Source organism: Toxorhynchites rutilus, chromosome 1 (assembly GCF_029784135.1).
Source record: "Toxorhynchites rutilus septentrionalis strain SRP chromosome 1, ASM2978413v1, whole genome shotgun sequence".
Classification (NCBI taxonomy): Eukaryota; Metazoa; Arthropoda; class Insecta; order Diptera; family Culicidae; genus Toxorhynchites; species Toxorhynchites rutilus.
This window is the reverse complement of record NC_073744.1, coordinates 69,560,093-69,632,181: the sequence shown is the minus strand read 5'-3', so window position 1 is coordinate 69,632,181 and position 72,089 is coordinate 69,560,093. Positions and strand designations below refer to the sequence as shown.

General features: G+C 39.6%; 2 protein-coding genes across 2 annotated transcripts; both read right to left on the bottom strand.

Annotated features, from left to right (window-relative positions):
* Positions 1-40,808: 40,808 nt before the first annotated feature.
* Positions 40,809-42,244, bottom strand: LOC129782387 (uncharacterized). The gene is made up of 3 exons (XM_055789606.1): positions 42,230-42,244; positions 41,401-42,167; positions 40,809-41,271 (listed from the first exon to the last, which is right to left on the bottom strand). The coding sequence occupies exons 1-3, from the start codon at positions 42,242-42,244 to the stop codon at positions 40,809-40,811; spliced, it is 1,245 nt and encodes a 414-aa protein (XP_055645581.1).
* LOC129782376 (uncharacterized) lies at positions 42,241-44,363 on the bottom strand. Its single transcript, XM_055789595.1, has 4 exons — positions 44,150-44,363; positions 43,143-44,071; positions 42,835-43,092; positions 42,241-42,765 (listed from the first exon to the last, which is right to left on the bottom strand). The coding sequence occupies exons 1-4, from the start codon at positions 44,361-44,363 to the stop codon at positions 42,241-42,243; spliced, it is 1,926 nt and encodes a 641-aa protein (XP_055645570.1).
* Positions 44,364-72,089: the final 27,726 nt, after the last annotated feature.

Below are 72,089 nucleotides of genomic sequence, written 5' to 3'. Positions count from 1 at the left end.
TTGTATTCCTTTTTGGTTTGAGGAAATATGAGTTTTCCACAGCATTTGGGATTTTTTTGACTCAAGTGTAACTTTTGAAAAGGGCGCATCGAATTTAGTAAGAGAAATTTTTAATAATTTGTATCTCAAAAACTATGCGTCGTACCGAAATAGTGTCTTAACTGAATACGAAACCAATGTAACGAAAGCGTAACTAATGGGAAAACATGTAAGAACAAAAAAAGAATGTAGGATTTGTTTCTGCCATACAAATGAAGCATACATTTCTGCATAATTCAAGAGCTAATCAGGCAAACGGAACCAAATTTGGCATGTTGAGATTTTAGGGGGCAAGAAACATTTCTAAGGTGGTTCAACACTCCACCCACCTTTGTAAGGTGCCATAGAAATGAAACACAAATTTCTGCATAACTCGAGAACGAATCGAGCAAATCGAAGCAAATTTGGCATATGGAGGTTTTAGGGAGCAATAAATGTTTTTATGGTGTTTTGATACTCCTTTCCCCTTTCTAAAGAGGGGGGAGGGTGCTGAACAACTCGAGAACTAATCAAACAAATGGAATCAAACTCAGCATATACAGGTTTTAGGGATCGATAAACGTTTCTGTGGTAGTTCGTCATATTGACAAGCGTTGTAGGTCCATTTGATGTTTGCGGTAACGAAATTGATCTTCGTTCGAAAGTGGAAATGGTTTTTAATGTGATAAAACGCACTCCTATATCGTCTTCTATCTATATAAATGAAAATGGATCGCCGAATGTGTTAATAAGAGCAAAACTCGAGAAAGGAATTGTCCGATTTAGGACTGTCTTCATTCTATCATATTTTCTGTATCAAACATCTATTCCATTGAACGGAGAAACATGTTATTTGCAAGTGGATGAAAAATCACACTAGAATTATGTCTGAAAATAATTTGAAATTATAATGTCAAGTTTTGGTAGAAGTACTGAAATTTTATAGTAAAAAATAGTTTTAAAGGGTTGATTGGAAGATCGATCAATGAACAGTTCAGCGATTTGACCCATGAATGTGCGCTTAGTAGGAAAACGCGGATGTGATAACAAAAAACAGGAAGTGGGTTATATCTATGGTATAACCGCAAGGGTGACGTACGACTATCGTTGATTTAGAGATCATTTGTTTGAAGTTGAATCTGAATTCATTCTGAATGAAAGAATATTTGGAGAACTTCGAAAACGAGAGCGTTACGTTGGAGGCACAAGTTTTTATGCATCCAATATTGGATTCGGAAATATCCTACTGATGGGGAAGAATAATCTTCAGAAGCTTCAGAAGTTAATTGCGATTGATTGAAAAATCACAAAACCAAATGTATTTGGTCACAGTGTTACATGGATAGAAAACATTAAAATGAACTCATTCACATGAATGTAATTTTAAATTCCCAGAGGAACTGGCAGATTATTTTCAGTAACGATTAGATATTTCCACATTTTCCTCGATACTGGAAGCCCACCAGTGGTTAATGCTAACTCGATAACTATCTGTTAATAGCACTTGATTGAAACATATTTGGTCACAGTGTTACATAGATAGAAAACATTCAAATAAACTTATTCACATGAATGTATTTTTCAATTCCCAGAGGAACTGGCAGATTATTTTCCGGATCTTTCTCGATGCTGAATGGCATCCAAACGGTAAGAATTCCGTGCGTGTATGTGTGTGTGTGTAGCGGCTGCTCCGATGGTCACCTTCTCTTCTCCTGAAGCATCGGCTTCTCTGTGCTCCTTCACAGGTTCAAACAAACTGCTTGCGTTTCAGGGCAGATCTCGATCCTTCGCCGTCCAGCACCCCCATCAACGATGTTGTCTTGTCGATGTCCTCACGAAAAATGATTGCGTCTCACCACCAGAATATTGCTTTAGTATGCTTTTTTTGCGTTATTGAATCGAGAGAAGGCGTGGTTTACGATGGCAATTTGGAAGGCAAACTAGAGGGGAATGAACTCTCTGAGCTCGGAACTTTCGGCGACAGAGCAATAATCGATTGCGGGCGCATACAATATTGGAAACGGAAATATCCTACTGATCATTCTTTGTGTGGACACCGACTGGACAACATCGTTGCTGGACGAGCTGGACGGCGAGGGATCGAGTGCCTTTCTCAAGGCAAGAGGGCGGAGGTGGTAGCGCTGGAGTAAAGTAGAGTAGAGTTTTCAAAGGGCCTTTCTCAAGGCTAGAGACGAATGAACTGCAAAAGTTTAAAGTCTCTATAATACAATACCTTCCTTCCTTCCTTCCTACTGATGGAGAAGAATAATCTTCAGAAGCATGTATTTGGTCACAGTGTTACATGGATAGAAAACATTAAAATAAACTAAAAAGATATTTCCACATTTTCCTCGATACTGGAAGCCCACCAGTGGTTAATGCTAACTCGATAACCATCTGTTAATGGCACTTGATTGAAAAATATTTGGTCACAGTGTTATATGGATAGAAAACATCGAAATAAACTCTTTCACATGAATGTATTTTTAAATTCCCAGAGGAACTGGCAGATTATTTTCCGGATCTTTCTCGATGCTGAACGGCATCCAAACGGAAAGAATTCCGCGCGTGTATGTGTGTGTGTGTGTGTGTGTAGCGGCTGCTTCGAGATCTTCCCGGGGAACCGTTTGTGGCATCACTCTCCTCCTGATGGATTCCCTTCTGGCCAGGTGCACAAACAATCTCTTGGTGACACCGTTCATCCGCGCTTTCATGATAAATGAAGAGCTTCACCACAGCAGCGACAACATGCTCCAATCGCTGTTCAATTAGAACTGAGTGGATTTCCAAGCGGCGCTCGCTTATATACCGATTGGTGATTTCAATAGCCTGTTTTGAAAACAAATTTAAGACTATTGAAACAAGTTTTTGGATCAGAAAGTAACAAGTATAGAACGCGTAGACATTTTATCTTTCGAATGAAGTGTTTATCATACCATTTCGTTCAATTGTTTAGGAGCTATTAATACTCAAAATCTCGGTCTCCGGCGTAACGCTTTCGTTTTCGAAACTTTGATTTTACACCCCGGTATAGAAATGAAAGACGTAGTCCTACGTCAAAACAAAATTTTGGGCGAGACGAAGTTTGCCGGGTCAGCTAGTAAATAAAAAAACACATCACTATGGTACGCATAAAAACAAACCTTTGGCAACACGTAAAACAATAACAATGTGCAAAAAATAACAAGTCCTCCCCGCCGAACGGTATGGAAACCGACGCGGTGAATGATTTCATCAATCCGAAGACGATTGAATCGAAAGATTTAAAAATAAATAAACGTACGAAGAAGAAGGAAAAGAATATTTCATCTAGTCTTCACCTCAGGTATTGAATTTCATTTCAAAATTTATTCCTTGAATGGGAATGGGACAATTGAACTTAATGTTGTTTTTGGAATACTGGGAACAAACAATAAGTTTTTTTTGTCGTTTTATAAAGAAGGGAATGATCATTGTTATTACGTTTTCGCTAACAAGGTGTACACGTGTTCTGTTGATCTATTTTATTATTTATTTGAGAATTAGTTCGTTATTCCAAATCATAAATGAGTGTATGTGTCCTGCTGGAAGCGTGACATAAAATTCTTGTGATTCATTTATTATAAATGTACAAAATATACATGGTGGGGCAGTTATGCCTAGAATATAAACATGAGACAGTTGGGCTGGTGTTGTTTTTTTAAAAGCTGGGAACAAACAATAAGTTTTTTGTGTTTCTTCGGAAGATTCTGCATAAAAACATCGTTCTATGAAAAAAAGTGAAAATTGTCAAAAAGTAACATGGGATAGCTATGTGTAGAACGGCATTAAAGTTGCAATATTTCCCCTCTCTACAATGGTATAGAAGTATTGTACTTCGCCGCCGCATTAGGTGCTCGTTAGTGATAGCTCGGAAGGGCTTTGTTTGTTTTGTACATTCCCTGATTATGTACAAAACAAACAATTTAAGCTATTTCATAAAATTTTGAAATGTTTTCTGATTTGGCAGCCTCAGTGGAAGACGAAGTCCTACGCAAAAAAAAGATTTTCTGGCGGATTATACGCAGGTCTTAATCACATAACAGCAAGATACACCGTTTCCATTTTTTTTTTCGGTTAGCCTACACTCTGTCCAACTTCTATAAGACCAGATGACGATCTTGCTGCTTGCTGTCATTGTAAACAAACAATGCTTCAATTTATATTCTAGTGTGTGGGTATTGAGGACTACCATAATTGCATGATTTCCATATGTGTGTGTGCAAGCGCTGAGCGTAAACGAATGCTTTTGTATTTTTCAAGTGTCAAGTTTCTATAAGACCAGTTACATCTTCCGTTGTTTTAGTCGTTTTGATCAATAAATCTGGAAAAATGCCGAAGGGAAAAGTGCTCACGGAGAGAGAAAAAGGCAAATTGGTGCATTTAACCAAGAAAATGTTGGTAACAGAGAAATTGCTCGTCGGATTGGACGATCCCATCAAGTAGTGCTCAATTTTTTTGCGAATCCTCAAGGATACGATAAAAAGGAGAGAGCTCCACGTAAATCGAAGCTCTCTGACCGGGGTAAGCGGGAAATAGTCAGAACAGCTTCGAATACCTCAAAATCGCTTATGCAAATAAAGCAATATTTCAATTTAAATGTTACTCGGAAGACAATTCGTCAAGTTTTGGTAAAAAAAATTCCCACGTAAAGAGGACTTAAAGCTCCTCATCTAACACCATCTCACATCGGAAGACGTCTGAGTTTTGCCAAAGCTCACATGAACCGATTATGAGACATGGTATGTTGTGACAAAGAATGTTTCCAAATCAATGCATTTTGCTATATACCATAACGAAAAGTTCTTCAATGTATAGGTTATCTTCACTGGCGAAAAAAAGTTCAATTTGGATGGTCCTATTGGTTGGCAACCGGAAAGCTCAAGATAGCTTTCACATGATTGAAGGAGTACATACATGTTCTGGAATCCTCTCTCCTACCGTTTTTGCATGGATATCGTCACCTAAAAAAATCACATTCCAGCAAAACATTGCTACTATTCATACCAGCAAGGAAACTAAGCAATGGATTAAGGATCAAAAACATATTTTTTTTGACTGACCTGCTCGCTCTCCAGACATCAATCCAGACTCCAGACTTCAACCTTGTACGCAGAATCTACTCTGAGGGAAAAGCGGCACACCACGATTGAAGAGCTCAAGGTCGCAATTTCGGAAACATGGAAAAATATCGAGAAATCCGTTGATCATACAAACTCTTTTCAATGATATTAACATTAAATATACTTTAATCCAGTGCTTGGAAATAACCGAAAATGAACCAACGCCAAACCGCACAATCACAGCAAGTGCTATTAACAGGTGGTTATCGAGTTGGCATTAACCACTGGTGGGCTTCCAGTATCGAGGAAAATGTGGAAATAACTAATCGTTACTGAAAATAATCTGCCAGTTCCTCTGGGAATTTTCAAAATATATTCATGTGAAAGAGTTTAATTGAATGTTTTCTATCCATGTAACACTGTGACCAAATATGTTTCTATCAAGTGCTATTAACAGGTGGTTATCGAGTTGGCATTAACCACTGATGGGCTTCCAGTATCGAGGAAAATGTGGAAATATCTAATCGTTACTGAAAATAATCTGCCAGTTCCTTTGGGAATTTTCAAAATATATTCATGTTAAAGAGTTTATTTGAATGTTTTCTTTCCATGTAACACTGTGATCAAATACATTTGGTTTTGTGGTTTTTCAATCAATCGCAATTAACAGGATAGCTTCAGAAGATTATTCTTCCCCATCAGTAGGATATTTCCGTATCCAATATTGTATGCGCCCGCAATCGATTATTGCTCAGTCGCCGAAAGTTCCGAGCTCAGAGAGTTCATTCCCCTCTAGTTTGCCTTCCAAATTGCCATCGTAAACCACACCTTCTCTCGATTCAATCACACACAAAAAGCATACTTAAGCGATATTCTGGTGGTGAGACACATTCATTTTTCGTGAGGACATCGACAAGACAACATCGTTGCCTAACGTGCTGGAGGAGGTGGACGGCGAAGGATCGACACATACACGCGCAGAACTCTTTCCGTTTGGATGCCATTCAGCATCGAGAAAGTTCCGGAAAGATCTAATCATTGCTGGAAAATAATCTGCCAGTTCCTTTGGGAATTTTCAGAATATATTCATGTGAAAGAGTTTAATTGAATGTTTTCTATCCATGTAACACTGTGACCAAATATGTTTCAATCAAGTGCTATTAACAGGTGGTTATCGAGTTGGCATTAACCACTGGTGGGCTTCCAGTATCGAGGAAAATGTGGAAATATCTAATCGTTACTGAAAATAATCTGCCAGTTCCTCTGGGAATTTTCAAAATATATTCATGTTAAAGAGTTTATTTGAATGTTTTCTTTCCATGTAACACTGTGATCAAATACATTTGGGTTTGTGATTTGTCAATCAAGTACAGTTAGCATGTTAGCTTCTGAAGATTATTCTTCAGAACAAGGTTTTTCGTATCCTATATTGGATGCATAAAACCTTGTGCCTCCAACGTAACGCTCTCGTTTTCGAAGTCTCCCAAATATTCATTCATTCATTCATTCAGAATGGATTTAGATTCAACTTCACATAATGATCTCTAAATCAACGATAGTCCTACGTCACCCTTGCGATTATACCATAGATATAACCCACTTCCTGTTTTTCATTCTGTTTTTCGTTCTGTTCTGCGTTCACGGAATGTGAGCAAAACAAAATATCCCTAGTTTCGTCATTCATTGACATTAACATACCAGTTCATTCACTATCAGCATCGTTCTCGGACACTGACGAAACGGAGAAATTCATTGAGGAAGATAAGAAAGTACAGAATGCTCATAATAGTGACAATAAATTAAATTGTTCAAGCATGCAAGGTTTCCGTCTCAGTTAAATTGCTTTCATTTTACATAGTGAATATGCAGTTCCAAATCCATGTGTCAGAAATGCTTCGAAAGAAGAATTCCGATGTAAAAAATACCGTCTTGACTCAAATTTCAAACATTTAATTCTTTTTAAATTCTGAACACACGAACATAAAATGGTGGTGTCCAAGACACAACCGCAATGGGAATATTTCGAGCTTCCTTTTGCAAACGGATCAAACTATGCTATAGGATTAGCGGATGAAATTGCCAACATCCAGCTTTGGCTGACACAGTTTGCATTCGCTGCTTGGATCGATTCTGCAGAATGCCCCCTCGCCGTCCAAGCCTAAGCAATCCTTAGCTGTGAGTGTGCATGCAGATCTTGCTCTTTTGTTGGCATTTCCGCTTGCGCCACCGATTTGCGTTGCCCTCTCGGAGTAACTTCAAAAACAACTGAATAAGCAAGGCACTGACTCAATGAGAAAATCACACACATATCGGGATACTGAAAATGAACAGTCACAACATTCCTGACAATTCAATGGCAATGAATAAATGTGAATGAATTCTCATGACTCGAGCTTTGAGGAAAGCTCAGAGAGCACAGAATGAATATGAATGAACACAGTTGTAAATTTGTTTGCCGTCGAATGAATGACAGTAGCATCGACAAGCAAAATAAACGCGTTACACTGATAAAAATATATTTTCAATGTTGCTTAACAAGTTCAATATTTCCAATCTAAGCATTCAACAATGTATGAATGTATCTTGTTGAAATTCTAAATGTGTGTGTGTGTTGCAACGAAATAGAATCAGGGTGGTTTTGTAGAAGTTGGACAGAGTGTATGCACTACTTTCTTCTTCTTCTTCTTCAATGGCACTAACGTTCCTAGAGGAACTCCGCCGTCTCAACGTAGTATCACTTGCGTCATTTTCATTAGTACTTATTTGAGATTTCTATGTCAAATAACACGCCTTGAATGCATTCTGAGTGGCAAGCTCTAGAATACGCGTGACCACAGTGCAAGTCAGAGGAAATTTCTTTGAAGAAAAATTTCCCCGACCAGAACGGGAATCGAACCCGAACCCCCGGCATGTTAGGTTTGACGCTAACCACTCGGCCACGGGAGCACATATGTACTACTTTATGTTCCCTATTTATTTGCCACTATTCTGTTCTATCCCTAATCGTCCACTCCTTGAAGTTTGTGAGCTTCCTTCTCGAATTATCATAGTTATGTTTATTGCATTTGTTGTTTATTTTTGTTGAATTTTTAATGTTAGTTATATAGGAACTAAATTTAATTTTCGAAGGGAAGTTCAGCTCTGCAGACGGTGAATAAATTAACCTATCAAATTACAAAAACCTACTAGGAACAAATCTCTTCCACACCGAGTATACAACTCGAAACGAATAATTTCAAAAGCTACCGATCAGCCACTTCAGTCTCGAATTGCTGACGATAGGCTAGCCGGGGTTGGAAGGGTACAGCGAGAATGATTATATCCTAATCCCGGATCTCTGCACGAGTTTAGCATCGCGTTGGGGGGAGTTAATTTGTTGCACACAACGTAACACACGCGTATAACCGAGTAAATCACAGTACAAAACCACAGCGTAATTGCGATTTACAACTGCCATTATGCGAGCTTTGCACGTCCCGGTTATCTTCGCACATACATCGCTGGAGTACCTCGCGCGGGTCGTTTAGGTCGGGGAGGGGAGCGGTTTCGAATGGAGAGGTCATCCGAGAATATGTTATTATATAAACATCCAGGGATTCTGGATTATATCGCGAACCCAAGAAGCTCTCGAGTTTGAACCCGAGGGGGAATAGCGAATGGCAGAGGCGAAACATATACTCTTCTTTTGGCCGAGGGGAGTGTCAGTTGAATGGGTGGTACACGACATCTGGATAGATGCTATAACCAGGTACGAAAGCAACCGCATGTTCATCCCCCGCAGCATGTGGAAGCGATGCTCTCCACATGTAAACGGCGTGCACGAATTTTCACACGCTGTGGCACAGGAGTTTCAATTTCATCCTTTATTAATTTAAATAGTTTAACACGATGATCCTACGTGCAGGAGTAAACCGAAGCCGCGCCGTGACATTCTGCGTAGTTGTAGTAGGGAGAACTCGAGGGCAGCAGAAGCAACTGCAACACATGACACCGGAGGACAAACTGTCATATTGCAGCTGAGGGTAGCGAGATTGAAACAGGGATATACGCTACAAGGACGATGTACGTATTTATCGTGATGATTTTTAGATAGCAATTGAAAATAGTTGTTCGTGGAACCATGTGCATTCATGGTATGTTTTATTACCACTAATTACGGTGTTATCTTTGTCGGAAATGATTTGTTCATAAAAAATGAGAAGCAATTAACGAACACTAATGTAATGATGAATGCAATAAACGATGCTGTAGTTAGCAATGGAAGCTGTTAATACATATCCACCATACAATGCCTGGCATAAATCAAATCCTAAACTGATTAACTTTAAATGTCCACGTGGGATGGACCTTTTTTTTAAAGCAATAATAGCAACTTCGAATTGAATGTTTGTTACTTTTGTTACCCATCAAAGAAACCGTTTTAATTTCATATTTTTGATTTAGTTGAAACTTTGCCAACTTGTTTGGCACTAGGTACGATGCCATTTTGCGGTATTAGTTCACAACTAATTTTTGAAAAAGGCTTTTGCAGAACTGATATCATTTCAAAAAATAGACTATGACACCAAAACGGGTTATTTGATCAAAACGGTGTGTTTGGCAAAGTTATAGATAATAATTCTGAAAAAAACTACACATTAAAAAATTATTGAATATACATTATGAATACACTTTAACCCTTTGCGGTCGTATTAAACTTGAGCATGGGAATCGTACTGGTCGGAATTATTTTCCCTTGAAAAAGCAGTGATACATGCAAGACTATGAAAAACAAACATTTTTTAATTTATTTTGTGCGAATTCTTTCGAAATAGTCTTCAAGAGTGAATCATATGAAGTATAATTAATACATAATTTTATTTTTATTATGCGCTGAATATGAGACACTTTTGTCATTAATGCAATAAATGTACAATTGATGCCAGCAATGTGTACCCGAAAAGATGAGCACTTTTCAATTTCAACAAAGTTCATTTTACAGATTATTCAGATCACATAAGACACTTATGCAAACAATTATTCTGCTCTTTCAAAACAACTACTTCAACATAATTCAAACATGAGACATTTATGCAAAAAATAGTTCTGATATTTATGAACAATCTTTTCCATCACACCTTAGTGTTACAATGGCTAAATTCTGCTGTTATGATTTTTTGTCACACATTCTTATGCATTCAACGCACTGTGCGTTATTTTGTGTGGATGACCACTTTGTTTGATACTTAGTACCGTTAACTATTACTCGTAGGAGCGCCGTATTGATTCGTGAACAGATTCATTAGACATCAAGTTTCGTTTAGGAAAAGCAAAAACTGATACTTGGTCGCGTAAAATATAAGATCAGCATGATTTCTTGCTGTGGTGGCTGAGAGCAGACAAACGACCACAAAGAGTTAAAAACGTTTAAAAAAAATTTAAAAAAAAAGGATATTTTCATGTTTTTTTCTCGATGAACACTTCCCACGCCTGGATACAGCCCCCAAACCATCATCGACACGGCGCTGGAACCGCAAAATGTTTATGTGGGACAGGAGGATGCTGGCCAGCGTTAGTGCCCACAACCAATCATTTTGGACATCATGCGGCTGTTGCGAGACAAAGAGTTTCTCATAAAAAAACACGTGCTCCTGACCTGCGTGCCGCGAAAGTATCAGTTTGACTCTTTCGAGCCTCTTTTTCGTTGTAGCGTTCATTACCTCGTGAACCTTGCGTTTCTTGTACGGCTTGTATCTCAGTTCCGTCGTCATGAGGGTGTGGGCAGTACCGATCGACACGTCCATGTCAACTGCGATCTTCCAGATCGAGCGGTTCATTTTTTGACGAACTCGCTGCCTCACCATCTTGATAGCTGCTGGTGTTCTCCCCGAACGCTGCCACCCGAATCTCGACAGTTCTTTGCCGAGCCCGTCTCCTGGCACCAACACATGGTGTTAGAGATGAAATTTTGCTTCATCCCGTGGGATTTCAACTGCCGGAATATGTCGCCGGATCGCTCACCTCTCGCAAACAGGGCCCGAAATCTTCAAAGGTGAAAAATGAAGACCGACTCTACTAGTGATCCCCAATAATCGTTCGATTAATCGATTAATCGAATACTTCCTACAGAAATCGATTATTAATCGAACGAACACTGCACAACAAATAATCGAAGCGAACGAATAATTTACGTCGATTAATCGATCCAAAACCAAGAGAGAAAAAAAAACGCGCGGCCGCTGCTGTTTTATCCTGAAAATCAATCATTATCTTTGATGCTCCCCTAAGTTCGTAAACGATGCTCAATGGCGTCAACTCGAATTAAGCTTCGTTTACGACTTTAGGGGAGCGTAAAAGATAATAATTGATTTTCAGGTGGAATGAACACTTTTGATTCCATATGAGGGGCTTAGAATGCAAGGGGTGTAAGTGACTTGATCGATTTCTCTTCATCAACTTTTTGTTCAGTCAATAACTCAACTGCAAAAACGTTCCAATTTAAGTTTGCTACATAATCCGTTAGATGAGGTTCAGATCTATCGTCCACATTGTCAAATACAGCTAGGAATGTATTTGCAGCTAAGTTATGACCAAAAGAGAGAGTCGATGTAGAGAAATCGATCAAATCACTTACACCCTTTTCATTCTAATCCCCTCATATGGCTTTCTAACAAATGAGAAATATAAGTCTAACTTATTATTTCTGTCAGTGTGACGATTAATCGATTAATCGATTATTTGGGTCGATTAATCGTATCGAATAACAAACTGCTGAAAACTATTCGATTAGCTGATGAACGATTAATTTCTAAAATCGGGGATCACTAGACTCTACTCTCAGTAGCTTCGCTTCGACTAGAACTACTTCGGCAGTCACCGCCAACAAAAAGTGACTTGACTAGAAAATGGATTGAGATAGTATGAGAGAGAGAGAAAGGGAGAGAGAGAGAGAGAGAGAGAGAGGGATGGAGAGAGAGAGAGAGAACAACTACGACGTCGCGGTTCTCATTCATCGTGCGCGGTAAACAAACAACAAATGACAGCAATTCGACACTGTGCGCGTCGGATGGCCTATATATAAGGCCGAAAGTGACAACAATTAGAAGTTGTATTCGAACTTATTGAACACCTCTAACTTTGAATGATGGTGATATAAAATTATTTGGCTTCACACACACATATAACCACTGTTCAGATAACACTGCGGGTGTTGCAACTGCAGGTGCAGCAACAAGTCATTAACACATTGAGCCTCGAGTCGGTCTCTGTGAACTGAATGCCGTGAATGTCCAATTATAACGCGCCGCTTTCCAATATGAGTCCATGAATAATTTCAGCGAGCTGTTTCTGTATTCCTAGAGTCCAATAAGGTGACCACCATTTTGACGTAGGATTACGTCTTTCGGGAACATATTGGGGTACAAATTGAAAAACGAATATCGATCGCATCGTGAAAAATCTCCAATTTCAAACGCTTATTGCTCAGTCATTTCATGACGGATTGGTGAGATTTTTACATCAAAACATTGCGGCACTCTATAACAATTTTTCACCTTGAATAAAATAGTTTATATCATGTCGACTATCGAACAATTGAAAAATCTCAACCCCTATCCAAACGGTACTGATTGGTCGAAATTGACGTCATTTATTTTTCGCCTGCTTCGCTTCTTTCGTTCCCCGATAAATCAAATATTTGCATGGCGAGCGAGTGGGGGGCGCCTATTTCTCACATACCAACTGATATAAAAGGACGGTAGCATTTTTGGATTTCTCATTCTCGTTCAACGCTCAGATCGGCAAACATCTGGGCTGCTAGTGTGCAGTGCTCTACAAATCAACCAACACCATACGGTGCGGCAAAGGAGAGGAAGTCATCGGCAACCAACGATGGATGCCATGCGGCAAAGGAAGCAAAGAAGAGGAAGCAGCGGAGAGCATCGAATTAAATCTAGTGTGCATTGCTGGTGCGCTTCTCTTCACATCAACAATTTGATGCGGCAAAGTAGACAGAGGAGCGAAGTGCATTGCATCGCATCGTATCACACCCGCTATCCGTCGTTTAGCTCGTCGTGGTTGTGCCAATCAAACCCTCGCAAATCGACGCACAGAAGCCGATGGCGCCAAAGTCAAGGAAAGCATCAGCGAATCCGTAAAAGCTACCGCTCCCAAAACTAAACTGCTACATCCGACGCAACAGATTCCGTACAACCCATTAAACCATTCCAGTCCTTCTCAGGACTATCAATTTGTTTTGAAACAAAAGAGTTTATTTTTCTGTTTTCCACTTATCACAAAAACTATATAAAACTATGATCAAAAATACTGTTTATTTTTACATTTTCTACTAACAACTAACAGGGAACCATCATATCACGTCTAGAAATGTCTAAAATTTTCGTAGGGGCATATTGCAATAAACGATTCATTCGAGGAAATGTCTATAAGTATTCGTTTAATCGAGCGAATATTCGTTGACCAGCCATCGATAAAAGTTACGTCAAATATAATTTTAAATAAACATCGAAGTGCTAAATAATATATTTTCAATGAAATGGTTTTTCAGTTTGATCCAATATATTAACAATTCATGATTCATGCAGCGATAGAAAAATAAACCCATTACCAACGTAATTCACATAATTCTTATTGGGAAACGTACTGTTTTGACGTAGGATTACGTCTTTCAGGAACATATTGGGGTACAAATTGAAAATCGAAAATCGAGCACGACGTGAAAATTGTCCAATTTCAATCGCTTATTGTTCAGTCATTTCATAATGGATTGATGAAGTTTTTGCGTCAATCGATTTCGGCACTCCATAACAATTTTTATATTGAAGAATATAATATATGTCATGAAACTAACTATAGAACAATTGAAAAATCACAACCCCTATCCTAACGGAAATACGGAATTGGTCGAAATTGACGATTCATGCGGCCTCCATGCGACATCAAAACCAAGCTGCCTGGGGGAAATCGGCACTGCAAGTACATGAAAGTAGGAGGAGCTTTTGTCCCCGCCGAAAAGTGTTCCCTAACAGAGACATCTACACCAAGGTGCCCGGAAGAAATCTGCATTACAATTATATGCAAGTCGGAGGCATTTTTATACTGCAAGTAAGGTGAGTGATACGATAAATGCTAGCAAATAAAATTTAAATTTGGAGCATTAATGTTGGTTGCTAAGTGAAATTTCACATCAATGACAGATCGTGTATTGTGAAAAATTTAGCACAAGTGTGAGTGGAGTGGAAAAGTGAAGAAATATTAGAAAAAGTGATTTCTCATATGCTCTATATAGTGTTGTTAATCCAATTAAAATTCACATTGGGTTGAATAAATACTCAGAAAGTAAAAAGCATAGAAGAAAATTACCTTTTCCATTTCAAATATGTTTTCTCTATACTAAAGTAACATTTTTAAACTAATGAGAAAAGTCAATAATTGTATTCGGTATTGGTAATTATTTTATATTACATTGATGAGTTTTTTTTTTCTTTATTTCATCCATACATAACACAGGAGGCATCTCGTCTAGGATCATAGAGGACGGTTTTCATCATATCTCGTTCCACTTCGGTATCTTTTATCTGATATTCACCATCCAACGATTGTTTACCATCCTTCTGTAATCATCACTCGGTCAACACTGGGGGAGTGAAGAAAAAATATCCAACAACCAAACAAAACGTCCCTTTTCAGGGCCACCAAATCATTATCAAGGAGTTTAACGATGCAATTCTTCAAACATATCCAAAATTAACAGAAAGCCTAACGGAATCCTACGTCAACTATGCGGTCGTGTCTCAGTTGACGTCACACAACCCTACTGTGACTTTTTTAAATAACATCGAATCGGATCGTTGTTGCTATCAGCGAATGGAGAACAGATATTATGTTGGCAATTTAGAAACAGAAACTCATATGAATGGTACAATTAACCGTGTTATGAAACATGAAAATATAACAGAATTTCAAAAACTCTCTGACGAACACAACATTTTGGTTCAGTTATTCACGCTAGCATTCTTCACATCATTATGCGTTCTAACGAACACAATATCACTATCAGAGCGTCTAATGTCTCCATCAATTTTGAGAGTCAGACTGATGTTCATGACTTGATCATGACCGGTAATGATAATGAACTCACTGAACTTGTTCGCATACCGTTTGATGATTAGGTGGCTAACATGTGAGCTCAAACTCTTTGCTTAGAAAGTGAATCGTTACCCGCTTTTTCTTCCTTTGGCGTGTTATTGGTTCCTTTCCTATGAACAGTAGAATAAGTTGAAATGAAAATATACAATAGATATACGAATAGACTGCATCCGTGGCCGAGTGGTTAGCGTCAAACCAAAACATGCAGGGGGTTCGGGTTCGATTCCCTTTCTGGTCGGGGATTTTTTCGTCAAAAATATTTCATCCGTCTTGCACTGTCACTTGCCACTCAGAATGCATTCAAGGCGTGTTATTTGGCATAGAAATCCCAACATACAAACATAAATGGCGTAAGTAATACCACGTTGAAACGGCGAAGTTCCACTAGGAACGTTAGTGCCATTTAAGAAGATACAAATAGATTTAAAAATATAGTGTGATGATCAATATTGTTACATTCTCCTTATATCTTCTCCTTTTTCCTGAAGAAAACATGTCACCCTTCTAAACTCGAGCCAACCGCGAGTAATCGGTTTTCTATCTCATTAACCATAGAAATAAGGAAAATATTTATGTACCGAAATAAAAGTTAAGTTAAGTTAAGTTAAGATTTTGGCTTCCCAGAACATATGTAACCGAGCCTGTAATAATAAACGAATTATATGAAAATAAATTATAAGAGGTTTTGTTCAAGACACGACCACATTGTTGACGTAAAACTACGCTGTGATTTAATTCAAGTCGCTTATTTATAACTGCAGATATTATTTTTTAATGCTGCGAAAATTTTGAAAGAACCATTCTATCAGTTTCATCGCCCTGAAATGTATTTTTTTGTTGTAGAATCATTTGACGATAATTGTTTGATGATTCATTCTTGTGCTCGCAGAACAATACATGCTCGAAATAAGCGCAGCTGTCAACCTTAGTGGAGAAAGTTTTGCTACTGGCAAGCGAAACCAAATCACATACAAAATTCCAGAACGACATTTACTTTCTTGGTGACTAAAATAACGTAATAAACTCTTTCCGTTAATCTCCATAACCTCGAAAAGAGTAGTACTGCTTCATTATGATCAAGATTAGCGCAAATACAATCCTAGTTGAAAGCAGTTTTGCGACTGGCACGCGAGCCCAAATAAATTAATAACTTAATATAACTTATTGAATAACTTGGTATTCCCCAACAATTTTTATGGTGCACAACCTTAACACCTGTTCTACACCTACATCAGTTCTATGCATTGATTACAGAAAACAAACAATGTTAACTGCTTGGAAAAAGGCTGAATATTTGCGAATCCTAGTGTAAATATTTCCCTCCCGCTATCTTCCCTCCTTGTTTATATTTATCATTACGACTGTGTAATTTGCAACACAAAACAATCGTCAATCATAGCATTAAAAAACTAGGCGATTGTTGTATCGTTGCATCGCACTCTTCTCAACAGAAGCCCTTTCTGTTAATATTGGCAGTCTAGATTAGCACAGCTATCATCCTTTGTGGAAAGTGTTTTCCTACCGTCATGCGAAACCAAATCACTGACAAAATTCCAGAACATTTATTTTCTTGGTGAGCTGACGATAGTCTAGCTTGATGATTCCCCACACAATTGTGTAGCTCAGAACCTTAATGCAATGGCGTCAGTTTGATGCAATGATTGCAATGCTAGATACATCAGCGAGTGAGTAATTTGGTCGTGTCCACAACTCAATCCGAAACGAAGACATGTGATGACACAAAACAAGAAAGAACAAGCGATATTCGTTGCTTTGAATACAGAACGATACTGGAAATTTATCTTCCTTCCTTGCTTGAGACTTTAAACTTCTTCAGTTCATTCGTCTCTAACCTTCAAAAAGCCCTTGGAAAACTTTAAAAACTTTTTATCCATCATATTACTACTCCACCCCCATTGCCTTGAGAAAGGCATTCGATCTCTCGCCGTACAGCTCGCCCAGCAACGATGTTATTCAGTCGATTTCCTTACGAAGAATGAAAGTTTGCCTCAGCGAGATCCACTGTTTATACTGTAGGCAAATATTCTCCTTCGTTCTTCTTATTTTCCTTTGTTCACGGAGACTTTACATTTCACGATTTCCCCTCCGTTGCTCGTCGATAAGTTGCTCGTTATTGACAGCTCTGTTCGGGAAAGCACACAAATGGACAGAACAAATGTATGAGCAAATGGGAATGTTTCCAATTTTCATCAATTTAAACTATATACAGTCTATGGGATTGTAATGTATAGCATATCAAACAAATCTTAGGGAATTTCCGATTCGTTGGCTATGTAAATCGCCAAAATTCGTTCGCGGCAAAAATAGTTATTAACGTTAACTTTATTTCATAAAAACGTGACCTTTTCTCTGATTCGGCACCCTTAATGAAAGACGTAGTTCTACGTCAAAAGCCACAGGAGGGTTGTGTCTGAGACACGACCGCATAGACGACGTAGAATTCCGTTAGGCTATCTGTTGTATGCTGATTTTGGATATGTTTGAAAAATTGCATCCTTAAACTCTTTGATAATGATTGGGTGGCCCTGTAAAGAACCGTTTTGTTTGGTTGTTGGGTATTGTTTGTTCTCCCCACCAGTGTTCACAACCGATTTATGATGCCAGAAGGATGGTGATTAGTCTTTGGATGGTGCGTATCAAGATAGAAGATGCCGAAGTAGAATGAGATATGATGAAAGCCACCCTCTGTGGCCTAGGACGAGATGGCTCCTGTAATATGTATACACGAAAAAAAACTCACCAATGTAATATAAGATTATTAAGTTTTTTCTAACGTTTTTCAGGAAACACAACTGGTCTCGTTGAATACAGAACTGACTTTATTGTGAAATGTAACTGACATTTATCAGTCGGTGCAGGCGTTATCTGCGTTACGAACGGAGTCCAGCCCTGACTACACTGTAACAATGTTTTATATTGAAGATAGACATAACAAAGATAATAATAATTATCGAACACAATTATCAATTTCTCTCACCACAAAAACATGTTACTTTATTATAGAGGAAACATATTGGAAATGGAAAGACTGGTTTTCACTCTTTCTGAGAGTGTTTATTCAACCCATTTCCATTTTCGCTTCAAACCCAACGGAACACGAGGATTACGTATTTTGAGAACAGAACATACAAATTAAAAAACGAGAAAAACTTCAAAACCAAGGAGCCTGAGAAATTCGGCATAGTAAATATATGCAAGTTGGAAACATTTTAGGATCGCATTGTATCGCATCGCATCTCTGTTAGGGAACACATTTCGGTGGGATTACGGTTGGGATTTTTTAATTGTTCCATAGTTTGTTTCATGACATGTAGGGAAGGGTGGGTGACGGTAATTCATCACATAAACATTTTTGTGGCCCACCAGCGCCAAAATTATCTACAGAAGTTTTATAACATTTGGAAATCTCGCCGTGATTGAAGATGTTGGTTAATCGATCGATTAATTCGAATATCTGCAATTATAATAGAGTAATTTTGTTTCGAATGATACAAAATCGAAATATGAACACATCGAGTAATTAGGGGCGATTAATAAAACAAGAATAGTTATAAGCGCCACACAGAAATTTTCAAACGAATATGCTATTCCAAGAACATTTGATGAACAGGAAATTTCGAACAGAGAAATAATACGTTTTCCAATGAGAATGAGGTGGATTATTTTCGTAATGTGATCATTTTTCCATCGCCCACATGAATCATGAATTGTTTAAATTTTCAACTGAAATACGATTTCATTTAAAAAATATCGTTGTCCAATTCGATGTTTATTTTCAAATTAGATTTGACGTAAATTTAAAAATTATGTCATCATAACCCTTTTCATCATCGATGCCTGTTAAACAAATATTCGCTAGATTAATCAAATACTTGAAGAAAATTACTCGAATGAATCGGTTGATGTAAAATGCCGCAACGATTATTCCATAATTAATTGCACGAAAATTTTAGACATCTCTAGCTAGCCGTAGTACGACGGTTCCCTGTTAGTTGCACCTGGTCATTCAAAGAAAAAGCAGAAGTAAACAGTAGTTTTGATCATAGTTTTATTTTTTTTTCTAATTAGTGGAAAACAATAAATTAAACTCTTTCGTTTCAAAGCAATATCGATAGTCCTGAAAAGGACTGGATTTGATTCCTCGTTTTGTGCGGACTCTGCTGCTTGATGTGATGTTTAGGTCGGATGTATCAGTTGTTTACTTTTTGGCAGCGGAAGCTTTTTTCGGAGCCGCTGCTGTTTTCCATGTTTCGTTTGCATTTCATTGTTCGCATTTCGTTAAGGGTGTCTAGTCTAGAAATCGGAAATAAATCTAAATTATATTCATATTTCCGAAGTACAGACATTCAAGAACATACCCTAGAAAGAACTTTTCGAAAATCCCGTTATTTATCGAGCTATTGCCATTTTAGTGATGTGGTATCTAATCTAGTACGGCCTTGACACAAAACATCAAACGCATTTTTCTCGAAACTAGTTTATCTCAAGCTCTACTGAACCGATTTATGTCGGATTCATATAATATCTGTATGCATCTCTCTATCGCATGAACCAATGAAAAATTATAATTTAAATATTTTTAAAAAAAATCTAGAATCATGAGGAAAAACGTTAAAAATGGCATTTTTTTCTTCGAACGGCTTCCATTTTATCAAAAACATGTTTTTAACTTGCCCGAGGCTCATGTGATAGCGGCATCTTTACTGATTCAGAATCTGTTCATTTTTTTCGTCTCAGATTACCAGAAGAGCTGATATCGTGTAGATGATGGCTAGATTTTTTTAACCCTCTCACTTCATTATCTTGTAGCTATTCAAATTTTGAATATCTTCTTCCGTTAATTTTTTGTTTTATTGTTAAAAGATAGATAAACAAATCTATATATATATATATAAAATTGGAGTGATGTCTGTCTGTCTTTCTGATTCTTATGGACTCGGAAACAAATGAACCGATTGACATAAAAATAGGTATGTAGGGCTTTTTGCGGCCGGGAATGGTTTTCGTGACAGTTTGAGACCCCTCCTCCCTCTCTAAGGGGGAGCATACAAATGAAACAAAAATTTCAAAATTTCTCGAGAATTAATCAAGCAAATGAAACGAAATTTGCCGTGTGGAGTTTTTAGGGTGCAATAAATGATTCTATTGTGGTTAGATACCCCCCTTCTCTTTAAGGGGGTGCTGCCATACAAATGAAACACAAATTTCTGCATTACTCGAGAATTAATCAAAAAAATTAAACCAAATTAGGCATATGGAGACTTTAGGGTGCCATAAACGTTTCTATGGTGGTTAGATACCCCTCCCCCCCCTCTCTTAGGGGGGGGTCTGCCATACAAATGAAACACAACTTTCCGCATTACTCGAGAATTAATCAAGCAAATGAAACCAAATTTGGCATGTAACGTAACGGAGAAACATGTTATTTGCAAGTGGTTGAAAAATCTTGAACGAGAATTGTGTCTGAAAATAATATGATATTATAATGTCGAGTTTTGGTAGAAGGTACTAGGAATTTTATAGTAAAAGGTAATTTTAAAGGGTAGATTAGAAGATCAATCAATGGATTATTGTGCGATTGGACCCATGAACAGCGCTTAGTAAGAAAAAGTGGATGTGATAGCGAAAAATAAATTTTGGGCGGGACGAAGTTTGCCGTGTCAGCTAGCATCTATATAAATAAAAATGTAAGGCAAAATCTGTTGGTAAGCGGAAAATCCGAAGAAGGGATGGTCCGATTTTAGCCTTCTTTATTTTGTTGTATTCGTCTCTTCCCGTAGATCAATATAGTGGAGAGAAAAATCGGAAAATTTTCGGAAAATCCTGAAGGAAGGTCGGAAAATTCGAAAAATTGAATTCCCACATGTTCGAAAATTACATCATAATAAGCGTTGTTAGTCCATTCGATGTTTGCGCTATCGAAATTGATCATTGTTCGTAAGTGGAAATGGATTTTCAGGCGAAATAACACATTTCCATATCTTATATATATAAATAAAAATGTAAGGCAAAATCTGTTGGTTAGCGCAAAACCCGAGGAAGGAATAGTTCAATTTGAGTCATCTATATTTCGTAGTATTCGTCTCTTCCCGTAGATCAATATGGCGGAGAGAAAAATCGGGAAATTCGGAAAATTGAATTCCCATATGTTCTACAATCAGCTAAGCGTTGTTAATCCATTTGATGTTGGCGCTAACAAAATTGATTTTTGTTCGAAATTGGAAAACGATTTTCAGACGGAATAACGCATTCGTATATCTTTTATCTATATAAACAAAAATGGAAGGCCAAATGTGTTGGTGTGCCCTAAACCCCAGGAAGGGATGGTCCGATTTGAGCTGTCTCTATTTTGTAATATTCTCTGTATCAAACATGTATTCCATGCAATGGAGAAACATGTTATTTCCAAATGCTTGAAGAATCTTGAACGAGAATTGTGTCTGAAAATAATTTTATATTATGAGGACGAATTTTTGAAGAAGTACTAGATAATTTATATTAAAAGGAAATTCTAAAGGGTCAAAGGGTAATCAATCAATGAAGAGTTCAGTGATTGAACTCACTAACGTTCACTTAGTAAGAAAACATGGATGTTTGAAAGTATTCAAATCAAAAAATCTATTTTGGACGGTACGAAGTTCGTCGGATCAGCTAGTAATGATATAATGGATAGCAAAAATATTTTTTGTTTTATTTTTCTGAAGCATACATTCGTGGCTCTACACTAGAATACCCCCTTAAACATCGAACAAAAAAACCGTATGTAGTAACTCGATGCAAGTAACGCAAGATCCAACAAGACATCTACATTCCAAACTTATATTGAATATTCTTTCTAGTTCAACAGAAAATGTAAGCAAGATCACATCAGAATCAATTTCCTCTCCTGATATTCCAGTCGTATATCATACCCTTCTAGTGATCCACACGCCTCAATGAACATGACAATTACCAACCCACTCGCTTCATTGAAGTGCACTATCCGGTGTGAAGCTGGAACAAGTGTGAATGCATTTCTAGGGCTTTTCTCCCGAAAAGTAAATTTGAAGTCGCATAAAAGTGATATCTCTCGGGTAGTAACGTTTCACTCAAGAGCAAGCAACCTCCGTGCCATTTTCAACCATTTATAAAGAAAAATTCGAAAGTACCAGCTGCTACCTCTCGTTTCAGTTGGTCGATTTCGCTTTTTCCTGAACTCAATGGTGGCACACTGCTCGGGCACCAGTTCGGTACCAGCTTTTCCGTGATTGTTCATCTTGTCCTACTACGCGGTGAAATCCACTGTCGGACTCAAAAACTCAGGATGCTCAATAACAAACTAGTTCAGTTGAAGCGAATAAACCAAAATGACATTTAAAAACTCTAAAATCACCAGAAATATTACAAAATTACCAAGACTGACGAGTTTCCAAAGCCATGCATGAAACCGGACATCGCAAATAAATAAATCACCCAAGTCCAGCGAATTGAACATCCTTCTCATCTGACAATTTGGAAAGTTTGGCTGAACGCTCAAGTTATACGTAATATTCCGGCTCACTGCACCTACTTCCGAGAACTGTAAATGTCTTTCCCTTGTTTTAACCCTCGCTCCAGTTTGCCTTCAGTTTTTCGCTTTTCCAGGCGCGCCCCTTCCGTTCCATCCGTCTTTTATAACAGTGGGAGGGGAAACAAAGCAGCAGACTTTTCGTACTTTTTGTGAACTTGCAAGTTTTTTTCGCACTGTCATCACATTCAATTTCGCTAGGACATTGTTGGAATAAGTGTTTCGAGTATTTAGCTTTCTTTTCTGGTAATAAAAATCCACAAGGAAAATTGTTTGATTAATTTTGAAGCGTTACAATGTCGGTATCGGTCAGGCAGAAGATGGCGCCACGCGAGGATTTAGGGGGAAACAGAACAACGTAAACGACAAACTCAATTTGGGACGTGATGTTTGAAGCGTTTGAAGTGATCAGAGTAGATCAGAAATAGAATTAAGAAGCTAAAAAAGTTTCGATATATTTTGCTTCAACAGTGGAAAAAGCACATAGCAGCGTAATGCTGGCGCTCGTACTCTTCCATGAACATTGCGAACTACCTTAAATCTCTACCAATCCTGGTTTTGTTTTTTTTCTCAAGTTCGGTTTTGTTTTCAACCAAGGCTTAAATTTTATGCAAGATTAACTCTCAAAACATAAGGAAATAACTTTGAACCGGAGGCACGCTGGCACAATATAATTCTCGATCATTCTTCGAAATATTGCTCGGCATAAAATCAGTATTGAATCGAACGATAAGCCATACGTATAGCATCATTTCCTAGTATAAATCCGCTCTCTGAGAGGCGAATAAGACGGCGTTTAACGAAATTTTTTCAGCTGTTTGAATGATTCGATCCAAAGGTTACCTTTCTCGACCGTTGGTAGAAGAGAAGAGTTATCTTCGCTTTATTTATGGGAACTAGCAAAATGTTTAGAAGAAGGTATACATACTGGCAATAGGAATAAAATATCGTGTATTGTACTCACGAGAACACAAATGAATCATATATCAACCACCTCCAGTTGCTTGTACGAAACCACCCATCGATCATTCTCAAGACCACCAACCAGTTCAAAAGAGTTGAATTTTATGTATTTCCCTGCATCAATTATAACTCAATACTTATACTCATCCACACACTCATTTACAAGAAGATCGTTCAGCAAGTTTAGGAAATATCCATTCGTTCAATGAGAATTGATTCAGATGTAACTTCAAACAAATGATTACCAAGTCAACGATAGACCTACGATTAGCTTGCGGTCATATCACGAATATAATTCACTTTTACTTTTTCAAGTGTAAATATCAGAACCTTCGATACGTTTGATCCACTCGGTCTTATTTCCCATCTACTGATACACGGTAAGATCAGTCTTCAGAATGCAACTCGGTGCTGATGCGCAACAAGAGATTTGCGCCCAGTGTTAAGCTGAGTTTTACGCTGAAATTTGCGCCGTGTTTCTATACTGCGCGCTTGAAACTGGATTGCTCTCTCTGTTGAGATATTTTTCTTCTCACAAGCGTATACGGTTCAAATGGAGGCGCGCTGTTGTTTTAATGCTTTGCTTAGAACGAACGAAGACAAAGCGGGCGCTAGAATTTGATGTGTATGTGTGTGTATATATATAGAATGAGACGCGCATCACACAAGTGAGAAGAAATATTTAGTATCTGAGTTCTGCACCGGGTATTTTGCGCTGTCGTGCTTATGAATTGTGTGCTCTTTGGACCAAGATAGAATACGAGTTCTCTTTGAGCGCGCGCTGATGAAAATTAAACTCAAGCGCAGCGCTGCGTTTGTTTTCTGAAGACTGGGTAAGATAATTATCCAAGAACTCTGTCGATATAGTACTGGATGGGATGACCCTGTACCGAACGAAGTTTTAACAGTTTGGAAGGAATGGATTGGGAAGATGCAAGGACTGGCGGTACTTCGAGTTATCCGCTGTTATTTTGAATGCGTTGTATACTAGTGAATTCAAAGGCTTAAGTTGCTCCGTTGAACCCATTATCAATTCCACGTCTTGAGTTACAAGCTGCGGTCATGGAAGTTCATTTGCTGAAGTCCATCGCAGAAAATCATACGCTCCGCGCAGTTCTCCGATTCCTACGGAGCGATTCCAGTACAGTTCTGTCATGGATTTGAACTCTGTATTCGAGATGCTCGGAGATACCGTCAATATCTAGCAGTTAGGGTCGGAGAGATATTGGAGGAAACTTCCGTCGATGAGTGGAGATTCATTCCAGGGAAACAGAACATTGCAGATGAAGCAACTAAGTGGAACAAAAGTCCAAACTTGATGTCAACCGCTTCATGGTTCAGAGTACCGGAGTTTCTTCTGCAACCTGAGGAGTATTGGCTAACTGAAAAGTTTAAAGAACCTCACGAGGTTCCAGAGAAGCTACGTTCAATACATATACATTGCGAAGTCATACAGTCGAGAGTCGTTGATTGTACCAGATTTTCCAAGTGGGAACAGCTGCTTCGACCCATGGCCTACGTACAGGAGAACTTCGATATAACGTACCCTCGTTATAACGTCACTCGATATAACGTACAATTTACCTCGATATAACGTACAATTTACCTCGATATAACGTACACATTTTCAAAATCCAAAGGATTTTTTTTTGTTTTTGAATTTTTTTTTCTGAAAGAACTATAAATAATCTGTATTTTGATACTAAAGCTTGTTTTGTACCTTTAACCGAAGTACAACTGTTTTGTGATTCCGGATTCTAAATGAATCAAATTTTAATCAATAGTACGAAGGGAAACATCAAGAGAAGGTTGTCTTCGTATTCTAGTTGAATTTATTCAATAATCTTACTCAACCAGCAACACAATGAAGTAATATAAGCTACGTTTCTATGTTTCTTATTGTGCTTCGATATAACGTACAATTCGATACAGCGTATAATTTTGTAAGTAAAATGTACGTTATATCGAAGTTACTCTGTATTACCGTCTCCGGGATGGTCTGTACTAATTCAAGAAGATTTTGAACGGGCTGAGAGAATGTTATGGCGCGAAGCCCAAGCTGATGAATATGCTGATGATAGTATAGGGTCTTTCAGATTAAACGCTCACGCAACAAATTTTAATAACTTCTACATAAGTGAACCGATTTTTATTTTGAAATAAAATAAGTATAAAAAACTTTTTAAGTTAAACGGTTTCATTGTGATTAAAGTAATGATGTACTAAAAGCTAGAAAATAATTAGGCAAGTAGCAGTTAGCAGTTATCACACCTCTTCTCCATTAGGTTAGGGCTTTGATAAAACTAAAATAAAATCGTGGGACATATGATGAAGTCGCTGATTGTGGATAATGGAAATCCAACGTGAACCAATTTTTTTTCCGAGATGACACAAGATCTCGACGTTTCATGCAATTTTAAGACATTTCGTATCAATTTTTTTTCGAAATCCCCGATTTTCCCGATTTTTTCGAAGTGGTGAACATTTTGTATAGGGTAACTATTTGAAATTTTAGGATCGATTTTTTCCCATACATTCATTGGCACCCTAATGGACAGGTTCATAATATACGAAGCGTAGAAGTTTATCGCTCGCGAGCAGAATAATTTCGCTCTCTCTCAGTGTTTGTGTGTCCAGTAACTGAAATAGAACAAACAGAGAAAGCTATAGGAAGGAAGGAAGGTATTGAATTAGAGAGACTTTAAACTCTGAGAGTTCATTCGTCTCTTAGAGAAAGCTATATAACAGCTCCTTTTTATATATATTTTTGACGTAGGATTACGTCTTTCGGGAACATATTGGGGTACAAATTGAAAATCGAAAATCGAGCACATCGTGAAAATTGTCCATTTTCAAACGTTTATTGCTCATTCATTTCATGATGGGTTGATGAGATTTTTGCGTCAATCGTTTCCCGTACTACATAACAATTTTTTATATTGAAGAAAATAATATTTGTCATGAAACTAACTATCGAACAATTGAAAAATCTCAACCCCTATCCTAACGGAAATATCCACTTCTGATTGGTCGAAATTGACGAAATATACGGCGGGTCCCAAACAGAGACATCAAAACCAAGCTGCCTGGGGGAAATCGGCATTGCATATTTAAGTTGGGGGCATTTTTATATTGCAAGTAAGGTTAGTGATAAGATAAATTCTAGCAAATAAAACTTTTATTTGGAACTTGAATGTTGATTACTTCGTGAAATTTCATATCAATGATCGATCGTGTATTGTGAAAAATTTAGCACAAGTGTAATTATAAAATTGTAGATGATAGCAGTTGTGTTAAAAATAACTTGATATATGAAACGAATTTTTTCAATTTTCATAAATAAAAACCAAGGTGTGATCCCGCTCGAGAACGGGTCGTTTGGTTTAAGATGTCTGTTTTATTGTGTTCATTTTCACCCAAGGAAAGTTTTTTACGACGAAAAAAATTGGAAAAGTGAAGAAATATTAGAAAAAGTCCCATATGCTCTACTTATAGTATTAGGTGTTGCTGTCCAATTAAAATTCGCATTGGGTTGAATAAACACTCAGAAAGTGAAAATTATAAAAGAAAATTACCTTTTCCATTCCAAATATGTTTTCTCTATATTAAAGTAACATGTTTTTACTGATGAGAAAAATTGATAAAAGTGTTCGGTATTGGTAATTATCTTGTATTACATTGGTGAGTTTTTTCTGACGCACCGTTTCATTCATTCATAACACAGGAGTTTTCCGATGTAATTCTTCAAACATATCCAAAATCAACAGGAATCCTACGTCAACTATGCGGTCGTGTCACGGACACAACCCTCCTGTGACTTTTTATATATAATATTTTTCCCTTCATTTTCTTTCATTGATTACAATGATAGAGGGGGAATCAAGTGAGATATTCGCTCGAGTCCTGTGCTCAAAATGGAACGAAACCCTCGTGATGATGCAGCCCAAGCAACACAAGCGATGTTCGATGTTGTGAGTTCATAAATAGACTGACAAATGGCCTCAGCGAAGATCCACTGTACATACCATAGCGTCAACGTAATAGTTGTGCAGTGGAATTTAAGTTGCAAATATAGCTATCTTCCTTCGTTTTCTATATTATAGGTTCGTTTCGGTTTCTATAGAGACTTTGAACTTTTTAGTTCATTCGTCTTTAGTCATTTTGAAAACCTGACCTAAACTCCGCTTATGCCTCGAAGAAGGCAGTTCTTGAACTCGCTCGACGCACGCCGGCAACCGATGTTGACACGATGGCACACCAAACCGCTGCAACGTAAATTGCTCGTTATTGACGGCATGGGTAGGTAAGAACTAAAATGGACAGAACAAATTTATGTAAAAATAGGGATCCTTCCCGTTTCCGTCAATTTAAACCATATTCGGTCTATGGAATCGTAATGTATAACAGATTAAACAAATATTGGGGAAGTTCAAATTCGATTGGTAATACCAATACCAAATCATCAAATTTTGTTCACAGCGAAAATAGTTGTTAACGTTAACTTTATTTCATAAAATCATTTCCTGTTTTCCGATTTGGCACTCTTCCTGAAAGACGAAGTTCTACTTCAAAAATAGTTCAAATGATGAACAACATTTTGAAACTGAGCAAACCTCTCACAGAAAGTATACCGTATATGATTGTAACTCGGAATGATTCTTTTGCAAAAATAAAACTGTGTTTAGAAATTTGTTTTTATCCCATTTTTGTTTATCTAGGCTCATTTGCATTTTAGTTGTTAAAGCCGGATTTCATTGTGTACATGTTAAATGTTTATCGTTTCTATTCATATAGTAAATTACACAGTAGCCATATAGGCGTAAGGGTATTCCATCCGTTCAAGACTGGACAGTAAAGACAGTTGATATCATCATTGTTGTGTTATTAATAGCACATCAGGATGATGTTTCTTGTTGCAAGCAGAGCTTGTATGGATGGAGAGAGCCCACGACTCCGACCATGAATCGATATCCATTACTGACTACTGTGGCGTGGACGTCGTTATTCTATAACAACTCAAAGATGGTCAAGTTGAAGGCCCTGAGTTTTGATCTCACGATCAATCGCTTAGTAAGCGAACGCGCAACCAATTGGCTACGAAGCCCCCTGTGTTTAGAAATATCGTATAAATTCTACCTGAAACGCTCCCATTACCTGCAAAAGTTAAAGTATCTTTAGAACGTGACTCAACGCCCTAATAGATGAATTAGCCTCTCAGGAATGTTGGATTTTATTGGCTTTCCGCCGAAATCTTTTCGTTCCCTTTCCGTATTCCGTACCGTTTCGTTAGGTGTTTTTTATGTTCCGCCTTTCTTTTGCCATTTCAATCATCAAAAACAAACTGTGTAGTTTTCACTGCTCATGCGAAGTGGTTGTGGTTGCCCCTCCAAAAACGCTTCACTTCTGCGGCATTGATGCACTAACGTCGACTTCCGGCTTTCTTCTTATTCAAACAAAGTTCAATTTGAAAGGCTCGGCTCGGTGCTGCCAAATGCCGTGCACAAGTATCAAAAAAAATTGCACCGCCACCAACACCAGGTATAAGCGAGAGCCAAGAAGCTGGGCCAGCATGAAGAAGCTCGGCTCAATCAATCTTGAAAACAAATTTCTTGTTAGTAAGCTTACCTGTAGCTAGAACTAGCTAGAACGCCAGCAGATCGTTTCACAGCGGAAGTACACTTTGGCGTGCTACTTTTTGGCATTGAAACTGGATTGGAAAAAGTTTGTAGTAGACACGATTGGTGCAAAAAACGAAAAGCGGAAAACCGCTATAAAGTGATCAACATGAATCATCTGAATACGGATAGTGGCAATGCGATTGTTTATTTTTCGTTGCATACCGCAGCCAGTATTGGGAAAATAATGTAGAGAGAGGGAAAAAGTCGAACGTCGTGGGCTGGATTTCACCGATGTGTTTCCAAAAGGTGAACTTGCTAACACATTCCCTATAGAAGCAGCCATTAATATTAATGTAACTTCAAGCATCCTCAATGCAGCGCAACCTTCTTGTTCGGGAACGGAATTAAAAAAGCCATTTAGGAAATCCTTTTTAACCACAATGAATGAATAAAGATTACAATGTAGCAGGGAGCACCGCGAGGTAAGAAGACTGCATGCAGCGCAGTACTGCAATTCTCAATTCTTACCATTATTTTTTATACTGTTTTTTTCTCAGAGTTGGTGGAAGATGTGTATATATGTTCGATCCTAGCAAATTTGTTGTTTTTTTTCTCATTGCGGTAAGATTTTTGTAAAGTCATGCTTTGAAAAACACCCACATAAAAGAGCAAGTAATTCTTTTCCACGTTATGATTCATAACCACCGCGGTACAAAGGAACAAATGTGATCCCCGGCAACATGAACTTGCGTCGTGTGGGATGGAAAGGGCAAGATTCTATAGAAGGTAGGCGAGTCTTACCGCGCACTACTTTCGGCGTTCAAACATTTTCTCTGTCAAGATTTCGCTGCTTATTTCCCTACGTGGCCAGCACACACATCGTTAAGTGCGGTAAAATCGCTCACTAACCGTAGGTGGGCGCGATATCGGGCTTGAGAAGGATTGCAAAACAACTTTTGCTCAAATTGGTTTTCATTTTTACGTGAAATACACACCCGTATGCCAAATCATTACGGATTGCTACGGATTTTTGTTTCCAGTGCATATTGCTTCGCTTCCTTCGAAATCAAAAGTTGAACATCAAAAAATCCTGACATTAAAGGTACACCTAAAATTTAGTTTTAGTACATTGTTTGACATCCCCATTTATAACATTCCATGTACACTAACCACTCGGCCACGGAAGCACACATTCCATGTGTGCTCCCGTGGCCGAGTGGTTAGCGTCATAACTAACATGCCGGGGGTTCGGGTTCAATTCCCGTTCTGGTCGGGGGAATTTTTCGTCAAAGAAATTTCCTCCGACTTGCACTGTGATCACGCGTATTCTAGAGCTTGCCACTCAGAATGCATTCAAGGCAAGGCGTGTTATTTGGCATAGAAATCTCAACTAAGTACTAATAAAAATGACGCAAGTAATACTACGTTGAGACGGCGAAGTTCCTCTAGGAACGTTAGTGCCATTGAAGAAGAAGAAGAAGATGTACACTCAAAAAAAAAGGAACAGAGTGCGAAGTCGAAAAATTTAGGTGATTTTTGATATGCTGTAACTTCGTGAAAAATCAATACTCATCGATGGAATACACATCATTTAAGCTCCGAATTAGCTGAAATGGACACGCTGTTGAGTTGGTTAGCAAAAATTAGTGTTAGACTACAAAGTCTTTGGAAAAAACAGAAAAATCGATTTTTTATTTTTTTTCCCGGTATTACACTTACACACCAAGATAAAAATATGTACGAAAAATATTCCAATACCTGAAATTAAATATGATGTAGGATAACACGGGGTGAGTTGGACATACGGGGTGATTTGGACCACCTCTTTATCTCAAAAAGTACGGCTCAACTTGGATTTTTAATAATGTCATCTCCTTTCATTGTTGACCCGTATGTAACAAACTAAAAAAATTGTAACGGGTTGTATCTAGGACACGACCGCATATTTTCGACGTAGAACTACGCAATTATATTATGCAATACACTTGTTTGCCACTTCGAATATTATTTAAGAATGCATCGAAATTTTTGTAATAGAATATGTTCTTCGTTACAAATGAATTTGATGAACGCCATTTTCCGTTTGATATGATGCCTAGGACTACCAAAATATATGAACGGAAGAATTGTCGAACGATCATTGTATTTTACATTCCCCTCTGAAAATATTGCACATCTCATGTTTCACCAAAAAATACCCCAGACTTGCATGTATTTCCAAAGGAAGGAAAGAAGGTTTTGTATTATAGAGACTTAAAACTTTTTCAGTTCATTCGCCTCTAGCCTTGAGAAAGGCCCATGGAAAACTTTACTCTACTCCAGCACTACACCTCCACTCTCATTGCCTTGAGAAAGGCACTCGATTTCTCGCCGTCCAACTCGTTCTGCAACGATGTTGTCCAGTCGGTGTTCACGCAACGAATGAATATTTGCAAAGCAGATTCCCACAGGCACATTAATTTAGAAGTTCGTATTAGGGAAACACTGCTCAGTGGGAAAAAAATACCCCCGAATTCCATGTTTTGGCAAAGTGGATTCTCCAGGCACATTGATTTTGAAGTCCGTGTTAGGGAAACACAGCTCTGTGGGAACAAAAATACCCCCGACTTGCATGTATATTTGCCGAGCGGATTTCCAAAGGTACATCGATTTTGAAGTCTGTGTTGCGAAAACCGTAAACCGGGCGTAAACCGGGCCAATCAATTGACATTTTACAGTTATTCAATTGTTCATCTCATGAAAAATAACACTTTATTAATTGTGATAGACGCGTAGAAACATTTCCTATCAACTCGAAATACGGGTAGGGTTAGCACACAAATCGGCAGAACAAATATATGGGAAGAAAAGAAAGTTCTTCCAGTTCTCATGAATTTAAACCGTTTAGAGATTAGCGAATTGTAATATATAGCATATCAAACAAATCTTAGAAAATTTCCGATTCGATTGGTATGCAAATCATGAGAATTCGTTCACAGTGAAAATAGTTATTAACGTTAACTTTAATTCATGAAAACGTGACCTGATTTGGCACCCTTCCTGAATGACGTAGTTCTACGTCAAAAACTTCGGTTAAATTCGACAGGTGGAAGGAAATGGTAGCATGAACACTACAAGCACTTTGATTGTCAAAAAAATGTGAGTTTTCCGATCGTTGTTTTAAGGTTTTTCCCGCTGATTAAACAAACTTTTCGTGTATTGTGCAGTAAAGTTCTGTTCGACGACAGAAGAGGAACAATTTGAGGCAGCGAAACTGTAAGTGTGATAACAATAAATGAAATTAATTGCATTTTAATTTTTGCGTGTTGTGTAGGGTGACATGGACACGTTTCTGTGGGATGAATTTGTCCTACAGGTTCGGGGCTTTCTTCGGTCTAATTGATTCCAGATGCCGCTGAATTACAAAAAGAAGGTTGGCAGACAACATTTGAAAAAGGAGAAGCTTGAAAAAGCAACGCAGGCCATCAAGAAGGGATTTTTTTCGACCATGCGTCGAAAGTGTTTGAAAATGCTGGAACAACAGTGAAAAGATCTAAACAGAATTCGAGATGGTCTCAATCCAATTTTTCTGGTCTGGAATCTGGCCAAGACACCTGGTATTGATCCCAGAATACTGTTACTGATTGTAACATTATCCCAAAATACTTTACATAAACATAAGTATGTTTTTTTTCGATGAAACACACACCGGACCAAATAACCCCACATACGGTCCAAATCACGCCGCATCAAATGTTAATGTGTAAAAATCATCTCTTTTATTTTATGATGTATTTGGTAATATAATGATTGAACATTTTTGATTAAGGGAAAACAAGTGTAGCTAAGTATACAATGTGACATTCTTATTTAAACCGTATTGGTTTGGAAATATTAGGCGATTTGCTTAGGTGGTTCAAATTCCCCCCATTTCCCCTACTTGGTATGTAAGAACTTTTATCGAGTCAGTATGTGGTGGCGATAGAGCTGCGGAATCTGAATGAAGAGGTGGCGACCATTCAAGAAGTGCGCTGGTCGAAATCTACCGTACGGGATTCCTCGGCTGGAGACCCGATATAGGACACTTCTTTCAAGTACCACATCTACTACAGTGGTGGCAGTAGAAGAGAAAGTGGTGTTGGTTCTGTGGTACACTGACATCAGATAAAGCGTGTCATTATGTGGAGGCCCGTCAGCGTCCGTCTCTGGCTATTAAAAATCTAGGGCAGCCTGATCAATGCATATATGCCGACAAAAAAGCTCGATCACGCAAAAGAGGTGTTCTGCGAGCTCCTCAAGAAAACGTAGTGTCAAAAACATGACATCAAGATCACAAACGCATAGGTCGCATAGGTCCGCCTCGTTATTGGTAGGGAAAACCTCAAAGGTTAGTCAATTTCGCCGCACCAAGAGGAATGGCAATGGGTACCTATTTCGCACGCTGGAATATTCTGAAGCACACCTGGAAACGCACATACGGTAAGGGCTGCTCTCAGATCAACCACCTTCTGATTGACGAACGGCACTTCTCTGAACTCATCGATGCGAGAACCTTTCGAGGACGCAATGTCGGCTCGGTTCACTATCTCGTTGTATGTCAGATTCAGAGCCCAAGTGTCCAACGAATCTAAATCGTGGTCTACGAGGAAGATACAATTAAACACAAAGTGGTTATCAGCCGAGGTGGGTGCTGAGGAGTATCCCAGAAAGATGATGAGCTGATCAATGAACCTGCAAACCTGGACGAACAGTGGAAGCACATCTAAGACACTGTCAGTCTTACATCGCGAAAAAGTATTGATACTTTTCTGCTTCTTATACAGATTGAGGCCGTTTCATGAATCTTTTTTTGGCGAGTACCAACGCGGTTTTCGAGAAAGACTTCCCACAACGGTCCAAATTTTCACCTCGCGACTGACTAGTTCAAAGAATACAACTTACAAACACATCATCTGTTTATAAACTTCGAGACGACGTACGATTCAGTAAAGTGCAACGAGTTGGGCAGATTATGCTCGAACCTGGGTTCCCAACAAAACTGATCAAGCTGATTCGTCATCAAGCGTCTATACATCGGGCAAAATATCGGACTCGTTTGTGACGTTAGACGGTCTGAAGTAAGGTGACGGAGGGCTGGTACATTATTCACGAAGTCTCACATGCTAGGCAAACTTCAACATCGACATCGAAACGACATCGATATTAAAGAGGAAGCTACAAGAATAAGACTCATCATTACCTACACCAAAAGGAAGTACAGTATAACCCCGATTATACGCGAGTGGATGATCCACGATGCGGATTATCCCAGTATCGCGTTATCCGCGATTTTTGTTATTCGCGATGACCTTTCCAGACTATTTCGCGGATAATCGGGGTTCTACTGTACATGGTTGCTGGTAGAGAACGTGGTAGTTTGTCGGGTGTTGGTACTGCGACGGTGTTGGATGGGGATACTTTTGAAGTGGTTGATGAATTTGTTTACCCTGGTACCCTCGTAACGTGTTATGCGGGTGGGTAGCGACTGTGAGCAGAGCATTTTACGGATTGCGGAGCCAGCTGAGGTCCCGTAGCATGGACACAAAAATCGTGCTGTATAAGACGCTGATCCGCCCGGTGGTGACTTACGGCCACGGAGCGTTTACTTTGAAGGAAGCCGATCGATGGACAGTTGGGGTCTTTGGGTGTAGAATCCTGCGATCAACACTCAGCAGCAAGTTGAAGAATGAAAAATTATAGATGAATGAATAGTTTCTCCATTGGCATTCCGGCTTCAAACCAACGGTATACTAAACTAAGTTCGTCAACGAAAATTTCAATTGAACTAATAACACAGAATGTTCAAATTGGACGATCCGTTCTCCAGTGAGGCGCAAACAAACGTTTGTGGTGATTGATTCTAATATTTGAAGTTTCAAATAATTTATTTCAGCTTCGAAACTATTTCCAACAAAACTGCTATCAGATAGTGTTACATTTATTGTCTCCGCCCAGATAGGTTTCTAAGCGGAGTTCCAGTGATGAGTAGAGATGAGAGTAGACTGGTTACCCGATGAACGAAAAAAGATGTGATCGAATATACACGGTTTTCCAATTTTAAATTCCGAAAGTAAATTGAAATAAAACACACTTAGAATTCGAATTTCGATGAAACTTTTATTTCAAATTGAAGTTTGGTTTATGCCATTATGTGTGAAATACAACATCATTCAAATGTCCACCTAGGGCTTCCTCGCACACCTTGATCCGGAACAGGTAATTTTCGATGACTTTTCGGCACATATGGGGCGGTATCTCGGTCATAACTTCATGAATGTTGTCTTTCAAATGTTCAAGAGTTTGCGGAGAGTTGGCATAGACACGGTCTTTCGCCGTCTAGCGGGTTCAAATCGCATGATCTGGACGGCCAATTGGCATCACCAAAACGCGAAATTATGCGTCCCTCAAATTTCGTTCGCAATATGGCCATGTTCGGTCGTGTTGTGAGGCACGTGGCGCCGTCCTGCTGAAACCACATGTCATCCGTATCTATATCCTCAATTTGTAGCAAAAAAAATCGATTAACATGCGGCCATAGCGCTCACCGTCACCACTCACAGTTACCGTCTCGCCGTCCTCATTTTCAAAGAAATACGGCCCGATGACTCCACCAGACCATAATGCGCATCAAACAGTGACTTTTGGCGGATGCAATGGCCTCTCAACAATCACGTGTGGATTTTCTGAGCCCCATATACGGAAATTTTGGGTGTTCACATAGCCACCGAGCTCGAAACCGAGCTCATTGCTGAAGAAAATTTGATGCGAAAATTCAGCATTTTGCTGCTGTTAGCGATTGAAAATTCACCCATTAGCGATTGTGTGCTCTGTAGGCCGTCCATGACGACCAAAATCCGTCCGTAATGCTCGAAAAGCCATTTTACAATATGGATCGTTTTAGCATCGCACAACGTGTTTATTTTGTTAAATTATACTATAAAAATGATGAAAAACCGGCAAATTCTCATCATTTTTATAGTATAATTTATCAAAATAAACACGTTGTGCGATGCTAAAACGATCCATATTGTAAAATGGCAGACAATCAACTAACGATATGACGCTTTGGTTGACAGCTATGTCAAACGGTTGTCAGCGCAGGGCTGTATACTTTCGGAAGCCCGAAATGGAAAAACCCTTTAGTATATACTGATCGAAGATTTTATTGCGACTGAACTAAAGGGTGTGTCACATCAAATTGCATCACGGAAAAAACGCTGTAGAAATTTAATTTTTAGGAATTCTATCTTCAGCTTTCGCTTATAATCAGATAAGAGTGTATAGATCACGTTGGCCATGCTTCACTGTAAATTTTTCGTAAATTTGGAAAAATGTCGTCGAATGAACAAGAGCGTCGTGAATTAATCCTGTGCACTCATTTCGAGAATCCGGAGTTGTCACATCGGGACATCGGTAAGATGCTGGGAATCGACCAATCCACGGTCAGCAGAGTACTAAAACGATACTTCGAGAACCTAACCATCTACCGGAAGGTGAAGAACGGCAAAAATGGATGCTCCGTCAGTGAAAAAGATCACAAGCGCGTAGTTATGCAGTTTAGACGTGATCCGAGAAGTTCGGTCCGGGATGTCGCCAATAAGCTGAATTTGTCAAGTTCATTCGTCCAGCGGACCAAGCAGCGAGAGGACCTGCGTACATACAAGGTTCAGAAGGCTCCTAACCGCGACGAAAGGCAAAACATGGTGGGGAAGACGCGAGCCCGGAAGCTGTACACCGAAATGCTGACGAAGCCGCATTGCCTGGTAATGGACGACGAAACCTACGTCAAAGCGGACTTTCGTCAGCTGCCGGGCCTGTTGTTCTTCTCCGCAGAGGACAAATTCAGCGTTCCGGAGGAGATTCGCAAGCAGAAACTATCCAAGTTTGTCAAAAAGTACATGGTGTGGCAAGCGATCTGCTCTTGCGGAAAGCGGAGCGCCCCCTTCGTGATGACCGGCACGGTAAACGGGCAGGTTTACCTTAAGGAGTGCCTACAGCAGCGCTTACTACCACTATTGAAGCAGCACGAGGGCCCGACCATCTTCTGGCCGGATCTCGCTTCGTGCCACTATTCAAAGGACGTGTTGAAGTGGTACCAAGCCAACGGGGTTACCTTCGTGCCAAAGGAAATGAACCCGCCCAACGCGCCGGAGCTTCGCCCAATAGAGAAATATTGGGCGATTATGAAGCAGGCCCTCCGGAAGAACCCAAAAGTTGTCAAATCGGAGGCGGACTTCAAGAGAAAATGGATTTCTGTTAAAAAAAACTACAACCTGACGTTGTACAGAACCTTATGGACGGGGTAAAGAGGAAGGTGTTAGCATACGGGCTTGGGCTCGAAGTATGAATAAAAAGAAAATGCCAAAAGTTGTTTAATAGTTTTTATTTTACTGTCTAAAATTTTCAAAAGGATCAGTCTACTGGGCGAATTTCTACAGCGTTTTTTCCGTGATGCAATTTGATGTGACACACCCTTTATTCTTATTCATTCATTCTTTGTTTTTGAGAGGCTTTAAACTTTGCAGTTCATTCGCCTCTAACACTGTTCTTAACATTTCGTGCCCTATTTATATGATTGGCCCATAGTCATTTGAATAGCGTTTGTTTGGATTACGTCTGGAATATTCGCTATAACACAATTGCGCTTTGTGTAGCGGGTTCGTTTCCATCCGTTCCTACCTTGTGACAATTCTCTTGTTGTTCGTTTGTTATGATTGTTGTTTTGTGTTGTAATTCTGGCTTTGTACTGTGGTAAGTATTATGTGTATTATGTTTTGTGCAAATAAAGTAAAGTTTGTCTATTCAGGTAAGTACAGGTAAGTGATAATAAATATGGGCATACGATTAATGATTGTGTCTGCTTTCAGGTGCGGCAATTTGTGATTTTTTTTGTTTATAGTGATTAAGGTTTTTTTGTAGTGTTATGTTAAATAAAGTGTTAAAAATAATAAAAGTTTGTGTTTTCTGTTTATGTGTTCTTGGGCCGTAACATTTACACTTATACTGAACTGAAATGAAAGAAAGAGCATTTTTGCCCTCGCGTGAACGATACACAAGCTGCACCAATGCAACATTCATGCTTAACACGCTATTGACCAGCCGAAGCGGAGTCTACGTTGCAATATTACTCTCCTCTTATACGGCATTTTGAGCGAGTGGTTTGTGGCCGACTAATTTCTAGAGTGCACTAATTTGCAATGGTTGTGTTATATGAAAACAACAGCAGCACACAAAATCGATTCGATAACCTAAATGACGAATTCACAGTGTCGACATTTGGTGGCGACATTCATGCTTCTGGAGCACATGCTGTCAGATTAATAGGCCCGAAAGCAGTTTTAATTGTTCAAATTTGAATGGAATGATTTTTTTATGTTTTTATTACATTGAACATGTATTTTTATCGTTACTTAACCACTTTCTATAAAATCCTTCATATTTCCACTAAAACTTATTGTTATAATATAAAATGATCATCAGATACAACTTTCGTTAATTGATTTTTCACAGTTTGCAACAAACTTATCACTTCATTGATACGGAAAAATAAAATTATCATCCATCATTGACAAATTCCGTTCCAACTCGTTTTAGGAGTTGGCAGCACCATCTCAGATAGTAGTGAAACGTTGTGGGTGTAAAGACATGGATCAACTTTGCATACTTGAAATATTTGAAAAAGAATTAGACTAAAAAAGACTTTTGGAAAAAATCGATTTTTTTTCTTAATTTTTTACAAAAATTTATAACTTAAAAACTATGATAGCTTTTGTCAAAGAATGAAATGTAGGAAATTGTTTAAATTTTCACAAAAAATTACCAAAAAAATTTTGGAAAAAAATTTCGCTGACAAAAGTTATTTTTTAAATTAAAATTCATTTTTCTCAAAAACTTATTTTTTAAAATTCCCAAAAATATTTATATGAATAGCCCTTATAATTTCCAACAAGTTGTCCATACATCGGAAGATGGGCACTTTTACAGGAAAAAAGTTTTTCGAACAACGACTTTTTCATGTTTTCTTTGAAAAAATACAACTTATCCTAATTTTGCTTAAAGTCAAGATAGCGATAAAGTATATTCGACAAAGTTTAAGATCTTGTTAAAATATAAACTTTTCTCGAAGACATCAACTTTCTATCTTTTATAGTTTATGGAATATATGTCAGTTTTTAATGAAGGCTCCTGAAAAAATAATGTTTTGTTCGTAACATTTTGTGTGTAAACTCTCACGTTTGACATGTCCTTGACATGACTCTAAATAGATAAAAATTAGCAGAGCATTTAAAATGCGATTATTTATACAATAAAATGTTACGAATTGAACATTAATAGCATTTTTTCGAAGAAAAACATGAAAAAGTTGTTGTTCGAAAAACTTTTTCCATGTAAATGTGCCCATTCTCCGATGTATGGGTGACTTGTTGAAAATTGTATGGTCTATGTGTTCTCGAAGGATAAAAATAGCGCGAAAAGCAACCGATCGGACGGAAAGAAAAAGACACGTGCCGTGTAACTATTGGAATTCAACTAACTCTTTATTATCTCATCAAGATTATATACGTATTAGAAACAATACATCTTCAAAATGTGAATACCATTGTTATCGAGCACTATTGTGCCACAATGGAAGAAAAATAGTGATTGCCCGATTGGCGTGGACGACATCCTCATAATCCGTCACAACATAGACCGCCCACCAAATTACGATGGGGAATTTCTGCTCCATTCCTTCCTGGCACGTACTCGTCATCTTCCAAAGGGATTCGCCGGATCCGTCGAATATCCCGCCTAGTAATACCGTTGGTTGTTCTAACAGCCACCACCCTAACGTGACCATCGGCTCCAGGGAAGGTGTCGATAATGCGCCATTGCTTGGATTTCTCGTTATCAGCGACCAATAATACAACATCACCCACTGCAATGTTCGGCGCTGCACGTTGCCATCTTGTCATCCGTTGGAGTGTTGAAAGGTACTCGGTCTGCCACTGAGCTCGGAATTCCTGGATAACTCGTTGCACATACTGCCACCTGCTGAGGGATCCGATACAACGCTCCAACTGGTTAATCTCGGGAACAGTATTTAGCGGTCGACCGATGAGAAAGTGTGCTGGTGTGAGAGGCTGAGGCTCGTTGGGATCATCTGATAATGGAGCAATTGGCCGTGAATTCATGCACGCCGCCACTTGTGCGAGAACGATACTCAGTTCCTCGAAAGTGAAATGACCATCACCTCCAAGCTTGCGGAAGAAAGTTTTCATCACCTTTACACCCGCCTCCCAAAGTCCACCGTGGTGAGGCGATCGAGCGGGAATGAATATCCACTCAATGCCTTTGTCGGAGAAAAAATCTTCAACTACGTTGTCCTGCTCAGCCGTGTTGATTTGTTCGTATAACTCACGGAATTAGGCTGCTGCTCCTCGTAGATTGGTAGTGTACAGCTCGTGTCGAAAAACAGATGAACAGTGCGATGTATCCTTTGCTCGATACAGCGCCACGTGTTCGACGACTGACGATACTGATCGGTCCAGCATAATCAATGCCGGTGATGGAGAAAGGCGGATTCGGTTTCAGGCGATCCGGTAGGCGATCCAGTAGTTGACCCATCATCTGGTGCAATGGAACTGGTCTTGCACGAACACATTCGACGCAGGCTCGACACGTCTTCCGGGCTGCACTCGTACCAGGAATAATCCAAAAGCGCCGTCGCACCGCCGCTAGTAACGATTGCGGACCACAGTGAAGTTGCTCGCGATGCTCATGATGGAGAATAAGCGCGGTGAGAGTTGAGTGGCTAGGCAGCAGGATCGGATGCTTCGACTCGTAGTTGAGTTCTGACAGCTGCAGTCTACCGCCCACCCTGAGGAGACGGTTTTAGTCCAGAAACGGTTGCAGTTGACGGAGCGAGCTCTTATTGTTGATTTCCCGTTTACTGTCCAGTTGAAAGATTTCCTTCCAGTAGTGCTGGCTCTGTACGTGCCGCACATACACTCTCATTGCGTTGTCTATTTCCTTTGGCGTTAAACGATTCGTCGTTCTAAATTCTCGATGACTGAAACGTAACATCCGGGCCGTGATGCGTATAAGAAGCTGAAGATTTGGGTAGTACCGAGATAACATCGCGTCGAGGAAGTCATTATCATACGTAGCTATACATGCTACGGCAATTGAACGTTGTTCTCTCTCTACTTGTCTCTGCAGAGTCACATCGAGCGCGGGAAGGACTTGTGATGATACGTGGTCACTGGTTGTGCTTGTCCAGCATGGTCCGTGCCACCAGAGAGAATTGTTAATAATTTGCGCTGGTAGAGCACCGCGCGAGATCAAGTCTGCAGGATTGTTGTTGGTGTCCCCGTGTTGCCAGTTGATTGCCGGAAGTAATGTGGTGATTTCAGCCACGCGGTTGGCAACAAACGTCTTCCATCTCGACGCACCGCCATAAATCCATGCTAGTGCCACTGTGGAGTCCGAATAAGCTCGTATTTCGATGAAAGGGGTTGAGATTGCCGTGATAACGCTCGCCATCAGGCGGGCCAAAATCACCGCCGCACACAGTTCCAGGCGAGGTAACGTAGTCCGTCCATTTCCGATAGGCGCCAATTTAGATTTTGCGCACAGCAGATGTGATGATGTGTTTCCTCCTTCGTTAGCAGCTCGAATGTAGACGCACGCACCCATGGCTCGCTCTGACGCATCACTGAAGCCGTGCAGATAGATTCTGGTCGCCTTTCGAACGCCGATCACTCGTCGAGGTACCTGTAAGTAATTGAGGTCGGAAAGGCTTTGCTCAAATGAAAACCAATGTCGAACAAACTAACCGGGGAGAGTTTCATCCCAGTCCACCCTCAGTTCCCACAACTGCTGCAGGATCAGCTTCGCTCTGACGATGATTGGGGCCAGCACTCCAAGAGGGTCGAATATGCTGGCGATTTGCGAGAGCATGTCGCTCGTCGCTGCGTGGCTGCCAGTGGATGCCGAGGGCCTTGATGGTGCGGGACTCGTTGATCTCGATGGATGATTTCACCTCTCTGTCTTCCGTTGGGATGTCATTGAGGACCGCTGCATTATTCGATGCCCACTTCCTCAGATGGAAGCCTCCGGAAGCGAAAATGGTTGTCAATTGTTGACGTAATAAAGCTGCTTCCTTTTCAGATTCAGCACCCGTTAAGATGTCGTCCACATACGTGTTTTTCTCCGCTTTTCCTACTGCTACTGGATACTGCTTACGATGCGCCTCTAATAGCTGCTGCACACATTTTGTCGCCAGATATGAAGCACTTTTCGTCCCGTAAGTGACGGTGTTTAGGTGATATTCTTTTACTACGTCGTCGCAACACCATCGCCAAAGGATCCGCTGGAAATCACGATCCGCTTAGTGGATTTGGATCATGCGATACATTTGTTTAATGTCGCCGATAATTACAACGGACGGGAATCGGAATCGGAGAAGAATGTCGACTATTGAGTCTTGCAGAACGGGACCACACATAAGCATATCATTCAGTGACTTGCCAGTGGTGGTCTTGGCTGAGGCATCAAACACGACGCGACATTTCGTGGTGGAGCTATTCTCCTTAACCACACAGTGATGGGGGAGGTATACGGCAACTCTCGGAGATGCTTCTTCGGCAAGTGTCATGTGACCGAGTTCACAATATTCCCGAAGAAATGCATGGTACTCCTGTTTCAGGTGCGGGTTTCTTTGCAATTTTTTCTCGATTTGAAACAAACGCTTTTCGGCTGTCTGGAGTCTCCAAGTTGACTCGGGGGATGAAGGAACGGCAAGCGAACAATAAATTTTCCAGTGTCGTCACGAGTGGTGTGTTTGTGAATGTGATCTTCACACAATTTTTCCTCCTCGCTGAAGTGGGGCGTAGATGTGCAGCATTCCTCCAACTCCCAAAATCTACGCAACTGTTGATTGAGGTTATCGTCAGAGGTGGTCAACAAACACGTCGAAGACCTCGTGTATGGTGAGATGGTGGGTTCACGATAGCGACCAGCAACCACCCAACCTAGCTTGGTGTTCTGCAAGGTTGGTAGATCACCATCAGGACTCAGGATGATCTTTCCAGGCTCAAGCAACTGGAAGAATAATTCAATGCCGAGGAGTACGCTGATTTTACCTGGACGGTGAAACACTGGGTCGGCTAGGTTGATTGAATGCGGCATGGGCCAACCGTCAATGTTCGCTGGTTTAACAGGAAGCGTTTTAGTGATTCTTTCTAACACCATACACGGAACTGTGGTGCGATAGTCCGTGCATCGGGATGTTATGACGATTGGCACGCATTTGTCTGCATGCGCAGGTGTAGCCGAGATACCTTCAAGATTCATATCAGCTTCTTGCAACTCGAGACCAAGTTCGTTGCAAAAACTCTGGCTGATAAAACTTACTTGAGATGCGCAATCAAGCACAGCGCGACATGCATGTGGCCGTCCTTGCTTGTCCAGTACGATGATGGCCACTGTGGCGAGGAGTACGTTGGAAGCATCGAAGTCTGTGGGAGCATCGAGGGCCGAAATCAATGATTGTGCGGCCAGACTACCACTATTGGGGACAGCATGCGATGTTGGCGTGAGGGCAGCGTGCAGCAGGGTGTGGTGGAGTAAGCCACATTTCCGACAATTCCCGGATCTGCACGATTCACCACGATGATCTTTTAAGCAATTGCGACACAGCATTTGCGAGTTGATAAGGGAAAGCTTCTCCTCTTAGCTCATATGAACAAATTAACCGCACTGGTAAAGCGGATGAGCTGATTTGGAACAGACGTTGCAATTGGAAGAAATGTTGGTGGCAACGAATGTTGTTGCTCCTCTATACGGTGGCTTCACAGGTGGCTTGGACACAATTGTTCGTGGCTTAACAGGTTGCGCAGATTGCAGAGCGAAATTATGTGAATCGATGAAAGCGAGAAACATCTTCAGGGTTATGTTCCCTTCGGGCATGTCAGCAACTTTCTGGTACCAAAGCTGCTTGGTTTCGTGATCCAATTTCTGAATGAGGATGAATAATTACCAAGTACCGCGGTCCTCCCTTTGCATGGCTTGGAGAGCTCGAACAACCTCGTCGGAGACGTCGTGAAGCGAACGCAATCCATGAGCAGACGGTGATGTCAGTGCTGGTTGATTGAGAAAGCGTTCGATGTGTTTGTGAGCTATCTCGAGTGGTTTATCGTAGCGTGATTGGAGCTTTTGCAAAGCTGGACCGTAATTTGCATCTTCGATCTTAAGATGAGAAATGAGCGATGCAGCCTCACCGGTGAGATTGGTTTTGAGGAAGTATAATTTCTGACTATCCTTCAGCGATGGATTTTGATCGACCATGCTCTTAAAGAGGTCGATGAATGACTGCCATTCTAAATAATTTCCACTAAACGCAGGCAGGTTCATACGTGGCAGTTTCAGATCCGTCAGTGGCATGGCTGTATCATTGTGCACAATGGTTGACGTGTTCGCTCCAGAGGCCATTCTGTCCGCCATCATATTCAGCAGCTCGGCATGTTGCTGTGAGAGTTGGCTGATTATGGCACTAGGCGACGACGATCGATCTCCCACGTTGTTATCGTGATTTCTCAACTCTTTTAGCACTTTTGATAACCGATTTTTCAACGCGATATAAACCTTTTCTACTGCTTTCTGCTGCACAGCATCATCGTACAATTCGTCGTTATCACTCACGTCCAAAATTCTTTTGTGCACTGAACAATAGGCACTCCAAATATCACCGAGAACGTCGAGTTCTGTTTCTATCTCGATTTCTTCAGCCGTTTCTGACTCTAATTTTGCCACCATATCGGACACACGCTTGAGCCGTGATTTTCTCTCACGGATAAGCTTTTCCATCATGGAACAGATCACTCACTGTTTCGCGGATTGGAAACGATTGCGGGCGAAAATGCCAAAACACGCGATAGCGATGGATAAAAACTGCGCGATTCACGACGGATATTCCCGCGATCCGGTTCGAAGGACCAATTTATGTGTTCTCAAAGGATAAAAAAAAGCGCGAAAAGCGACCGATCGGACGGAAAGAAAAAGACACGTGTCGTGTAACTATTGGAATTCAACTAACTCTTTATTATCTCATCAAGATTATATACGCATTAGAAACAATACATCTTCAAAATGTGAATACCATTGTTATCGAGCACTATTGTGCCACAATGGAAGAAAAATAGTGATTGCCCGATTGGCGTGGGCGACATCCTCATAATCCGTCACAACAGTCTATTTATATCAATTTTTTCCAGAATTTTAAAAGCACATGTTTTCGAGAAAAATGAATTTTGATTTTCAAAATATTTTTTTTTCAATCAAATTTTTTCCAGCATTCTTCCACTTTTCATTATTTTGAAAAGGATTTTATTCAACGCTACTATTTCTCAAATTGCGCTACTCACGAAAAATACTTTTTAATGGAAATGAACGTACGAGACAAATATGAGCTTCATAAAACACTGATCAGAAATAAATATACAAATACTTTGTAAAAATAATATTATCCGAATATATCCTTCTTTCGGGTAAATGTCGCATTCGGGTAGATATTACATTCTGGTAAATGTTACATTCGGGTCACTGTCGCATTCGAGTAAATGTTACATTCGGGTAACTGTTACATTCGGGTAATTGTTGCATTCGGGTATTTGTTATATTCGGGTGAGTGGAATTCGGGTGAATGTCTTTCGGGTAACTGTCTTTCGGGTGAGTGGATTTCGGGTAAATGTGACATAATCAATTTGAGAAGGTGCCCCAGTATTTTCCTTTTGGGCGCAGTTCCGAAGTGTTTGTGGGGTTCAAATCCACTATGCGACAGATCCTTGTTCTCGAAGTACTCGTGCAAAACTTTTTCGCGCACGCACCGTTCATGCTTCGGCATTTCGAAAATTCTTGCACACCTGATGAAATTAACTCACAGTGTGTAAATAATACAATGAGTCAAAAGTTAGAGCAATTTGAGTGTGTGCGGATTTTAAACGGTACATCCTGTAATACACCAATTTCGCTAAATTTTAATTAATTGGCGTAATAGTCCAATTATCGAAACATTCATTCAAACGCAGTTACCGAAACCGACTTTCGTTTTCAAGTCTCTTTCATGCCTACCGACAGAAAACAGAAACAACTTTGGAATGGTAATTTTAGTTTTGAAGAGAGAGAAAAGAAAGATATTTGTAAACACTGTAAATTTCTTCAGAATGGAATGGCCTTGCGGGATGACGCGTAATCGTGGTGCGAAATACATACGTTCCCTCTTCACAAATTTGATATTTTTCGACAGAAAAGCAAGCACCAGATGAAACCCAACAACTAATCGCTTATCGAAACCGATTCAAGATTCATCGAAACACGCACACCACACAACACAAAGCATATATTCATGTAAATTCCTCCAAGTAGATTAGGGAAAATGGTAATCACGTTAGATAAAATAACATTCCCCCATTAGACAGTAACTGGTATTAATATGTAGACTAGGGGGGTGGTAATACCCTCTAAAAAGACAGAAAAGAGAGGGACCGTGAGTACAAAAGAACTATTCTTCACAATGCAACAATAATGAGATTCCATTTTCTCAACCTCTTTTTCGGGAATAAGATTTTCAGCTATGAATAGAAGGAGAATCGCATGCCACCATTCCTGCACTGAATCGCAGCATTGGAACCTGGAAGGAAAGGTGAGTCGCATTACGGGACGTCTGAGAGCTTGAGCTTTGCCTTCCAACGATAGAGGATAACCGAGCGTACATCCTCTGGTGTATGTGTACGTGTGTGTGTATGTATGATGAAATGCTGCGTACCAACATGATATTTTTCTGGTTGTGTGTCGGAACGAAGCACTATTGCCACCACCCTTTTCCTGCTACGAAAAGATAAATGCAGCTAGACCTCCAGCGGCGTTCGCTCGGTAGGTACGTACCGAAACGGAACCTCCAGGGCAGAATACCTCTGAAGGAAGGGGAACGGGAAGGAATAAGTAAGAGCGGGATCTGTGGGGAGGACAGGATACAAAGCTCTTCCTTTATGTGTTGTGTGGGTCATGGGAATTCTGCCTCAAAACGAACGCTTTTTATTCTGTTTTTTCAGCTGTTCTTACGCTGTTGTGGTTGTGTTCCCAGCAACATTTCCTGCACTAATCGATCCGTGAGGAGTCAATACTTATTCTATTCTTCTACTGCTCATAGCCGAACGAATTGTGTAGGGTAACACGGGGTGAGTTGGACATATGGGGTGATTTGGACCACCCCATTATCTCAAAAAGTATGGCTCAACTTGGATTTTTTATAATGTCATCTTCTTTTATTGTTGAACCGTATATAACTAACGTAAAAAAACTTTGGTAAAATTCGACAGGTTGAAGGAAACGGTAGCATTAACACAGCAAGCACTTTTATTGTCAAAAAATGTGAGTTTTCCGATCGTGGTTTTAAGGTTTTTCCCGCTGATTAAACAAACTTTTCGTGTATTGTGCAGTAAAGTTCTGTTCTCCTACAGAAGAGGAGCAATTTGATGCAGCGAAACAGTAAGTTTGATAACAATAAATGAAATTAATTGCATTTTAATTTTTGGATGTTGTGTGGGGTGACATGGACATGTTTTTGTGGGGTGAATTGGTCCTACAGATTTGAGGCTTTTCTTTGGTCTAATTGATTCCAGATGCCACTAAATTACAAAAAGAGGATGGGCAGACAACGTTGGAAGAAGGAGGAGCTTGAAAGACCAACGCAGGTCATCAAGAACGGATTTTCTTTGACCAATCATCGACAGTGTTTGAAAATGCTCGAACAACAGTGAAAAGATCCATGCATAATTCGAGATGGTCCCAATCCTATTTTTCTGGTCTGAAATCTGGCCAAGACACCTGGTATCGATCCCAGAACACTGTTACTGATTGTAACATTATTTCTAAATACTTTAAATAAACATAAGAATGTTTTTTTCGATGATACACACACTGGACCAAATCACCCCACAGATGGTCCAAATCACCCTACATCAAATTTTAATGTCCAAAAATCGTCTCTTTCATTTTATGATATATTTGGTAGTTTGAAGCTTGATATAATGATTAAACATTATTGATTGAGAGAAAACAAGTGTAGCTCAGTATACAATGTGACATTTTTTATTTAGACCGTATTGGTTTGGAAATATTAGGCGATTTGCTTAGGTGGTCCAAATTCCCCCCTTTTCCCCTACAGCTTCATATGGAAGGAAGGATCCATTTCAGAGTTGATTGGTTTGCACATAAAATTGTGGAATCCATGGAATATCTGAAATATTGAAATATGATAATTGGGTTATCCTCCCGAAGACCTTCATAATTTCTAGTGCTTTTGTAATATAGTAGAATTACAGAGAATGATTACAGTTGTTACCTTAATTTTACAGAACCCAGTCAAGGTATTCTCCTTTTTGTCTCCATCGGGTTCAATGCGAACACCAGCTTTGCGGGGCTGCTGTTCGGCAATCTAGCAGCATGTCTCGCTCATCGCATTGGTCCATCCTCGTCGACATTCTAGGTGCTCGATTCGCCGTAGAGTTGCACCAGTTTGTGGTTCATGCTTCTTTTCCATAGTCCGTTTTCCTGTACCCTGCCGTATATTATTTTGAGCACTCGACGTACGAAAACACCATGCCTCGTGTTCGTAGAGGACTACCGATCTTTACAAAAACTTGTACATGTTTCATTCGTACATGGTCGGAGTTTTGCGGACCTTACAGATTTGTGGAGCACATAGTAGGCAAAACCTCCATTGACCACGCTTCTGCGAATTTCACGGCTGCTGTTGTTATCAGGCGCTTACAACTAGCCAAGGTAGACAAGTTCGTAGATCACCTCGAGCTCGTTGCCATCGATTACAACGCTACACCCAAACTAGCTCTGTGCAATTCCAAATGAAATTGACAAATGACAAAACATGAGTATTCTTGATTCGAATGAAATTTTGTATTCCGTTTGGGTTGGAGAAACTATGAGTTTGCCACAGCAATCGGGAATTTTTGGACTCAAGCGTAACTTTTCAATAGGGCATATCGATTTTAGTAATAGAAATCTGTGATGACTTATATCTCAAAAACTATGAGCCGTACCCAAATAGTGTCTTAGAAAGAGTTATAGAGTATTGATGTTTAAAGTGAAAAAAACATTCAGTGAGAAAAAATTAGTAGTCCTTTTTTATATTACGACTTCAATTTGTAATATCCAAAATATTTTTTTTCTTTTTTTTCTTTTTTTTTCATATAAAGTAGAAGTCATATAGTAAATTCGAAAAATGAGTCCAAGATGGTAAAACTATTTTTGACGAAGTTTGTGGCACATCGAATTTTTATGAATTTTCGAAACTTAAAATTTTTGTATGTTAACAATCAATTTTAGTCACAAATTATGAATCCTGATGTGATTTAAAACAAAAAAGCTCATTATCAATCTCCTACTAAAGCAGCCATTGTCGAAATATTTCGAAAATATTTCTGATTTATTGTCTTCTCAATAGTAAATAGGCCCTTTTAATATGTTTGTCGTGTTATACGGTCATGTTCATGAAATTTTATGAATTTGCCTATAATTTCCAACAACTTTTCCAAATACATCGTTATGGTAAAAATATTGTTCGACTGATGAACGATGTTTGAATCTGAGTATCTTTATATACGAGGAATGTTCAAAAAGTATCGCGACTTTCGAATTTACGCGGGTCACGTATATTCGATTCTAGACTTTTTGTGGCATTATGTTGTTACTCATATCTCTCACTTATGCTGACAAATACGACTATTTTGAATGTTTAGTTAATTCACGTGCTATTTTGAATGTTTAGCTTTTCTTACACGTGTTTTGGCTCATCTTCGATGTTTGCCTATTGCAAAAATGGATCAAAGAATCTGTATCAAATTTTGTGTGAAAAACAAAATTAATTAACATTCCGAATGTTGATTGTTACATCTGGTGAACCTACCTTGGAGCAAAACAACGTTTATCGGAGTTCGAAAACATGTTCTCGGATGGTCGAAAAATGTTGTACATGGAATGAATTCTAAAGATACGCTTCAGTCAAGAATTCCCAATTGCTGTGGAAAACTCACATTTCCTCCACCCAAACGGAATACAAACTTTCATTCGAACCAAAAATCCATGTTTTTAAAATCTGAATTTTTAGGACGATTTCATATGGAACTGCTCCTTTGGCAGAAAATAAGCTTTTTTGGAGAAAAAGTAATCCATTATTTTCTCGGTAACTGGCTTTAGTAATTAATATCTCGAGTAATTTCGATTATACAATTTCAAGTTCATGCTCGTTGTAAATGTCACACTTCGCGCTAAATAGATTTTTTGCAGTTTTTTGTTTGTTCCATTCAGTTGTGAGTTACAGAGTTTTACACTTTTCATGTTAAAAAGGCGAAAATGCAAGCCAGATCGCTGAAACTGTGAATAGTGTTTATGGTGTCGATACTGTAACTGTAAAATACGTGCAATACGTGCAATACGACTAGGCTGTGAATGTTCGTGCAATACGACTAGGAATGTTCGTATCTGCATGCTCGTGCTTTTTAGTCCTTTTTAGCAACACACAGTGTAAATTGTCGACTTTTCCAATTCCCCCTTCTTTGCGTGGTACTGATACTCTCTCCAGTGCGGCCTCTTTGAATGTTTTCCTCATCCACCTCTCAAGGTATTCTAGGTCAGTTTTGCTCCACTTGACTACTCCAAAACTGAAGGTCAGCAGGGGAACCGCGAACGTGTTGGTCGCGCGTACCTTGTTCCCCGCGTTGAGGTCCTCAGTCCTCAGGACACAGTTCACTCGACTCAAGAACTTGTTTCGCAGCTCCGTCTTGATGTCGGAGTGGCGAATCCCGGTGAGCTGTCGGAATCGGAGATGTTTGTAAAATCCCCCACGAACCGGATTCGGTAAGTTGCCCTTTCATCAGATGGATACAGCGGCACTTGTCGAGGTCGAACTCCATGAAGATATCCCTGCTTATATTTTTGACAACCCGGATAGCTACACCTAGACGCTGACGTGAATCAGCGTAGACCTTGAGATCGTCCATGTAAAAGGTATGGGTCACTTCTTCGTGGGTGCCGTCACCATACCTTATCTTATAGCCATGACCGTTGCTCTTGAGCGTCCGGCTGAGGAAGTTCAGTACCAGACAAAACCAAAGCGGACTGAATGAGTCGCCTCGGACTATCCCCCTCTGCTGCGTTCTAGACTGCAACACATTTTCCCCATCGCTGAAGTGCAGAGGCGTGCTCCACGACCTCATCGCATGCTGCATGAACCTAACGACGGTGAGATCAATTTTATAGATCTCCAATACCCGGACGAGAAACGAGTGAGGTATGGAGTCATAAGCCTTCCTATAGTCGATATAGGCCATGCTCAGGTTTCGCTGATTATATACTGCTTGTCCGACTATGGCTGCGTCGATGATGGCCTAGTCTTTGCAACCATGTGTATTTCTCTTGTATCCTTTTTGCTCTTCTGCGATGATGTGATGTTGTTCGCAGTGGGCAAAAACTTTGGCGGTTATGATGCTGCTCAGTATTTTGTATAGACTCGATAGGCAGGTTATCGGTCTGTACTTTGATAGGTTCGATGAGTTGCCGATGAGGAAGGTGACGCCACGGGTGGCGAATTCAGGTAGATTGTGTCAATCACGTAGCACCTTGTTGGAGCACTCAGCTGCCTTTGGGTGTGCGACGATCAGCTTCTTGTGCCAAAAGTTCTGAACACCATCGGAACCCGGTGCTTCCCAGTTCCTCAGGTACCGCGAGGCTTCGTGGACATCGTTCCCTCCGATGATTATAACTGGCATCTCCCCAATTTCACCACAACTCCTCCTCCCGTCTTAACCACATTTGCCCTTCGCGATGTTGTACTCGGGTCTCCCAAATACCAGCCCAAAAGCTCGTCACATCGCTAATATCTGGCAAACCTTCGCTGTAATCGGGCTTCTCGTCGCTAATGTGGTCGTAGAACGCTTTTTCGTTATCTCTGAACATACGATTTTGTTCAGGGCGCTTTGCAGAGTCAGAGTAACGTTTCATCCATTTTGTTAGGACGCTCCATTGATGTACCAGTATGTCGAGTTTTTCCGTCAGCTGGTGAGCTCCCAGCTGACGAAGTTCAGTAGGCCGCACGATCACAGCAACTTGGCGACATATTTTCGCCGATCTGGTACCTCCAATTGTGGTGCGCTTGTTTAGGATCCGTTGTTCCAATCTCCTTCGCAATAGAGGCTCACGACCTTCACGGAATTGTTGGAGCAATCCTTCTCTTGGTTTTATACGGTATCCTAAACTTCTAGCGGTCGCCACAACAGCACAGTAAACTATTAGTTGCAGCTCCTCCATGTTCTCAGCGTCAACCAAAAGCAGCAGAAGAACGTGCTCGTTTATGAGCTTTTCTGCACTTGTCAGCCTGCGGGAATGCTGCAACTTCGGGATCCTGGGGCGCGACAAAAGGTCAGTGTCGCGAAACTGTGAGATCGCCTCGTCGTAATGGAAGACCAGGTCGCGTAGTAGTTGTTGATCTGGCTGTGGGTCTACCGGCTCAGAGGGTTGTTGTACTGTGGCTTCCACTTGTGCTACAGATTGGCGTGAATGCTGAATTGCTCAGCCGTATTGAACTTCATCTCGACACATCGCTTGCTCTGTTTGTTCTGGAGCTTAGTTCTCTCTGCATTTGGGAGAGCATATTGTTGCGTACAATCGCCCACGCCTCGCGTTCATCGAGTTTTGGTCAAGCCTCCCGATGAACTCTGGATACGCTTCCTCGATCATTGCAAGTATTCGAGGGCGACCGCTCATATCCGTCTACAAAGCAGTGCAGATGTAATAGGCGCGAATCACGAATTTGTTCATATTGAGTATCCACATGATCCGGCGCCTAGTGATATCCACAAGTGTGGACGACTGTCGTCTGCCAGTCGCAACACGTCTCGTGGTAGCTCTTCGGGTTGAACCCGGCTGGTGTCCCGCTCTTGCTCATCGCCCTCCAGCCGCTAGCTGCTCACTTTTACGGTCGCTCCAGTACCAGCTCCAGCTCGGGACCCTCCTCAGGCAATCGCATTCTGATTATTCGTCTAGATCTTAGCTCCATTTTGTTGGGTGTATCTCCTTTGCCCGGGAGGCAGCGGCAAGCTATATTAGAGTCCCACCTTGCCAGAGGAATCTTTTCAATGTGCCGACCCTAACATGGAGAACAGACGCACCCCTAAGCATCCAATGATCCGCGAGACCTTCCCCGGGAGTGATATAGCGCTCTGACTAGCTCGTACCCTTTCACTTAGCTACTTTAGACACCCGTTCTCGGAGCCATAACCAGGTGTGTGTTTCCAGTTCACGTCCGATCTAAAAATGTCGTCATATGATCCTCGTGGAGGCGTGAGATAGGAACATTTAAGACCAACGGGCAGGCTTTTGTTAATACCCATTTAAGAAGCAGTCCATTTGACGGGCGAGAATGAATTGCGATAGTGGAGTCGTAGAGTGAGATAGAAACTGAACGACCGACTGACTGTTGAGTCATGTTCTTCTAGAAGAAGCCAAAACTAATTTCCAATTGAACGCGAAGGCAACTTTCTTCATAGTCCGCTGACTATCCTCCAGTTGAATATGAATTTGCCGAGCCCTGGCCTGAAGTATGCAGTTCGACGTCTTCAAACAGTTTCGGTGGTTTTCGAGTTCCTTATTCCTCACATCAAAATTACTACTTCTAAACTTTATGAGCAGTGCGATTTGCTGAGAGCATGCTCGTCGTGAGCCGACATTTTTAAATAAACTGCCAGTTTAATAGCTCAAAAAATCAACATAAATATCCGCAATTAAAGGACCAATATGCATTGGCATACGCACTGGCAACACTAGCTACGAGGGGAGCTGCTGACCGGGGCGAACATGGACCGAAATCTCCATTGACGGTGCAAGATTTATGAGTAATAGTGATGCGAATGAACTTTTCCCAGTATGCAAAGCTATTAATATTCCACGTAGGTAAAGTTCCCAAACGAAAATTAAGCTGACAATTTGGCACAGCAAGTATGAATATTGGTGTATGTGCATACTCTAAAAGTTCTCAATGGCCAGCGTGTACCAGCGTTCACTTGCCCCATGATGGAGACGGAAAATCGCTCAAAGACTTCCCCGTTTGAGTCTTGGATTTAGTCGGCATGAGTTGATATTTTGCAAACGCTTTGAAAATGCTTTGAATAGCCGCTTTTCTTCTCTTTCCGTGTAACCCGTATCTCAAGTGAACCATTTTGTACACAGGCTGCATACAGTAAACAAGTTCGGTTTTTTTGCGAACTCAATTTGGGTCCCCACTCAGTATCTTGCTCCCCATGTTCGGCCGTTGCCACCATGGTAAAAGTTTCTGCATTGTCTCGAATTGGCCCGCACTTGCCATCATCGTTGGGCCCGAAAGGATTTACTTGGACGACAGATTTCCCTGGCTCTGTTCGGTTACCTCCAATATCTGTATGAAATACGACAGCATAGTACTAATCCCATATTCAGCCAGGAAGGTACTCTAACATAAACTTTGTCCGTACCTAACTCACCCATGTGAAGAAGAATGTCAAACTAAACTCATTCCAAGGGCAAATGCTCCTCCACAATGATCTGCGTCACGAATAAAACTGGTCTCCAACCGAGACTGATACCATAATCGGGGATCAATTGAGGCGCCAGTTTAATGAGAGTTCGATGCTCCCTATACTCCAAAACTCCAAAAAACAATCGTTAAAACCTATTTATCTTTGATTGATCGTTCAACTGCAGATAAAACTTGATGCTGCTACCTAATGTTTGTTATTCGATTTCCATTCAATTAGTCAGTCAATATCAACTGGATAAATGACTACCGAACTAGTTTGGATTCAAATCAGTACTAAATAAAATAACTTAATTAATGTCAGTTCGACAAAAAGTTGAGTCCAATTACTACAATAAGAAAAGATTCGCTTCACTTACAGAACTATTGGTGCTAGCCAGTAGCAGTGATTGAAACATATCAAGCGGATTATTTCGCAAAATGAAGTTCGCAATGGAGTTATCTCAACACTTTCGCCCGTGTCTTTTCCCCTGCGAAAGTTCATCGAAAATGGACGAACAGCTGTGATGGTGATAGTTCTGTTCCTTCGAGCAGCATCCCGAGGAAAACTTAGTTTTTAAGAAAAACTATTGCGCTCCATCCCTCCTTCCTAAGCGACTTCTCGCCTGGTTGCTAAAAGTTTACCGTTTCCTCATAAAAATTGCTGGACACATTTTTCGCACCATTCACGGCCATCGTCCTCCGGCACGGGACAAAACAAACTATCTAAAATTACGTCAATGCTGTTTCCGTTGTCCCTGGTTGCTGCTGAGTGGTGGGGTAGGAGAAACGGTGGCCCCTCGTGAGGACGAAAAGTTCATTCTTTCGCATGACTTGGCATTGTTGTTTTTAAGAAACTCTTCACTCGCGATGAAACAAAAATTGTAAACAAGACACGTTCAGTGCGCACTATGCTCAGTCAGCATCGGGTAAATCTTTCGGTTCCGGAGAAAGATCCCCAAGAAGTGTGTTGTCTTTGGGTCGAGGCACTGTTTTTGCCTTAGCCAGCTAGTGCCACGTTCCTAGATTTGGCAGCTGTCGTCGTAGCTTTTCCCGGGTGTAACGAGGCTCCCGCGAGTGGAGGAGGGGTGCTGAACATTTACTTCTGCTGAACTTTTTCCTCTGCCATTTCGCCCATTTCAGTTCAGCTGATCGTGATGGCGAAGTTTACTAAACTCGCGAACACTTTCAGTGATTGAGCTCCTGGACAGGGGAAGTGACAACTTTTTGGTCCCGAGACCGCTCGAGATTCAACGTGTAATGATTCAAGCTTCCTAACAAATACACTTCTGTCGGAATAGGATGCTGACAAGGTGATTAGCGGTTCGAATTCTATTCAGTGTGATATTTGACTGTCGACATTTCACTCGATCAGTTATACTTCCATTGACAGTTTTAACTAGCTGTCCCTTTTTGACAATGTCAAGCAATGTGCGAATATGTGAAATGTTAGCTATTATTATGTATTCTCGTTGAAGATATTTTATTATGATTAGTTAAGTAAACGCTTCAAAAAAACTAAATTTGAATGATCCATATATTCAGCCATGCCATGCCAAACCGATATAGTGGTTCTTAGATTCTCATAAGAATTGATAGCTTTGTTCCTTATCGCAAAATATATGACCCGTGTATGTTTTATTTCCATACCATTCTAATTTTTCAAAGTTAACCGTTAGTCTGAAAAATCATTTCCCCCTTTTATCCAAAAATGGCTTTTTGGCAAAGATTCATAACATTTGAACTTCTGAACCGATATAGATGATCGACATATAAAATTGAACCCAATAAGCTAACTTAAAAACACACTTGAGGGAAGATCGGATTCTTGTCACATAGGAATATTGAACGAAGACTTAAAACATGTTAAATTTGCAAAACAATAACTCAAAAACGAAAAATAATACTTCTTCGATTTTCTAATATATTCTGTAAGAAATCCTCAGCTTCCAGAAAAAAAATAAACAATATATCGCCATGTATCTTTAACTGAGAAAAACAATGAAAAACTAACTCAACCAAAAATTACAAAAACGAAAATCCATTGTTTTTTCGCAAAAGTTAATTTTTTTTCAAAGATAACTCATAACTTATAAGCTTCAATTTGATATGTCGATATCTGAATCTGTCCAGTAGTTCAAAAGCTATGAAGTTTTGAAGTGGGAAAAAGGGGGGAAAATTGTTTTTTCGAACCATCGGTTAACTTTGTAAAATCATAACTTAAAAATGAAAAAAAAACACCTCTCTTATTTAAGGATATGCTATGTATAAAAAACCAGCTCCCAAGAAAAAATATAAAAACATATAAAAACTCGGTCTCAAAACCATGAAAACTATGAAAAACAATTACAATCAATAATTACGAAAGCAAAATCCTGTATGTTTTCCAAGTGTAATATTTTTTTCAAACAAGACTTGCTTCTTCATTGGCTTCAATTTGATATGTCGATCTTCTAAATCGGTTCAGTAGTTCAAAAGTTATAAATTTTTGTTGTGAAAAAGGGGTTATAAATAGATTTTTCGGATCATCAGTTAATTTTGAAAAATCGTATCTCAAGAAAAAAAATAACGTCTCTCTGATTTTGTTTAACTTTAAAAAACAAATACAATCAATAATTCCAAAATTAAAATCCAAAATTGTTTGCAAATTTAATAAAGACTAGCTAATTGGCTTTAATTTCATAGGTCGATCATCGGAATCGGTTCAGTAGTTCAAAAGTTCTGAATCTTTGAAGAAAGTAATTTTTGGAGAAAGGAGGAAAAGAAACGAAAATCTGAGAACCACTATATCGATTTGACATGGAATGGCTGTATATATTATTTCTGGTAGAGAAGAATAATCTTCAGAAGCTCTGCTGTTCATTGCACTTGACCGAGAAATTAGAAAACAAAATATATTTGATCACTGTATTATATTTTAAAAAATATAATAAACTCTTTCGCTTCAAAGTAACTCAAAGTTCTAAGAAGAACTGGTGTTCGGAACGGTTTTAGATGGTTTAGGTTGCGCCGGCAGTAGCGGGAGCCTTCTCATTGTTGCTTAAATCTTCGCGGTAGTAGCTTTGAGTTTGTCGGCAGCGGCTATAGTTTTCTTATCTCCGGTAGGAGCGCAGATTATTCGCCAGCAGGGATGCGATTTTTCGATTTCTTCTTCGTGGTTATCTTCTCCCTCGACGCTAGATGCCCGCCGGCAATCGATGCTGATTCGATGACCACCAAACAAAAAGAGTTGTGTGTGTGTGTGGCGGCTGTCTTCAACACCCTTCTTAGCGGTACCATTCGTCTCCCCGGTGGATTCCCTTTTGGCCTTAGGGGGAATCGTTAACGAACCCGACGCACCAATGCTGTTTGTTTGCACAAACAAGCTCTTGGTGACACCGTTCATCAACGCTATTATGATGAACAAAGTTACCTTCGACACAGCAGCGATAACATGCTTCAATCGCTGTACAATTATAACTGAGTGCATTTCCGAGCGGCCACCCGCTCATATACAGATTTGTGTTTTTCCAATACCTTTTTTTGAAAGCAATTTTAAAGCGATTGAAACAAGTTCTTGGATTAATAAGTAACAAGCATATCATGCGTAGACATTTTATCTTTCGAATGAGGTGGTTATCATATCATTTCGTTCAGTTGTTTAATCTTTTTTCGCTCAAAATCCCCTTGGTTCGGCGTAACGCTCTCGTTTCCAAAATTTTGAACTTACATCCCAGCATAGAAATGAAAGACATAGTCCTACAAGCCAATAAAAAAGCAAACCGTCATTAATCAGCATAACAGCCACTGATATGGTAGGGAATCTGAAGAACTACGAAGAGATAAAAATGGAAAACAAATATCTTGGCAGATTATTCAAATAGATAAATGAAAATTTGTTAGAAAACAAAATTACAATTGACGCACCTACGATTATACATTTGCTCCTCCACCACTATATTCTACATTTCATAAAAAATTCATTCTACCAACACATAAAAACCCACAACTTTGTGTGCGTGTGATGCAAAAATAAAGAAGCACCCTCAATCAAACGGCATGTAAACCGACGCGTTGTCTCATTCCACCAAGCTTCAAATTTACCCCACAATTTATGATATGTATTATTCGGAACAATTCACTTTCCACCCTACGGAATGATTTTGCCCTAGCCTGAAGCAAAACCGCAGTGTTTGACATCAGCATGATAGAATACTGTCGAATGTTCCCTAGCTGAAGCGAGACTGTGATTTACGCAAGAGATACTAGGTGGTGTATATATGTGATACAGTGGTAGACATTCGTTTAGCCGCACCCTATTTTTCCTCAATATTTTCAAAAATAAGTCAATTCTTTGTACAGTTTTGTTCATAAAACACTATTATTGTTTATTTTCATCGGAATCATTCTAAAAAAAAGTATAAATTCACTTTTTGTTTTCTAAGTATTTCAAATATGTGGAATCAGGGTGGACATTCGTTTAGCCGCATCCTAAAATTTCAATAAAAGAAAATTTGTGCGGCAAATTTCGAGTCCAATCGGTAGCTTATATTTGGTATGTTAGTAGTTAGCCACCTCCATTTCGGATCACTTTGAAAACTCGATTTGGCATCGAGTCAGACAGCTTTTAAAGTTTTGCCATATTGATTATAGCCAAACACTCCTGAATTACTGCCTTGAGACTGGAAATGTTGTCAAATTGTCATCCGTTTGCACAGACCATCTCGGCCGAGATTCTCCATAGGTTCTCTATGGGATTTCCCAAAGTTTCGCTTCGATCTCACGACATGCCATTGACTTAAATTGTACCAATAGCAACTGTAACAATCCGGACCATCCGATTTGAAGTTTTTTCGCCGGAAAATACAACATTTCTCCATTCTAGTTTCCATTCCATGTATTGCCGGGCGAAAATGAGATGGTTCTGCTTATGGGTGGCGGTCAGTTTCGGCTTCCCTTGAAGTTTCTTCCACATGATGTTTGGTGACTCGTTCAAGATGCGCGCAATATGCCTCTTCATTACTGGAACAACCGATTCTGCCTTAATGTATGAGCAGGGCATCGTTTCCTGGTTACTTCGTGTCTTATTCGACCTTTAAGATGCAAAGTAACTTTGGTGTTCTCATTTATTGGTCGCTATATCCCATATTTCTGGCACTATTTAAAGAAATTCCGTACCACTTTCTCAGATCGACCAATCTTTGTTACGATCGAGCGATTAGAAAAATTTTGTTCACTGAATGTCTTTTTTATTTTCCGCCCCTCTTCCGTCAATAGAATACCTTTCGCCATTCCTTTAAATTTTACGTAAATCACCAATCTTTTTACGTTGCACAACTAATATTTATCTTGTAAATTGAACATTCCCAAGTATTTTTATCAAAAAACACAGATACAGGCTTGGTGATTATGCGAAAACTCGATTTTTATGCCCTGCGGCTAAACGTATGTCTCGGGAAAAAAACGACGTTTGATTGTTTATATCCACCGATGCCGCCTTGTGTGTGTGTGATTGTGACGCGCGTCCTTTCAATTAAATTGACTCAAATATACTACCACTACTGCAAATAAGTATCCCGTTAAAAAGAACATTCCTAGTTGTTTTGTAAGTGTTTCAAGTGTTTTTTCAAGTGTGGCTAAATGAATGTCTATCACTGTATAACCTGAAGGTCGTGCTCTCGTGATTGGCATCCCACAATATCATGCCGGGGGTTCGGGTTCGATTCGCGTATTGACCGGGAGATTTTTCGTAAGAAAAATTCTTCCGACTTGCGCTGTGGTCACGCGTATTCTAGAGCTTGCCACTCCAGAATACATTCAAGGTGTGTTATTCGGCATAGAAAGCTCAACTAAGTACCTTCAGAATCATATTTCGGACAACATCATACTTCGGACACTTTGTTCTAGTATCTTGAAATGCTTAATGCACTGATGATTGCTTAGTAAGTGTTTCGCAGTTGACTATAAAATATAATCAAGTTTAATGTAATGTAATAATAAATGTTTTTAAATAAAATTTACTGAGCCTATTTCTTGAAAGAGTGTGAGTGAATGAGGATATGAATTGAATTTTATTTCACACTGTTGGGTGTGAACCAATGCGTCCATTATTTTGATTTATTATGGTTTTGAACGTTAATACCTCTCTACCGGCTCAACGGAGTGGTATGATAATCATTTCATTCGAAATATTTGATATGGTATAGTGAATATTGCACCGTATCAAAGAAATCATATTGATTAAAGCAAACCGGTAGCAGAATAGAAACATTGTCAAGCCACTGTACAATCATAACTGAGTGGATTTCCGACCAGGCACCCGGTTATTTACGGATTTGTATGATGATGATAAAAGCAATTTTAAGCTAATTTTCATACCACTTCGTTGAGCCGGCAAAGAGATAGTAACGCTCAAAACCTTGCACCTTCAACGTAAGGCTCTAGTTTTTGAACCTTTTAACTTACACCCCGATACAGAAATGAAAGACCTGGTCCTTCGTCAAAACCCTGGTGTGTTATATAAACATTAAGAAAGACTGTTGACAGCTCGCTGGTGGGAGCGAGACTAAGAAATAGATGTTGATGATGGGTTGGTTTATAAAGGTTGGTCAAACTTTTTAGTTCCTTCGCCTCTATGGTCAACTGTGAAATAGATTTATGAATGGCTTTCTCATACCCCATTAGTGTCAAACGAGCGGACCTTAAGCTCCACACTGTCCGTTGAACGAACGCGGCATTTATATTTCAAGTGAGCGATTTAGGCGCTCCTGCTCCACAGTAGTACAGGGTCTTTCAGATTAAGCGCTCACGCAACAAATTTTAATAACTTCTACAAAAGTGAAGCGATTTTTATCTTTAAAAAAAACGAAAATAAAGCTTATTTTAGGACATTTTCGATGTGACCACCACTTTTTTCGACAAACGCGTTTTAAACGGTGAACAAAATTCTTCATGCACAACTCTAACATTACGACTTCGATGCTGTTGGGGTCCTTCACGTACCCCCAGAGGAAGTAATCGACGACGAGAAATGTTGAAATTCTTACCATGAGAGGACAAGGTTTCATTAAGGCTTCGGTTGCTCGAGTAATACGATTTCACTAAAAATATACGTTCTTGTAAATTGTACATCTTGAGACTTAAAAACCATCCGATCACACTGAACGAGTAGCCGAATATTATCGTCCCGAAGTGGGGAATGCAGTGTTACCATCGATGGATTCTTTTTTTTCGTTTTTTTGCTTGAGCGTTGATTCTGAAAGACCCTGTATATAAAATTGTTGCGCTCCGCTACATTAGTTGCTCGTTGCCTGATTACTTGACAGCATGAGTAGGTGATCTCAGAAACACACAAGTGAGATGTATGAAAAAATGGAAATGACTCAATTTTTCGTCGATTCGAGCTGAATTAAAATTTAATTAATTACGGCGTGATGCACAAATTACATAATGCTGAAATTTAGATTTTGGACCCTTCTCTTACCCTAATAATATGTTTTATTATATCAATATTTTTAATAAGAATGTTTTCATCAAGAATGTGTCATCGAAGATGAATGAGTGAGTGAGTTTCGAGTTATAAGGCTTCAAACTTTCTCAGTTCATTCGCATCTAGCTAGAAAAAGGCCAGGTTGAAAATCTAAAACTTAATACTCGACCATTTGGAGGTCTCGCTGCCGTGGTCGATGACTGCGGAATCGTGACCGAATCGAGGGTTCCGTTCGGTTTTTTTGTATCAAATTTAAACTTTATAGTTCATTCGTCTCTAGCCTTGAGAAAGGCGTCTACTATGATATTGGCGATTCTACTGGATTCTACAATTTAAGTTACAATAAGTTACACATAAGTTTAGCAATACGTTAGCAAAATAACTTCAGCTTCTTCTACAATACCTCGCAAATCATCGCATTAACACTAGGTTTACGGGACGCGTCTTTTTGACGCATTTCGAGTTTAATAAGAAACATCGTCTGCATTTTTATTCCATCTTTTGTAATGACTTTTATGCATTGATCGAAGTAAATATATATTGAAGAGTATTTTCTTTAAAAGCGTTGAAATATTGAAATTATCTATGTGGTATACCTCTCTCTACGGATATGCGTCAATATGATGCGATCGTAATGTAGCCAAAATGTGGGCGTAAACATGCAAACATCACAACAATAATAAATAGGAATGTACCGACAATTCGTCGATCCGTTATCTCCGTTATTCGATATCTTTATATCAAATGAAACAAGCGGTAATCAACTGTTGCCGAGAAGCAACAATAAAATAAACTAAACAAAGAATATCAGATGATGTCAGAGTGCGAAGAGATTTTAAAAATATCAGTTTCTTCGTTGGAGTATTGAAAAATGAAATACTATAATATTTTTTGAATCAGTAACAATTATTATGTTATTGTGAACCTCAATTTTACATATTGTCAACGTCAACATACAAGACATATAGGAAACGTCCGTAAACCTAGTGTTAAAATCTGTATACAAGAACAAACCCAAACATTTCACTTATACAGCGTACAAACAGATTCAGCAATATACTAAAACTCCACATTCAAAAGAAAATGAAAACCTTTTTGATCTCACGTATAATAATATGTGAGTTAATTTAATGCAAATAATTTTGTGTACTGCAATTTCGTCGTCGATAAATGTGTCACGAATTTACACGAAAACATAATCATGCTCCAGATTTAGTAATTTCGAGCAGCATTCCCAAACACTCGAGTTCCAATAACGTTGGAACCCTTTCAGTGTACTGAAAAAATAAAAATATATGGCAAGAATGAGAGAGCTTTGGTCGACGGAACACGGTGCGGTGTATTCAAGCACCATAATCAATTTTTCGCTTGTTACGGACAGAAGTGAATCGGGTGGCACATGTGTGCTCGGTAAAGGTTTCTCGCTCCTGTAAGACACTTTCGGCAGCCAAGATTTATTTGCTTGGGAGAACTAAGAGGCACTTATCAATGCGAGGATGCCTTCCCGGGGGAGAGTGTTTGGGTGCGCTATTGAAGAAAAGCAACGGGGGAAAAGGAACGAACCTTTTTCTCTGCTGTCAGCCAACGCTCGAGTGAACTTACGTGATATCATTTCAATTGAGATCATTGAAATTCAGGTGAACATCTGCACGCGTTGTTTGTTTATCACTGAAACGACCGATGCCGGGAGAATATCGATTAAATGGAATTCAAAATAGCTTCTCAGAAATGAAGCGGTCGCTCTTGTTTACCAAACGTAACAGGCTTAAGTTTTCTCGAAGGAGATAGAAGGAATCGGTCAGGGATGTATTGGCAACGCAAAATCCGTTGAAAATTGAGGTAAACATGCAGAGGTCCAGTATAATTGTCCTGACTACCACCCATAAACATCAACCGATCAATCGCTAGAATACCAAGGAGGAGAATAGTGGGTGGGAAGTGAAATTCCTAGACCTCTCTTTGACTTCGACGTGACGGAATCGAATCGACACAACAAGAAGCTAACGGCTACACATTACGCAGAAAACAAGCGTTGGGGGTCGAAGAATGGCTAATGATGGTGGCGGAAACGGAGCAGCACATCGTTTGTCCTTTCCTTTGCCGGGGAAAACAGAGGGCTGTCTAGGAAACACAAAACCGAACCGTTGAACCTGATGAAATTAAACGTCGATGCCTAAATAAACATTCCCAATCGGAGGACACATTCTAGCATCGGATTGAAACCCCAAATCGCCACCGGGGGAGAGGAAAATGAATATTTTGATTTGCGTTTGTATAATAAATCAATATACGTGTAAACAGACGACTGTCCTGCACACGGCCACTAGGGCAAAAGGTCTCGGTTTTCGGAACCGTGCCAGTATTGTTCGGCGAAGATCTTCGAACAGGAGAACAACAACCTCTATTGCCAATGTTTATGTCCAGTATGCTCCTGTACGTATGATATGCAACGAATGGGTTTTAATAAAATATTTATTGAGTCATTTAGAAAGTATACGCGGATATTGTTATTAGATGGTATCATACAACGGCTAACAATGATTCAATTGTATCAAATGAAATTTATGTGAAGTTATCTCCAAGGAAAATTTCACTCTTCAGAAAAGAATCTGACAAAAGTTATAAACTAAAAGGTCCCCATATAGACTCATTTAAGCAGTACCAATTTCAGAAAATCAATAAAAGTTATTCGAAAACTCCAAAAACACATTTTTCAAACAATACTCGTGCGATAGACAATTGTTTCATCTATCTTCAGCCATAATTTCATATTTGGGAAAAGGGTCTGAGAAAAGTTATAGGCTAAAACGATACTGGTTTTAGGAGGGGGAGGTAAAGGTATTATTTAGTTAAATAAAATAAAAACGTTGCTCGAAACACCCCAAGGCATATTTTTGAAGTACTGCCCATTTGATATAGAATATTTTCATCTACCTTCAGCCGAATTTTATTTGGTCGGATGAAGGTCTTGAATCAATTATAAGCGAATAAATTATTATATAATGTACTAGCTGACCCGACCCACCCAAAAATTATTTTTTGTTATCAATTTGATGCTTTTTGCAAAAATGAAATACTTTTGTTTTCTAATTTCGCTCATGTTAGGAAAAATCTAATTTTTTTTATCCCATTTATTTATTTGAAAGGCTCATTAGTATTTTAGCTGTAACAGAGTCGGTTTTTAATTGTGTACATGTACAAATGTTTATGTTTCTATGAACTGTAAATTACACAGCAGTAGTAGCCATTGAGGCGTTAGGTTTTCTGTTCCATTACATTATGGTAAATTACACAGTAGTAGGCATTTAGGCGTAAGGGTATTCTTTCTGTTTTTCCATTGTTCAGCAGACCGGACTGCCGGAGACAGTTGATATTAATCATTGTTGGGTTATTTATGGAACAGCAGCCCGATATTTCGTGCAGAGCAGAGCAATTGTATGGATGAATCGATCTTTGTTCCACCGTGGATCGATCTCCATCGCTGATGATGGTTGCGTGGACGTAGTTATTCTATAACAACAAAAAGATGGTCAATTGAGGGCCCTGAGTTTGAACTCACGATCGATCGCTTAGTAAGCGAACGTGTAACCAAGTGGCTACGAAGACTCCCGAAAAAAGCTAATGTAAAGTTGTTTTTTTTTTCAAAAACATTTTTCATTCTTATTATTATTACAGCGACTAAAAACAATCTAGAAACAATCGGAAAACTAGAGTAAAAGGAAATTGTAAAGTGTCCATTAGAAGATCAATCAATGGCGAGAGAATGTTCGAAAGAGTTCATATTTTGACTAATTTTGGACGAGACGAAGTTCGCCGGGTATTATAGGAGAAAAAGTGTTTGAAGTTTGTGTGTGGAGTTGGCTGATACACGAATTAAATGCAGCGATCATTGAACGGGAGGAAGAGAGAGGAAATATTGGTATTAAACTGCAATTCCGCCATTTCTCGATTGTTCGCAGATATATTTGCATTAATCGGCGAGAAATATTACTACTTATCTATTACAATACATCATCAAACACATTTTTCGTATTCCCTGTATCATATCCCTCCTGTCCGATCGATAAACTTTCACTTAGTCGCGGCAATACATATGCATACTCTTTACAGATACACGGACCGAAGGTTGTTACCTGCAGATCCGAGACCAGTGGACGGAATTTCCGCTTCCTGACAGGCATGTCCATGTTCGCCAGATACTTTTTCACTGTTTGACCGGTTGCACCGACCTCCCGGCCAAGCGCACGCAGCGATGTACCCACTTTTCCCTCGATTCTTGTCGCTCAGGGTCGTCGGCGGTCGGGAACCTGGCTTTCATTCGAAGCTCTGATTGATGTTCAATAATGCTAAGATGTTGATGATGTAAATGCCGGAACGAGCGTATTCGGTGTCCACAAAGTGTCGCACGATGTCTGTTTTCTATGCGGCGAGGTATCGTTCTTTGAACGCGCACACTTCTGAACGAAGTAGCTTCACTGTTTTCGCCATCACGGTTAGAGTTCGACTGATAGCAGGGCTCTGCATAGTCATAGTCAACTGAGGATAAAAACTACACAGTCAGTCAGTCGGGCGTTTAGTCGCTATCTCCCTCTACCGACTCGACTATATCATTTCATTCTTCACAGTCAAATTGTCCTCATTGCACCTTCAAACATTCACGTTTTCTTACTAAGCGCACGTTCATGGAACCAATCGCAGAACTGTTCATTGATTGATTTTCTAATCAATCCTTTAAAATTAACTTTTACTAAAAAATGCCTAGTACTTCTACCAAAACTCGTCATTATAATATCAGACACATTTTTCGTTCAAGATTTTTCAACCACTTGCAAATAACATGTTTCCCCGTTACATGGAGTAAATGTTTCATACAGAAAATATGATAGAATAAAGACAGCTCTAGATCGGACAATTCCTTCCTCGAGCTTTGCTTTTATCAACTGGCGATCAATTATTATTTATATAGATAAAAGTAGATATAGGAGTGCGTTTTATCACATTAAAATCAATTTCCACTTTCGATCAAAGATCAATGCCGTTAGCGCAAACATTCCAGAGGAGGAAGGAATGGATACTATCATAGAAACATTTCTCGTAACCAAAAACCTTCGCATCCCAGATTTGGTTCCGTTTGCTTGATTGATTCTCGAGTTATGCAGCAGCACCAACAACAATATGATAATTTCAGTTGTCCAGTTTCTATAAGACTACTTTAAAATTCATAAGTATTATCAATGAAAAATTCAAAACGTTTCTCCTCAGTGTAGATTCTGCGTACAAGGATCTCCCCAAAGATTTTCAACAGGATTCAAGTCTGGAGAGCGAGCCGGCCAGCGCAAAAAATTAAGTTTTTGGCCCTTAATCCATTGCTTAGTTTACTAGCTGGTATGAATAGCAGCATTGTTTTACTGGAATGTGAATTTTTCTCACGTTATCCACGGAAAAATGGTAGGAGAGAGGATTCCAGAACATGTGTATAATCCTTGAATGATGTGAAAGCTATCTTGAGCTTTCCGGTTGCACAGAATCCCGCCCAAATCATGCACGAGCCTATACCGAAATTCCTGATTGAAAAATACTGTTCCTTCTTCCATAAATTACGCCAGTACCCGTTGAAATAATCAGTACCATCCAAATTGAACTTTTTGACGTAGGATTACGTCTTTCGGGAACATATTGGGGTACAAATTGAAAAACGAATATCGATCGCATCGTGAAAAATGTCCAATTTCGAACGCTTATTGCTCAGTCATTTAATGACGGATTGATGAGATTTTTACATCAAAACATTGCGGCACTCTATAACAATTTTTCACCTTGAATAAAATAATTTATATCATGTAATTAACTATCGAACAATTGAAAAATCTCAACCCCTATCCAAACGGTACTGATTGGTCGAAATTGACGTCATTTCTTTTTCGCCTGCTTCGCTTCTTTCGTTCCCCGATAAGTCAAATATTTGCATGGCGAGCGAGTGGGGGGCGCCTATTTCTCACATACCAACTGATATAAAAGGACGGTAGCATTTTTGGATTTCTCAAGAGACGAATGAACTCTCAGAGTTTAAAGTCTCTCTAATTCAATACCTTCCTTCCTTCCTTGGATTTCTAAGAGACGAATGAACTCTCAGAGTTTAAAGTCTCTCTAATTCAATACCTTCCTTCCTTCCTTGGATTTCTCATTCTCGTTCAACGCTCAGATCGGCAAACATCTGGGCTTCTAGTGTGCAGTGCTCTACAAATCAACCAACACCATACGGTGCGGCAAAGGAGAGGAAGTCATCGGCAACCAACGAAGAGGAAGCAGCGGAGAACATCGAATTAAATCTAGTGTGCATTGCTGGTGCGCTCCTCTTAACATCAACAATTGGATGCGGCAAAGGAGTCAGATGAGCGAAGTGCATTGCATCGCATCTTATCACACCCGCTATCCGTCGTTTAGCTCGTCGTGGTGGTGCCATTCAAACCCTCGCAAATCGACGCACAGAAGCCGATGGCGCCAAAGTCAAGGAAAGCATCAGCGAATCCGTGAAAGCTACCGCTCCCAAAACTAAACTGCTACATCCGACTGAAACGCTGCAGATTCCGTACAACCCATTAAACCATTCCAGTCCTCAGGACTATCAATTTGTTTTGAAACAAAAGAGTTTATTTTACTGTTTTTCACTTACCACAAAAACTATATAAAACCGATCAAAAACACTGTTTATATTTACATTTTCTACTAACAACTAACATGGAACGTATCACGTCAAAAACATACGTTTCATCAACCACCTTTTACTGGATTTGGCAAAAGAAGCGAAGGACATATGCATGCATGTATATAATGGAACGCTCCAGTCATACACAGCCCATTAGGGACGAATGACCTTTGGGTTAAAGTCCCTTCAAAAACAAGAACGAACGATACACAGCCCGTATCAGACAAATGCATGAAGGAATTCTATAAAATAAAAATAATATTTTTGCGGTGCCTTTGCGCCAACTACACGGGTGAGTAGCACCATAGTAGCAAAAAATTTCGAAGTTCGTGACATCTGGTAGCAATATTTTTCTTCTTTTGAATTATAGAGACTTCAAACTTTACGTTCATTCGTTTCTAGCACTGAGAAGGGCCCTTGCGAAGAAAACTAGTTTATACTCTTTCTCGACCTACCTTTAGAAAGACATTTTCATTGTCGCTCAGCACTCCTCAGCAAACGAGTCTGCTTTCGGCGGCACCAAGCGACGCCATGAGCAATATTCATTTAGGGAGGCAGATTAATCTCCCATCGAACTAGCAGGCCCGAAGGCAGTTTTGAATTGATAAAATTTACATGTTTTTATTTTTTTGACGCAGGATTACGTCTTTCGGGAACATGTTGGGGTATAAATTGAAAATCGAAAATCGAGCACATCGTGAAAATTGTCCAATTTCAAACGCATATTGCTCAGTCATTTCATGATGGATTGATGAAATTTTTGCGTCAATCGATTTCGCCACTCCAAAACAATAAAACATTGTTGATAATAATATATGTCATGAAACTAACTATCGAACTATTGAAAAATTTCAACCCCTATCCTAACGGAAATAACCACATCTGATTGGTCGAAATTTATGACACGTGTGGTGGGTCGCTAACAGAGACATCAAAACCAAGCTGCCTGGGGGAAATCGGCTTTGCAAATACATGATAGTAGGGGGAGCTTTTGCTCCCACCGAACTGTTGCTTCGTGGAATTGCATATCAATGACTGATCGTGTATTGTGAAAAATTTATCACAAGTGTAAGTGTAAAATATATGGTAGAAGTTGTGTTGAAAATTACTTGATATATGAAAAGATTTATTTCAATTTTCATAAATAAAAACGAAAGTGTGTTCCCGCTCGAGAACGGGTCGTTTGGTCACCAAATAATTATCAAAGAGTTTAACGATGTAATTCTTCAAACATATCCAAAATCAACAGATAGCCTAATGGAATCCTACGTCAACTATGCGGTCGTGTCTCGGACACAACCCTCCTGTGACTTTTTTTCGTCACTGAAGATAACCTAGCGAAGTAAAAAAAATAATTGAAGGACTTCTCGTGATGGTATATAGCAAAATTTATTCTTTTGAAAACGTTCTTTGTCATGACATACCATGTCCCAATGTCGGTTCATGTGAGCTTTGGCAAAACTCAGAGGTCTTCCGATGTGAGATGGTGCAAGATGAGGAGTTTTAACCTTCTAAACCCTCTTTATGTGACGATTTTTTAACAAAATTTGACGAATTGTCACCCTAGTAGTTGAGTAGTTGAGATATTACTTTATTTACACATGCGATTCCACCCTGTTCTAGCTCCTTTCCGCTTATCCCGGTCAGAGAGCTTCGATTTACGTGCAGCTCTCTCCTTCTTACCGTATCCTTGAGAATTCACCAAATAATTGAGCACTACTTGATGGGATCGTCCAATCCAATGAGCAATGATACAAAGCAGCAAGATCATCATCAACTGGTCTTATATAAGTTGGACAGAGTGTATATTAGGGTGCCAATGAAAATGGTCATCTCTAATTTCAAAAAGTTACCTCATAAAAAATGTTCACCACCTCCAAAAAACACCTTATGCCAAATATTAGCTCAATCGGACTTAAGGAAGAGTGGCGCAAAGCGGTCAAAGTTTGAGTTTGTTGAAAATCGAAAAATCGCCCAAAAGGGAAGTAAAGGAAATTGAGGTTTTCGATTTTTATTGTTGATGAAAAATGTCTTAAAATTGCATGAAAGATCTAGTGTCATCTCGAAACAATTTTTTTTTTTTGCCAAAAATCGACACTCTTGGACTTAGTTTTTTTCGGAATACGAAACGAAACATATGGTTTTGGGTACCAATAAAAATAGTTATCTCGATTATCCAATCAGAACTTGAACTATCATGTTGATTTGCACGAAAATATACCCTTTGCTAAATACTAGCTCATTCGAACTTGATTTATTATTGTCACAGACGTAAAAATTTGAGTTTTTTTGAAAAACAAAAGATCACTGAAAATCGGGGTTTTCAAAAAAACTGTTAGTGTCAAATGTCTTAAAATTGCATTACTCGTCGAGATTTACTGTTATCTCTTTACACTTCACCCGAAGCACCCGAACGTGATCCGAAGAGGACGAAGGCCGGATTCAGAAGGTGTGATCTACATCGACTATCTGGAGAAGCGCAAAACGGTCACAGGGCTCTACTATGCCGAATTATTGGGCCGATTCGACGCCGAATTGCAGAAAAAACGGCCCCATTTGGCGACGAAAAAAGAGCCACCATGACAACGCAACGGCTCACACCTCCGCCGTCACCACGGCCAAATTGGTCCAATTACACTACGAACTGCTGCCCCTGCTACCGTATTCTCCATTCTCCTTGGCCCCGTGCGACTTTTTTTTGGTTTCCAAACTTGAAAAGGTCACTCGCCGGGCCGAAAATTTGGGAGTCGAATGAGGAAGTCATTGACACCACGGAGGCCTACTTTGCAGACCTCGAGAAAACGTATTTTCCAGATGGATTAAAGAAGTTGGAGCATCGAATTGTTTTTTTTTTTGTAGGCTAAGTACTTATCGGACTTCCCTCGTATATTGAATTTACCT

What these genes read in the sequence shown, in the direction of transcription:
- LOC129782387 (XM_055789606.1), bottom strand. An exon ending in ATAGACAACGCAATGAGAGT is followed by an intron (nt 41,272 to 41,400) that starts GTATGTGCGGCA and finishes CCGTCTCCTCAG; the next exon opens with GGTGGGCGGTAGACTGCAGC.
- LOC129782376 (XM_055789595.1), bottom strand. Translation starts at nt 44,363, where the DNA reads ATGCCCGAAGGGAACATAACCCTGAAGATGTTTCTCGCTTTCATCGAT. An exon ending in ACTCCAGACAGCCGAAAAGC is followed by an intron (nt 43,093 to 43,142) that starts GTTTGTTTCAAA and finishes CACCTGAAACAG; the next exon opens with GAGTACCATGCATTTCTTCG. An exon ending in GATTCCGATTCCCGTCCGTT is followed by an intron (nt 42,766 to 42,834) that starts GTAATTATCGGC and finishes CGTGATTTCCAG; the next exon opens with CGGATCCTTTGGCGATGGTG.